Source organism: Carassius carassius, chromosome 6 (assembly GCF_963082965.1).
Source record: "Carassius carassius chromosome 6, fCarCar2.1, whole genome shotgun sequence".
In the NCBI taxonomy this organism is placed as follows: domain Eukaryota; kingdom Metazoa; phylum Chordata; class Actinopteri; order Cypriniformes; family Cyprinidae; genus Carassius; species Carassius carassius.
The window spans coordinates 39,021,757-39,076,756 of NC_081760.1; the positions used below are offsets into that span (position 1 = coordinate 39,021,757).

The window sequence follows — 55,000 nt, forward strand, 5'->3', positions numbered from 1 at the left end:
ATCCAATTATATACTCAACAGCAGATGAACCAGATGTTTCAACGATCTACTCAACAGTAGATTGACCAGATAATCAACCGTATGATGATTTTACTGACTGCGTCTCAGATTTTAAGAAGAAAATTTGGATAAAGAAATCCCAGATTTAAAAAAGACATTTTGGATAAAATGAAGCAAGATGTTAAGAAGACATTTTGAAAAATCAGCTTAATTGAGGAATCATGTCCTCATCTACTTGACTTTGTAGAGCACATGTAGACAGTCACTCATTGGACTTACTTCAAACGTTCTTCAGATTGTAAATGAAACCCATTGAATTGAATTATTTCATTGTCTATTGTGTTGTTTGTTACACAGTGAGCAGGAGTTGTATATTATATTATGCTCATCACTGATGTTATTTTGTGCATTATTTGTGTGAAATGCAGGTAGTGGCTCATCTTATCGGTTTATGGACAAATGACTATACAACATAAATACAGAGTTCTGGCATGAAACTCTAGATGGTGCAGTCCGATAGGTCTAACTCAATCTGACCTAATGACATCATTATCACATGGCACAGCTGATTGGTTTTCTCCTGTGTCGGTAGCCAATGAGCTCGCTGCTCAACATTCAAATATACAACTAGTGCTTGTCATTTGCCTCAGAATAGTGAATTCAACATTAAACTAAGTGTCATGTTAGCAGTTTGCATTGAATGCAGGAGCGAATAATAAGCATATTAGCAGCAGCATTTATCATCTGTGTTATACAGCTGGAGCAAACACAGTTTGGAGCACATGCAGTCGATCTTAGCACACGCCGATAGTGACGGACTTGAAACAGGTTAAATGAAATAAGCATTCTTGTGTATGTATTTCAACGGGGGTTCGCCATATGCATCAGCGATTATCCCACCACTACATTTGTTATTTTTAAGGTTGATGTTTTTATTATGATGAGTGTGTGGTTTATTTCAGCTGCACACAGCGTCAGAAGCGTGTGCTTATCACAGTCGTTTCAATGCTGAAGATCACTGTCTATGGCTGTAACCGTTAGTTCTGAGTGAAATGCATTATGGATTGCATTATGCTTGTTGGGGGGTGTTTTGTCTTGTCTTGTTGGTTATTTCATGTATGTAATATTTGCAGCAGTAATATTTCTTACATGCTCACAGCAGCATGTTATGGATGTATTGGCAGTACTTGCTCTGCTGCAGCAGCGTAGCAGATCTATTCCACCAAGACCAAATATATTAACATTGTCTTGTACATCACCATGCCAGTCCCGCAGAGAGTTGTCATAACACAACTTCACTTCTGTTTTAGCTGTTATTTCTTGTGTGTTTCTTCATTTGAATGTCTTTTCAGGTAAATGTGACCGCTTAATGAATAAATTACTTAAACATGAACTGAACGATGAAGTGTGTTTTCTGTGGTTTCGTCAGAACTGAAGTAATCCATGTATGAGAATGTGGAAATCAAGGGTTTTCTCTAAACACAGAAGATGGGAAGTAAAGTGAAATTGTGGGAAGTATATTGACTTCACACTTCATGAAACTATGAAGGTTTTTTTTTTTAATCCAAAGGCTGCGAGTGTAACAAAGAAGAAGCTATAATGCGTTACTGATTACAGCCTCACTGTGGCTCAAAGTGTGTAAAACATGCTGCACAAGTCTTTGTCAACGCATATGTACTTTGCTTTCTTCTGTTTGTTCTTATTTTGTTCATGCATTTTTTTTTTTTGTGACCTGTGTCTCTGTTTCTATCTGTTTCAATCTAACTTGTACCGGTGACACATACAGCGGCAGAAGACAAAGGAAGAGGAAGTCTGTATCTTATCACATTCATGATTCACACACTGCCAGGAACCACCTGAAACACACACACACACACACGCCAAGAGAGAGCTTCAGACCCGTGTAGAACTGAATCTGCTAACAACACAGAAGATCACTGAATGAGAAGAATGAAGATCTTCTGGACTTTCACTCTGCTGATGATTCATGGTAATAAACTCTTGAAAGCAATTTGGACATCATAAATAATATAATAAAGTTTTGTACTGAGATGCTGGTTTGTTGTAGGTGTGTTGAGCTCCATCAGTGTGAGAGGATATTCAGGAGGAGGAGTCAACGTCACATGCAGATATGATAGAAAATATACAGACAAGAACAAGTATTTTTGTAGAGTACAGTGGATCACATGCTCTAAACTCATCAGGACTGATAAGAAAAACAGATGGGTTAATTCTGGAAGATTCTCTCTGTTTGACGACACAACAGCAGCAGTTTTCACTGTGACCTTCAGAGATCTGCGTGAACAGGATTCTGGGACGTACTGGTGTGGAGTTGATATCTCTTGGGTTAAAGATTCCTACACTGAAGTGAATCTGAAGATTGAATCAGGTGAGTAACCCAGATGCATTTTAACATGAACATCACCAATTCTGTTATTTTTAGCAGCTGGTGAAAAAATAAAATTAACTTGATAAACAAATAAAAATAAAATAAAAAACATTATAACATCAGATATTTGTTTTAGAAAATAAGTAAAGATAAAGGAACTCACCTTATGCCGTGAAACACTAATATTTAGTGCGCTTATCATGGTGAAGGACAATGTCAGCTCTGAGCCTGTCACATTTTCTGTTCTGTGTCTTGTTTTGAACTTTTATATTGTAGTTGTAGTTCCTTCATTTCCTATTTCCTGTCCTAGTCTGTCCTAGTTTTAGTTTCTTTGCTAATTAGTTAATTGATTGTTTTCAGCCTGATGAAGATAGTCACATCTTATGTAATTAAGGTGAGAACAAAGATAAGAGGGGACTGGATCATGGAATCACTGGAATGTAATAATAAATGGACACCAGAAAACAATCAATGAACATGTTTTAAGGAGGTGGATGAGTGTGTTTGCATTGTGACTGTTCTAACAGTTGTATATGTACTAGAGAAATATGGAAATATTTATATAATATTAATATTAAAATAATAGAATATAATAAAATACTGTTTGTTAATTATAGTTGTAGGTAGTGTTGTCATGGTACCAAAAAAAACACACTTATTAAAAAATGCTGTGCACTCTATTTGTGTCGACATACAGTATATGCACTTTAATTCTCTGCCAGCAGGAGGCGCTTGTTGAGCAGGAGAGAGAGGTTTCCCCGGTAATGGCTCTAATCAAATAAGCAGACAGTGCTAATAAACATTACATTCCAGATAAAATAAAAATGACATCCATAACTTTCTGAAGACAGCCGGTTTCCTTCAGAAGCACAGTGATATAAAAACACCCGCACTGGGTTTCGACTTTGACAGATGCAGTGCTCATGTCTATTCAACAAAGTCAAAGTCTTTTGGAAAATCTAATTGTGGCTGTCAGTTTTGATATTGTGTTGTTCCGCCACAGATAAATTAATTTATGGGAAACACAATGAAACTTACCTGCTTGAACTCTTTCAGTTGATCGGGGTGTCTGTCTTTAAAGTGTTTTGTTAGTTTGGTGTGTTTCCTCCTTTTGAAGTTGCCATCTCTCAATGCTTTTATGAAGAGGGTGCATCTGCACACCTTTCTGATAGCACATCAAGAACCGGGCTGACCGTGTACTCGGTAGCACAGGTACCTAAAAAACCTGGTACTGTAACATTTGAATGTTTTTAGTACTGAATTGGTACCAAAGTACTGGGTCTTTTGACAACACTAGTCGCAGGTTTAGTATCATCTTAATGAGAGGTGACATGTTTGCTTTTTCATAAGAGTGTCTGAATTTACAATAAACTAATTTTATTATAAGATATAAGATTTGTGTATAGAATATATATATATATATATATATATATATATATATATATATATATATATATATAAACAATAATTTTAATTTTTAATTTTTTAAGGGAAAAGCACATATCCACCACCGCTGAGATCATCACCATCATCATCAATCACAGCTCCACCTGTTTCACTAAATTCCCAGCCATCAGCATCTGCTTTAACACTGAGATCTCCGTCTGTCAATGGTATTCTGGTGATGGATACATTAATATTCACTCATTTACTTGCAGGCATCAGAGAATCAGGCTCTCGTTGTGTTTTCTCTCAGGCTCGTCTCTGATCATCGGTGTGTCTGTGATTCTGCTTCTGCTCATCATCAGCCTCGTTTCCTTTATAGTGGCTTTCTGTAAGAAGCATCAGGCTCGAGATAAAGGTGGGCTTTGTCTTAAATCAAATCAACTATTTCCACGGCTTCCTTTGGATATCATTTGTTACCCATTTATACCTTTGTCGGAGTGATTTGTTAATGAGAATAATGTTAAGAGTTGTTGGCCATTGAATGACATTGTTATTCTGATGAATAAGTGGATGGAAAGATGTTGTTTCCCCCTGCTGGTCACTACTGATATATGTGAAATATAATTAAATGTGAGGTATTATTATTATTGCTATATTTAATCTAGTATATTTGTTTTTACAGACCCTGAGTCAGACTCTAAAAGGTCTGCACCTGGAACAGAAAACAGTGAAGAGGTTTGTGAAATCAAATAGTTTGATACATGTTTGAATGAAAGACCTTCATCAAAAGCTGTTAATAATTTCTCATTCTCTTCTTAGGTTCCTGAAATGCCTTACATTTATGAGGAGATTAAAGACACGAGGCCTCAAACTGACTACGAAACTGCCCCATTACCCACAAACCCCTCTGATTCTACTAAAACGGTCTATGCGACTCCACAATTACCTACAAACCCCTCTGATTCTACTAAAACGGTTTATGCGACTCCACAATTACCCACAAACCCCTCTGATTCTACTAAAACGGTCTATGTGACTCCACAATTACCCACAAACCCCTCTGATGCTACTAAAACGGTCTATGTGACGCCACAATTACCCACAAACCCCTCTGATTCTACTAAAACGGTCTATGCCACGCCACAATTACCCACAAACCCCTCTGATTCTACTAAAACGGTCTATGCCACTCCACAATTACCCACAAACCCCTCTGATTCTACTAAAACGGTCTATGTGACTCCACAATTACCCACAAACCCCTCTGATTCTACTAAAACCATAGACATCAAATAGGTAGACGCCCTATCAAACACTACTGCCTATTGGCACGGTCGAGCCGTGGAGCCGCCATCTTGGATCGGTCACCAGCTCCACTCAGTGAAACTTGTTTGCCAGATGCAATGAGCTGTCAGCGCATTTAATTAATCATAACTCACTGAATACCTAACTGATGTTGACGCTGATTTTTTGCTGCAAAGGTCATTCATGTAGCTATGATACAGGACACATGGTTCAGCGTATTTTAATATTCATAGTAGGCTTAACAGTTATATAATATTCAGATATAAGTTATAAAGTCACCAGACGTCCAAAATTTAAATATATGATGTCGGAAATAAGGTAATTTATAAGTCACACACTATTAATATGATAAAGAAGCAGAAACAGATAGTTGCAGTAAAATAATATATTTTAATAAGTTAAATAAGAAGCAATTTATAATGATTTGTGACATACACACTCTCTCTCACACACACACACACGTCATGTGTATAAATTGCTTCCTGATATCATGTGCGCAAACACAAATAACAATTATGTCCGGTCGAACAATGTATGTATTATCTTCAGACTGGATTGTGTTGGTAATAGGCACTTAGGTTACCTAACGCTATAAGTAAGATTTCTGCATTTAACAAGTGCTTTCGAACAATAGTAATGTTAAATCTTAATTGTGAAAAGTAATCCCCCGAGCCCTACTTGTGATGGTCCGCTGATTAGAACAGGAAAATGCTGCACAGTGCTCTGGCATCTTAACTGCTGCTACGCAACGAAGCTAGAAGTACGACCGGTTTAAAATGGTGGCTACAAATCTCATCGCCCAGTGGCCAATAGAGCATCTACCTATATTATGTCTATGACTAAAACAGTCTATGCCTCTCCACAATTACCCACAAACCCCTCTGATTCTACTAAAACAGTCTATGCCACTCCACAATTACCCACAACCCCCTGTGATTCTAATAAAACGGTCTATGCGACTCCACAATTACCCACAAACCCCTCTGATTCTACTAAACCGGTCTATGCCACTCCACAATTACCCAAAACCCCCTGTGATTCTACTAAAACGGTCTATGTGACTCCACAATTACCCACAAACCCCTCTGATTCTACTAAAACGGTCTATGCCACTCCACAATTACCCAAAACCCCCTGTGATTCTACTAAAACGGTCTATGTGACTCCACAATTACCCACAAACCCCTCTGATTCTACTAAAACGGTCTATGCCACTCCACAATTACCCAAAACCCCCTGTGATTCTACTAAAACGGTCTATGTGACTCCACAATTACCCACAAACCCCTCTGATTCTACTAAAACGGTCTATGCCACTCCACAATTACCCAAAACCCCCTGTGATTCTACTAAAACAGTCTATGCCACGCCACAATTACCCACAAGCCCCTCTGATTCTACTAAAACGGTCTATGCGACTCACCAATTACCCACAAACCCCTCTGATTCTACTAAAACGGTTTATGCCACTCCACAATTACCCACAAACCCCTCTGATTCTACTAAAACGGTCTATGCGACTCCACAATTACCCACAAACCCCTCTGATTCTACTAAAACGGTCTATGCCACTCCACAATTACCCAAAACCCCCTGTGATTCTACTAAAATGGTCTATGTGACTCCACAATTACCCACAAGCCCCTCTGATTCTACTAAAACGGTCTATGTGACTCCACAATTACCCACAAGCCCCTCTGATTCTACTAAAACAGTCTATGCGACTCCACAATTACCCAAAACCCCCTGTGATTCTACTAAAACGGTCTATGCGACTCCACAATTACCCACAAACCCCTTTGATTCTACTAAAATGGTCTATGCGACTTCACAATTACCCACAAACCCCACTGATTCTACTAAAACTGTCTATGCGACTCCACAATTACCCACAAACCCCTCTGATTCTACTAAAACGGTCTATGCCACTCCACAATTACCCAAAACCCCTCTGATTCTACTAAAACGGTCTATGCGACTCCACAATTACCCACAAACCCCTCTGATTCTACTAAATCGGTCTATGCCACTCCACAATTACCCACAATCCCCTCTGATTCTACTAAAACGGTCTATGCCACTCCACAATTACCCACAAACCCCTCTGATTCTACTAAAACGGTCTATGTGACTCCAAAATTACCCACAAACCCCTCTGATTCTACTAAAACGGTCTATGCCACTCCACAATTACCCACAAACCCCTCTGATTCTACTAAAACCATAGACATCAAATAGGTAGACGCCCTATCAAACACTACTGCCTATTGGCACGGTCGAGCCGTGGAGCCGCCATCTTGGATCGGTCACCAGCTCCACTCAGTGAAACTTGTTTGCCAGATGCAATGAGCTGTCAGCGCATTTAATTAATCATAACTCACTGAATACCTAACTGATGTTGACGCTGATTTTTTGCTGCAAAGGTCATTCATGTAGCTATGATACAGGACACATGGTTCAGCGTATTTTAATATTCATAGTAGGCTTAACAGTTATATAATATTCAGATATAAGTTATAAAGTCACCAGACGTCCAAAATTTAAATATATGATGTCGGAAATAAGGTAATTTATAAGTCACACACTATTAATATGATAAAGAAGCAGAAACAGATAGTTGCAGTAAAATAATATATTTTAATAAGTTAAATAAGAAGCAATTTATAATGATTTGTGACATACACACTCTCTCTCACACACACACACACGTCATGTGTATAAATTGCTTCCTGATATCATGTGCGCAAACACAAATAACAATTATGTCCGGTCGAACAATGTATGTATTATCTTCAGACTGGATTGTGTTGGTAATAGGCACTTAGGTTACCTAACGCTATAAGTAAGATTTCTGCATTTAACAAGTGCTTTCGAACAATAGTAATGTTAAATCTTAATTGTGAAAAGTAATCCCCCGAGCCCTACTTGTGATGGTCCGCTGATTAGAACAGGAAAATGCTGCACAGTGCTCTGGCATCTTAACTGCTGCTACGCAACGAAGCTAGAAGTACGACCGGTTTAAAATGGTGGCTACAAATCTCATCGCCCAGTGGCCAATAGAGCATCTACCTATATTATGTCTATGACTAAAACAGTCTATGCCTCTCCACAATTACCCACAAACCCCTCTGATTCTACTAAAACAGTCTATGCCACTCCACAATTACCCACAACCCCCTGTGATTCTAATAAAACGGTCTATGCGACTCCACAATTACCCACAAACCCCTCTGATTCTACTAAACCGGTCTATGCCACTCCACAATTACCCAAAACCCCCTGTGATTCTACTAAAACGGTCTATGTGACTCCACAATTACCCACAAACCCCTCTGATTCTACTAAAACGGTCTATGCCACTCCACAATTACCCAAAACCCCCTGTGATTCTACTAAAACGGTCTATGTGACTCCACAATTACCCACAAACCCCTCTGATTCTACTAAAACGGTCTATGCCACTCCACAATTACCCAAAACCCCCTGTGATTCTACTAAAACGGTCTATGTGACTCCACAATTACCCACAAACCCCTCTGATTCTACTAAAACGGTCTATGCCACTCCACAATTACCCAAAACCCCCTGTGATTCTACTAAAACAGTCTATGCCACGCCACAATTACCCACAAGCCCCTCTGATTCTACTAAAACGGTCTATGCGACTCACCAATTACCCACAAACCCCTCTGATTCTACTAAAACGGTTTATGCCACTCCACAATTACCCACAAACCCCTCTGATTCTACTAAAACGGTCTATGCGACTCCACAATTACCCACAAACCCCTCTGATTCTACTAAAACGGTCTATGCCACTCCACAATTACCCAAAACCCCCTGTGATTCTACTAAAATGGTCTATGTGACTCCACAATTACCCACAAGCCCCTCTGATTCTACTAAAACGGTCTATGTGACTCCACAATTACCCACAAGCCCCTCTGATTCTACTAAAACAGTCTATGCGACTCCACAATTACCCAAAACCCCCTGTGATTCTACTAAAACGGTCTATGCGACTCCACAATTACCCACAAACCCCTTTGATTCTACTAAAATGGTCTATGCGACTTCACAATTACCCACAAACCCCACTGATTCTACTAAAACTGTCTATGCGACTCCACAATTACCCACAAACCCCTCTGATTCTACTAAAACGGTCTATGCCACTCCACAATTACCCAAAACCCCTCTGATTCTACTAAAACGGTCTATGCGACTCCACAATTACCCACAAACCCCTCTGATTCTACTAAATCGGTCTATGCCACTCCACAATTACCCACAATCCCCTCTGATTCTACTAAAACGGTCTATGCCACTCCACAATTACCCACAAACCCCTCTGATTCTACTAAAACGGTCTATGTGACTCCAAAATTACCCACAAACCCCTCTGATTCTACTAAAACGGTCTATGCCACTCCACAATTACCCACAAATCCCTCTGATTCTACTAAAACGGTCTATGTGACTCCACAATTACCCAAAACCCCGTCTGATTCTACTAAAACGGTCTATGCCACTCCACAATTACCCACAAACCCCTCTGATTCTACTAAAACGGTCTATGTGACTCCACAATTACCCAAAACCCCGTCTGATTCTACTAAAACGGTCTATGTGACTCCACAATTACCCCAAACCCCCTCTGATTCTACTAAAACGGTCTATGCCACTCCACAATTACCCACAAACCCCTCTGATTCTACTAAAACGGTCTATGTGACTCCACAATTACCCAAAACCCCGTCTGATTCTACTAAAACGGTCTATGTGACTCCACAATTACCCACAAGCCCCTCTAATTCTACTAAAACGGTCTATGTGACTACACAATTACCCACAAACCCCTCTGATTCTACTAAAACGGTCTATGCCACTCCACAATTACCCACAAACCCCTCTGATTCTACTAAAAGGTCTATGCCACGCCACAATTACCCACAAGCCCCTCTGATTCTACTAAAACGGTCTATGCGACTCCACAATTACCCACAAACCCCTCTGATTCTACTAAAATGGTCTATGTGACTTCACAATTACCCAAAACCCCCTGTGATTCTAATAAAACGGTCTATGCGACTCCACAATTACCCACAAACCCCTCTGATTCTACTAAAACGGTCTATGCCAGTCCACAATTACCCAAAACCCCTTGTGATTCTACTAAAACGGTCTATGTGACTCCACAATTATCCACAAACCCCTCTGATTCTACTAAAACGGTCTATGTGACTCCACAATTACCCAAAACCCGTCTGATTCTACTAAAACGGTCTATGCCACTCCACAATTACCCACAAACCCCTCTGATTCTACTAAAATGGTCTATGTGACTCCACAATTACCCAAAACCCCGTCTGATTCTACTAAAACGGTCTATGCCACTCCACAATTACCCACAAACCCCTCTGATTCTACTAAAACGGTCTATGTGACTCCACAATTACCCAAAACCCCGTCTGATTCTACTAAAACGGTCTATGTGACTCCACAATTACCCACAAGCCCCTCTAATTCTACTAAAACGGCCTATGTGACTACACAATTACCCACAAGCCCCTCTGATTCTACTAAAACACTCTATGCCACTCCACAATTACCTAAAACCCCTCTGATTCTACTAAAACGGTCTATGTGACTACACAATTACCCACAAACCCCTCTGATTCTACTAAAACGGTCTACGCCACTCCACAATTACCCACAAACCCCTCTGATTCTACTAAAAGGTCTATGCCACGCCACAATTGCCCACAAGCCCCTCTGATTCTACTAAAACTGTCTATGCGACTCCACAATTACCCACAAACCCCTCTGATTCTACTAAAATGGTCTATGTGACTCCACAATTACCCAAAACCCCGTCTGATTCTACTAAAACGGTCTATGCCACTCCACAATTACCCACAAACCCCTCTGATTCTACTAAAATGGTCTATGTGACTCCACAATTACCCAAAACCCCGTCTGATTCTACTAAAACGGTCTATGCGACTCCACAATTACCCAAAACCCCGTCTGATTCTACTAAAACGGTCTATGTGACTCCACAATTACCCAAAACCCACTCTGATTCTACTAAAACGGTCTATGCCACTCCACAATTACCCACAAACCCCTCTGATTCTACTAAAACGGTCTATGTGACTCCACAATTACACAAAACCCCGTCTGATTCTACTAAAACGGTCTATGTGACTCCACAATTACCCACAAGCCCCTCTAATTCTACTAAAACGGTCTATGTGACTACACAATTACCCACAAGCCCCTCTGATTCTACTAAAACGGTCTATGCCACTCCACAATTACCCACAAACCCCTCTGATTCTCCTAAAAGGTCTATGCCACGCCACAATTACCCACAAGCCCCTCTGATTCTACTAAAACGGTCTATGCGACTCCACAATTACCCACAAACCCCTCTGATTCTACTAAAACGGTCTATGTGACTCCACAATTACCCACAAACCCCTCTGATTCTACTAAAACGGTCTATGCCACTCCACAATTACCCACAAACCCCTCTGATTCTACGAAAACAGTCTATGCCACGCCACAATTACGCACAAACCCCTCTGATTCTACTAAAACGGTCTATGTGACTCCACAATTACCCACAAACCCCTCTGATTCTACTAAAGCGGTCTATGTGACTCCACAATTACCCACAAACCGCTCTGATTCTACTAAAACAGTCTATGCGTCTCCACAATTACCCACAAACCCCTCTGATTCTACTAAAACGTTCTATGCCACTCCACAATTACCCACAAACCCCTCTGATTCTACTAAAACGGTCTATGCGTCTCCACAATTACCCACAAACCCCTCTGATTCTACTAAAACGTTCTATGCCACTCCACAATTACCCACAAGCCCCTCTGATTCTACTAAAACAGTCTATGCCATGCCACAATTACCCACAAACCCCTCTGATTCTACTAAAACGGTCTATGTGACTCCACAATTACCCACAAACCTCAGAACAACTTGATGATGTAACAGAAACTATGGACTCTCTCTTTTCTAGCACTTTAAATAAAGTTGCTCCTTTACGCTTAAGGAAGGTTAATGAAAACAGTTTGACACCATGGTATAATGAGCATACTCGCACCCTAAAGAGAGCAGCGCGAAAAATGGAGCGCAGCTGGAGGAAAACAAAACTAGAGGTATTTCGTATTGCTTGGCGGGAAAGTAACATATCCTACAGAAAAGCATTAAAAACTGCTAGATACGATTACTTTTCTTCTCTTTTAGAAGAAAACAAACATAACCCCAGGTATTTATTCAATACAGTGGCTAAATTAACGAAAAATAAAGCCTCAACAAGTGTTGACATTTCCCAACACCACAGCAGTAATGACTTTATGAACTACTTTACTTCTAAAATCGATACTATTAGAGATAAAATTGCAACCATTCAGACGTCAGCTACAGTATCACATCAGACAGTGCACTATAGACCCCCTGAGGAACAGTTCCACTCATTCTCTACCATAGGAGAGGAAGAATTGTATAAACTTGTTAAATCATCTAAACCAACAACATGTATGTTAGACCCTATACCATCTAAGCTCCTAAAAGAGGTGCTTCCAGAAGTCATAGATCCTCTTCTGACTATTGTTAATTCCTCATTGTCATTAGGATATGTCCCCAAAACCTTCAAACTGGCTGTTATTAAGCCTCTCATCAAAAAACCACAACTTGACCCCAAAGAACTAGTTAATTATAGACCAATCTCGAATCTCCCTTTTCTGTCCAAGATACTAGAAAAGGTGGTATCCACACAATTATATTCCTTCTTAGAGAAAAATGGTATATGTGAGGATTTCCAGTCAGGATTTAGACCGTATCATAGTACTGAGACTGCTCTCCTTAGAGTTACAAATGATCTGCTCTTATCATCTGATCGTGGGTGTATCTCTCTATTAGTTTTATTGGATCTTAGTGCTGCGTTTGACACAATTGACCACAACATTCTTTTGCATAGACTTGAACACTTTGTTGGCATCAGTGGAAGTGCATTAGCATGGTTTAAATCGTACTTATATGACCGCCATCAGTTCGTAGCAGTGAATGAAGATGTATCCTATCGATCACAAGTGCAGTATGGAGTACCTCAAGGCTCAGTACTAGGGCCGCTACTCTTCATGCTTTATATGTTACCCTTGGGAGATATCATCAGGAAACATGGTGTTAGCTTTCACTGTTATGCTGATGATACTCAGCTCTATATTTCTTCGCAGCCCGGTGAAACACACCAATTTGAAAAACTAATGGATTGCATAGTCGATATAAAAAACTGGATGACGAGTAATTTCTTACTGCTAAATTCTGAAAAAACAGAGGTGTTAATTATAGGACCTAAAAAGTCTGCTTGTAATAAACTAGAACACTGTCTAAGACTTGATGGTTGCTCTGTCAATTCTTCGTCATCAGTTAGGAACCTAGGTGTGCTATTTGATCGCAATCTTTCCTTAGAAAGCCACGTTTCTAGCATTTGTAAAACTGCATTTTTCCATCTCAAAAATATATCTAAATTACGGCCTATGCTCTCAATGTCAAATGCAGAAATGTTAATCCATGCATTTATGACCTCAAGGTTAGATTATTGTAATGCTTTATTGGGTGGTTGTTCTGCACGCTTAGTTAACAAACTACCAGGAACTAGAACCAGGAAGTATGACCATATTAGCCCGGTCCTGTCAACACTGCACTGGCTCCCTATCAAGCATCGCATAGATTTTAAAATATTGCTTATTACTTATAAAGCCCTGAATGGTTTAGCACCTCAGTATTTGAATGAGCTCCTTTTACATTATAATCCTCTACGTCCGCTACGTTCTCAAAACTCAGGCAATTTGATAATACCTAGAATATCAAAATCAACTGCGGGCGGCAGATCCTTTTCCTATTTGGCGCCCAAACTCTGGAATAACCTACCTAACATTGTTCGGGAGGCAGACACACTCTTGCAGTGTAAATCTAGATTAAAGACCCATCTCTTTAACCTGTTATACACATAACATACTAATATGCTTTTATTATCCAAATCCGTTAAAGGATTTTTAGGCTGCATTAATTAGGTAAACCGGAACCAGAAACACTTCCCATAACACCCTATGTACTTGCTACATCATTAGAAGAATGGCATCTACGCTAAAACAGTCTATGCGTCTCCACAATTACCCACAAACCCCTCTGATTCTACTAAAACGGTCTATGCCACTCCACAATTACCCACAAACCCCTCTGATTCTACTAAAACAGTCTATGCCACTCCACAATTACCCACAAACTCCTCTGATTCTACTAAAACGGTCTATGCGACTCCACAATTACCCACAAACCCCTCTGATTCTACTAAAACGGTCTATGTGACTCCACAATTACCCAAAACCCCCTCTGATTCTACTAAAACGGTCTATGCGACTCCACAATTACCCACAAACCCCTCTGATTCTACTAGCACTGTTTATGGCTCCTGAAAAATTGCTGGTGTGTTTCATCATTTGTTTGTATTTTCTCTGCTGGTAAATATGTCTGCTTAATGAATAAAACTTGTATTTTAATTGTATTGTAATCATTTACCTAAGTGAATGATCCAGCATGTTTTAAAGTCCGTGTGTTTTTAGTAGTTTCTACAGAACTGAATGTGGAAAATGAGGGTTTTATTTGAATACGGGAGAAGGGAAGTAAAGTAAAAGTATGAGAAGTATGTTGTGTTGTCTCTTAATAAGTCAACAGCTCTACATTCTGCTTCTGTAAAGTTTGTTCTTTCTTGTTAATGCATTGTTTTTGGGATCTCTCTCTCTTTCTCTCTCTCTCATGCTATCAGTTTTGGTAATCTGGTGCACAAATTATATAATATAAACCTGTTTTCAGATTTAAATTCAGTTTATATTCTCTGACCTCACTGATATATATATATTTGCTCTTGTTTCAAGCATAAACCTTCGCTTGGTTTTAAGATTTGTCATTGTGTCTCAATAATGAATGCATATTGATTTATGTATGTCATGAGACAAGTCGAGTCAGCCTTATTTCTGTATATTTCTATATTCGTGTAAAATGAGGCCAATTCAAAATCTGCTTTAAAGAAGCTCTTAATAGTCACTTGGTGCGCAAATCACGTCAAAGTGCAAATGCTGGCACTAAAATATACTTTATTATACAACATGAAGTTCAGAACAACTGAAGATGCAATAATATCTTAAATTAAGTTCAGTTGTCATAGTTATTACCAAACCTGGATCCTGTGCATATATTCATGCACAAATGGCTAAATGAACTTCACATTATGAAAACAGTGAAGCGGTTGGTAAAGTCAGTGTGTTTGATGATAATATGTCTGTAGAGTGTAAATATGACCATAATCTTGCTGCTACGTCAGAGAACCTCGAGATCTGTAGATAGTTTTTCATTCTCGTGTCAGGTTCCTCAATCATGCTTCATTTATGAGCAAATTGCTTAAATATCACAATTAGTGTAATTAAAGTAAAAGAGGTCAGAGGTCGCACACCTCTGGAGCAACTAGGGGTTAAGTGTCTTGCTCAGGGACACACTGGTGTCTCACAGTGGATTCGAACCTGGGTCTCTCACACCAAAGACATGTGTCTTATCCACTGCGCCAACACCACCATCTACAAGCAGACACAATTTTTTATATTATTCAAATAGTCTAAATAAATAAGAGACCATTACACGGGTCAAATAACTTTTTTTATTATTGAAAGTTTGTGTCCAAAGCACAAGGACATACCAAGTCTTGTATATTAACTTCTTTACTCAATGCATTTTACACTGAACTCAACACATGGTACATAATGCATGTTAAATAAATCCAGTGTTAATTATCAGAGGTGTCAAGTCCAGGGTTCAGAAAGTAAAAGTCCTGCCATATTTTTGTTCCACCCATGAACTCAGCAGCTGATTTCACCAGAGGAGGAACCAAGTCATTCCTTTCAAGTCACAAACGAGTCTCAAGTTAAATCCCAAGTCCCCAAAGAATTAAAGTTAGTGAGATAATTAAGTGACTAATTAAATGATGACTGTGCAGTAGTGATAAACACCTGCTGTTATTGAAAATTACAGAGGATCGGATGATTTATTGTTTAAAATGATGCGACCATCATGGAGATCAGTGTTTGATTTAGTTGGGCTCTTGACCCTTTTAATAATACAAAGTAATTTGCTTTTAAGCACTTGCGGTTGTGTTACATAGTAAACATTAACACATTGCTAAATTTTTTTTATCTAAAACATTTAATGAACACCATGAGGGTGTTTCTCTTTGGTTTGTTACATGATGTACAGCTATTTCTGAACTACAAAAAAGTCCTAATAAACAAAAATTGCAATGCTTAAATATTGGGGGAAAATTATACAGGCTCTGGATTTTAGACATGAGCACTTATCATATGATCCTCAACAGTGGTGACAAAATTATTCATGCTACAGTCCTTGATGGGAGTTTTACTATGGTGTTACCCAGCATGCACTTCAGCTTGAAGAGTTTTGTTGATTGTCACCATTGTTGAGATTCATATGCTGGGTCATGATGTCTGTGCGTCTTAGTAGGACAAGATAAAAAAAAATATATATATATATATTCATTACATACATTAGATTTTAAATTATTTCATTATAACTATTATACCAACGGTTTATTTGCATGTGGCAGTTCCACAAGGTAGGTTATTAAAAAAAAAACTGAACATATGTTAAATGAAATAAACTTTTTTTGGAAATAAACAGACTGATGCCTAACAATTACTTTGTCATGTAAAACCAGCTAGTAATGGTTTTCTGCACAGCACTGATCACACTGCTTTATAACAGCACATGTACTTCTACAGGGAAATACCTAACACAAGAAGCCAAAGGTCAAGAGCCCAACTGAAGCAAACACTGATCTCCATGATGGTGGCATCAGTTTAACCAATAAAACATCAGCATCTGATCCTCTGTAACACACAATAATGGCAGGTGTTCATCACTAATGCACAATCATCATTTAATTAGTCTCTTAATTATCTCATTGACTTTAAATCTTTGAGGACTTGGGATTTAACTTGAGACTCGTTTGTGACTTGAAAGGAATGACTTGGTTCCTCCTCTGGTGAAATCAGCTGCTGAGTTCATGGGTGGAACAAAAATATGGCAAGACTTTTACTTTCTGACCCCTGGACTTGACACCTCTGTTAATTATACCTTCATACGTTAGCAGTCTTGTGGCATGAAGTCACATGTATTTAACATTTTTATTTGTTTTTAAAGGAACTATTACATGAAAATTACTATATTGCGTATTTTAACATCAACCTAATCCACTGTGCAAAGTTACGTCCAGTGGACGTCTTTTTATGTCTTTGCAGACGTTGAAAAGACGTCCACTGAGGAGACAGAATGTTTTTATGATGTCTTTTTTTATCATGTTTTTTATGTCTTGTGTACGTCCGATATAGACGTTCACAGATCCTCCTTACAAGGTTTTGTGACTTTATTTCTGTCGGACATCTAGAGAAGCTCTTATTGAGAATTAACAGGTTTAAATGTTGATACTTTATACATTTGAAGTCACCATTGTGGTGGAAAGTGTTTGGTTTAGTTAGGATCTTGGTCCAGTTACATCTTGTGTTAACTTGTCTCTGGCTGTGTTCTCCAGATGTGTCTGATTGTTTCTTCTGAAATCTAAACATTTTGTTGTTGTTGTTGTCTTGCTTTCCAAAGTTTATCACTTCTGTGTTTAAAACTTTAGTCATGAAGGGTTTTATTTAATATAACATATAAGGGTTTTTATATTTAGTCTGAATTCTGCTTGTACAACAGGTGTTTGTCAACTGCTCGTATTGTCATTGTTGTGAATTTTATTGATAGCTTGAATTGTTTTTGTTAATTAAATTTTTCTGACTTAAGCCAGAAAGAGAGCAGTATAAAAGTGGGATGGCAAAAGTAAAAAAAAGACCACCTCAGTAACCTGCTCGACTGTTAGCATAACTGCTACCATGTGCTACATTAAATGTATAACATTACATCTAACAATACAAATAAAACATACTTTATTTTATTAATGTCTATAGTTGCCGATAATCTTAGTTATTGTATTAGTTAACACGTTACACTCACCTGAATTAAACAGCATCATTTAAACTCCGTTACATATATATTTTTCATTTGTGATCAAATTGTTGTGTGGGTCTACTCTAGAGTTTTTACTCTGCGGAAAACTGACGAGCAACCGAATCCACCAACAGACGAGGAAGATGAGGACGATAATCATAGCGGTCCAGCATACACACAGAGTCAGCTTCCACATTCCTATTTCTGTAAATGCAGTTGCAATAAGAAAACATTTCTTGTACGTAAGAGTGAAGATTTGTCTAAGTGGGTTGTTGTTTTCAAACCTCAATACCTACCTCAAACCTAAATAACAATGAGCAATACATTTGTTATCATTTGCATCGATCTTTGAGACTGTTAAAAAACAACAAACTGTTCTTTGTTAGTTCATGTTAACTCTGATCCATTAAATAATGTCAACAGGCACAACTTTTGTTCTTAATCATGTATCAGTAAATGTAGAAATGAGCTAGGTGTATATATATATATATTATCTGTATAACTTTTTTTCTTCTTTTTTGCTGTAATTACATATTTTTGTAAATAAATTGTTCTCATGCCAGCTTAATACATTAAAAAAGCAAAACGTTCTGACAACTCATTTTTGTTAGCTGGGATATCGTATTAAAAGTATTGGATCAGATTGTAAACAAAATATTGGTTTCGTCCATCTGTATGAAATGATTCATTTCTGTCTTTTCGAAGGAAGCTCTTGAACCAGAAGTGCTGCCCATATTTGAAACACAGTATCTCTTCAGGAATAAACTGGAGTTGTATCTGGATGATCGGAGAGTATAGTGTGAGTGTGAACACATAAACCCTGAGCTTTGTCTTGATCTCATGTGATTTCCTCCTGTAGTGAGAGTGGTGTTTAACTAAAACCTTGCTGAAATCACACAGTGTATACCGGCTTTATGCATCTGTATCAGCATAATCAAAATACTATTTCAAACAGGTTTCAAACACTGACAGACAGATGATCATAAACTCACTCTATTGACTGAGACACTGTTATCATGTGAAGCTCCATCAGACTCAACAAATAATACATTTATACTGTCAGCTTCCAGAGTTTAAAGACATATTTAGTTACTGATCAACAATAGATTGTGTTCTTTTCTCCAAGATTAATTTAGTCTCTTAATTATATTCTGTATACAGTGCCTGGAGAAAGCTGTTAGTGATCACACTGTTCTCTGAAAATAACGAAGAATGAGTGAGACTCAGTTTATTGAGAGCTGCTGCTGTTTGCACGTCTGTCCACCAGATGTCACTGTCTCTACAATCCAAGGTTCTTCAGTGGTTCTTCTGAGTAGATGTGGTGAGATATAGCCAGGACCACTTGGGTGCCCTAAGCAGGACTGTATTGTTGTGCCCCCCATACGATGATGGACAAAAAACACCTACTATAGGGGTGAAAAGAGAACTTTAATCAAATAAAAAACTAAATTAATAAATGCTATTATTTTGTAGCTCTCGACATTTACCTATGGCTATAACTTTATTATGACTCTAATTTGTTATAGTCTCAAGCATTCAGAAATCATGCAAAAGGAAATTAAGCAGTTTTACTATGGTAAAACCATGGTTTATTTTGTAAGGGTTGTGATATGAATGTTTTTTGTTGAAGAAATTATAAAGGCTGTGTCGTCTATAGCAAAAAGCTGTCCAAAAAATGTAAGATTGAGTGAATATTTGAATTAAATGTTTGGTCAGTAGCCTAAACAAGGATTTGATCGTCCTGTAAGTGTAACAGCAGCAATCACATGGCATTTGTTATAACAAGTACTTAAATTGTTTATTTTGTATTTGCCTACATTATGTATTTTAACAGTGTTATTATTAACCAATCATTATTGCCTCATTGTTTTTTTTAGACTCTCGAACGTCCAACCTCAAGCCAACTTTATGGCTGTTTTCTTTTTTTTCTTTTTTTTTTTTACTTTCTTTAGTTTTTTTTATCTCTGCGCCGGATTGCTGATGTCCTTTACCTGGGCATAGATGTTCATCCATCAGTTATGAACATTCAGCCGCAAACATGAGGTGCGAGCAGTCGCCAGCGAGGATGGAGAATATATAGCACCACTGCCTTAAAACCTGTAAGACCCTGCTTAGTTCTTTAAAGGGTCTTTAACTCCCTCTTAGTCTCTTGGTTTAGTTGGGGAAGGGGTTAAAACAACATTAAAATGCAGTCTATTTCTTGAAGATATGAACTGTATGAGTTATGATTGGTGCATCGTTGTTGAGAATCCTCTTATGGTTCTGTAAAAACAGGTGCTAAATAACCATAAGTGGTTCCTCCATGATTACAAGCCAAAGATCTGCTTTCAGTGCTATATAGCACCATTTATTTAGAGTGTAACATGGATGTGAAAAACTAAAGAGACACTTCGTTACATTACATTTTTAAACGGTTTAAAACATTAAACATCATGGTTCTGAGAAAATTAGCCTTTGAATGACAGAATAGTTCTGTTAAAAACTCCTTAGTAAAAAAGAAATGCCTTTTATTATGAGTTTTATCTGCATGTTCATGTGAAGCATGTGTGAAATAATAGTTTCACTTCCCTCTTTATTACCAGTAATCATCTCTCTCTCTCTCTCTCTCTCTCTCTCTCTCTCTCTCTCTCTCTCTCTCTCTCTCTCTCTCTCTCTCTCTCTGTCTCTCTCTCCCTCTCTCTCTCTCTCTCTCTCTCTCTGTCTCTCTCTCTCTCTCTCTCTTTCCCTCTGTCTCTCTGTCTCCCTCTCTCTCTCTCTCTCTCTCTGTCTCTCTGTCTCTCTCTCTCTCTCTCTCTCTCTCTCTGTCTCTCCCTCTCTCTCTCTCTCTCTCTCTGTCTTTGTCTCTCTTTCTCTGTCTCTCTCTCTCTCTCTCTCTCTGTCTCTCTCTCTCTCTCTGTCTCTTTCTCTCTCTCTCTCTCTCTCTCTCTCTCTCTCTCTCTCTCTCTCTCCTCTCTCTCTGTCTCTCTCTCTCTCTCTCTCTGTCTCTTTCTCTCTCTCTCTCTCTCTCTCTGTCTCTCTCTCTCTCTCTCTCTCTCTCTCTGTCTCTCTCTCTCTCTCTCTCTCTCTCTCTCTCAAATTCAAATTCAAATTCAAATGAGCTTTATTAGCATGACTGTGAAACACAATGTTGCCAAAGCATCAACATATTATATATAAGTAATAAAACAAACAAACAAAACATATATGTACAGATCATGTCATAAATAAACACAATTTATCCTAATAAATGAATAAATCCAGTCGGTATCTCTAGAGAATTAGCTGACTCTGGCGTTGTGAATAGCTAACACATATTTAGCCGCTAGTGCAGCTGTACTATCATCTTCTCCCAGTAAGAAGAACATTTTGTCAGTGTCGCTCAGTTCAGAGAATGATGGAATTAAGATTTGAAACCTGGGCAGAAAGGTTTCTCTTATACTGGTGTATTTAGAGCAGAAGAGCAGAAAGTGTTCCTCATCCTCGATGTGCTGTAGGTCACAGTGTCTACAGATCCTCTGCTCTCTCTCTGTCTTCCTCTCTCTATCTCTAGATCATGGTCACTTAATCTGTATTTGGAGAGGATTTGTCTTTCTTTAAAATCTTTAATAAATAGATAACTGGCCAATTTAGTGGTTCTATTGAGGGCCGAGTAACATTGCAGTTTATTCTGGAGGGCAAAATGTGCTTTTAGTGCTTGATCATGAGTGACTTTTAGATGTTTATGGATATGGTTAATAAAAGGTTTGGGGTTGATGGGGAGTATATTCTGATGGATGAGTTGAAGAGCGAGTGAGTTCAGAGGATGAGGTTCTGCTGAGCTTTCATTGGCGAGGAGGGCTTTATATTGCACTGACTCTGGGTCAGACTGATGGAGGTGATGCCAGAACTGAACACATCTCTTCTGGATCTCCATGTTCAGCGGGTACAGGCCCAGCTCAGCCCTGCAGGCCGCAGTGGACGTGTTTTTGTGAACCCCCAGAATATTTTTGCCAATTTCCAATTGTAATTTTTCTACTGATGTTTTATCCCAATTTTTAAAATTTAGTACTGGTCCCCAAATTTCACATCCATATAAAAGAATTGGTTTTATTATTGAATTATATAATTTTATCCAGGTTTTAATGGGTAATTTTAAGTGTCCACATCGTGACTTTATAGCATAGAAAGCCCTCCGAGCCTTTTCAGCGAGTGTTTTCACAGCCAGACCGAAGCGTCCCGAAGCGCTGATGTCGATGCCCAGATAGCTGTAGCTAGAGCTGTGCTGCAGGACCTGGCCTTTATACAGGAACTGGTGTTTGTGTCCCTGAGATCTGGCTTTCTTCTGGAACACATGACTCTGGTTTTGTCCAGATTGACGGTCAGGGCCCAGTCGTGACAGTATTGTTCCAGCAGGGACAGGCTCTGCTGAAGGCCCTCAGGTGTGCGGGACAGCAGGACCAGGTCATCTGACCTCTGACCCCTGTAGAGTGAGGCCGGGCGCAGTAGAGCTCTCCAGCGCTGACGCCAGGTCATTGATGAAGATGTCGAATAGAGTTGGGCTCAGACTGCAGCCCTGCCTCACTCCATGGCCCTGCTGGAAGAACGCGGTTCTGCGGTTACCCATCTTCACCGCACTTTTGCTGTTGGTGTACAGAGATTTAATAATGTCAAATGTTTTTCCGCCAATGCCAATTTGTAGGATTTTGTACAGTAGACCATCATGCCAAATTGAATCAAATGCTTTTTTAAAGTCTACAAAACATGTAAATATTTTCCTTTGTTTGTGGTTGATGTTCTTGTTGATTAGAGTGTGGAGAGAGTAGATGTCTCTCTCTCTCTCTCTCTCTCTCTCTCTCTCTCTCTCTCTCTCTCTCTCTCTCTCCCCTCTCTCTCTCTCTCTCTCTCTCCCTCTCTCTCTGTCTCTCTCTCTCTCTCTCTCCCCCTCTCTCTCTCTCTCTCTCTCCCTCTCTCTCTCTCTCTCTCTCTCTCTCTCTCCCTCTCTCTCCCTCTCTCTCTGTCTCTCTCTCTCTCTCCCCCTCTCTCTCTCTCTCTCTCCCTCTCTCTCTCTCTCTCTCTCTCTCTCAGAGGAAGTGGGCAGTTCATTCAGCTGTTCTTGTTTAAGATGTTCACAGGAAACACTCATCTGAACACACATCGAGAGCTTCAGAAGAACTGAATCTACTAACAGAAGAGAAGATGACTGAAGAAGAGAGAAGAATGAAGATCATCTGGACTTTCACTCTGCTGATGATTCCTGGTAAGAGTCTGAACTCACAGTAAATCACTAAAACAGCAGAGACTTTAACTTCAGTTCATGTTGTTAAACTGATAAAGTGATGTGAATAGTCATAGAGAGAATCTCTGTTCAGTCTCATGAATACACTGGTGTTGTACTGAGATGCTGGTTTGTTGTAGATGTCCTGAGCTCCATCAGTGTGAGAGGATATTCAGGAGGAGGAGTTAGCATCACATGCAGATATGATAGAACATATACAGACAAGAACAAGTATTTTTGTAGAGGACAGACGACATCTATACAGACTGAACGGTGTTCTGACCTCATCATGACTGATAAGAAAAACAATCGGGTTAATTCTGGAAGATTCTCTCTGTTTGACGACACAACAGCAGCAGTTTTCACTGTGACCTTCAGAGATCTGAGTGAACAGGATTCTGGGACGTACTGGTGTGCAGCTGATATCTCTTGGGTTAAAGATTCCTACACTGAAGTGAATCTGATCGTTGAATCAGGTGAGTAACTGAGACTCTCAAACTCATGATGATCATCAACATCACACACTCAACACTGACTGTAATGTTATCATCTAAAAACTCCAGAAAAATTAACGAGGATAAATATTATGTATTATTATCTTGCAACATCAGGATTACACTCATAAAATTAGTAACCGCATATGAATGAATGAAAAGACATCGACCATGTGTGTGTTTGTGTGTGTTTATGTGGACACAAATTTGTATAATGACATGGTTGAGACAATGTGAAGGTGATTTATGAGGACACTTTGTAATTTAAAAGGTTTAAAAAATACTGAATGGTGTATTTTGAAAATCTAAAAATGCATAAAGTTTTCTGTGAGGGGTAGGTTTAGGTGCAGGGTTGGTGTATCGGGTGATAGAAACTATAGTGTGTATAGTGTGTGTGTGTGTGTGTGTAGATCTCACTGTCACTGAATGAAGATGAAGCATAATTTACAAAAATGATGAAGATCATCATCATCACACTGATATCTGAGTTTGTGTTCAACAGGTGAAAAAATCCGGTCTGTGACGGGATATTCAGGAGGACACGTCATTATAAACTACAAATATGAGATGCTAGAAGAAAATTCTGTGATAGGCGTTTGTGAAGCTGGAACATATCAATGTTTTACTCGAATAAAGACAGATAGAGCAGCAGAATGGACACATGACGGCCGATTCTCCGTTCATGATGACAGATCTTCACGTCTCTTACGTGTGTTTATCAGAGATCTGAAGGAGAGCGATTCTGGACAATATAAGATTATAGTCAGAGTTTCTGAAGACTACAGTTTCTTCTCTGAGTTTAAGCTGGACGCTAAGAAGGGTGAGCTGCTTTCATTTGTTTCTGTGCTGAATCGATGACTCTCTTGTTTAACTCTAACATTGCTGCACTTGATTCGTCTCTCAAACAGCTGATTGTTGTCAGGAGAGCATCAGTCTCTCAGCTGCTGCAGGAGCATCTGTGAACATCAGCTGCAGATACCCACAATCCCACAGGGCTGATGTGAAGTTTGTCTGCAGGAGATCTGGATCTGATCTCTGTGCTGAAGAGACGTCTGTGAAGGAGAGCAGAAGATGGAGCGCTGAGGGACAGGTGCAGCTGTATGATGACAGAGAGCAGCAGCTCCTGACGGGAATCATCAGTCATGTGACTCAACAACATTCAGCTGAATACTGGTGTGGAGTTCAGTCTGATGGAGGACACAAGAGCTTCATCACACGTGTCCTCATCAGAGACACAGGTACAGATCATTTTCTCACTCAGATTAATCAGAATGTAATTAAAAATCACAGCTAGCTTCCTTTCAGCAGATCACTGTTTTGCTTGACTGTGCAAAGAAAGGGATCATGATGTTTTTAAGGGAACTGATTCTGTTCATACAGGTTTACCAGCATGTTAGTTTTAGAGGATCTGTTCATATGAGCCTTTTTCTTTTTTAATTTCATTATTTAAATGTTGAGTACTGCAGATCTGGACTTAATGAAGCAGCATTAGTTGATCATTTAGACACAGTGTTTTTAACTATTTGAAGTGTTTATCTGGATGCAGTATTAGAGCAGTTGTGTTTCTGTGAGTCACTGATCCAGTCTTGTTATATAATTAAATAAAGCTGCAGTTTAAGATGCTCATCCAGTAACCTGCTATTAACTCTATTATTAACTGAGAAACCACAGACTTCAGTTACAGGAACTTTTGTTTCTTAGTTTCAGCAAACATGAATTCTGGGTAGTAAGTGTGTGAATGACATAAAGAACACTTATATTTACCATGAGATACATGATATCAAGTTCTGTGTGGGTAAAAAAAAGAAAGAAATAAAACCCCTTCCTTTAGAAATAGATTGCTTTGTTGTTTTATATACAGATTTTTCAGAAATATATTCATCATCATCATCACCTTCATCCTCATCATCCTCATCATCATCAGTTGAATCTCCAGTGCAGAGGGTTTCTGTGTGTCAGAAAGTGATTGATTTTAACGGAGTTTGAGATGTTCATTATCTGAAACAAACACTGAGCATCAAATGAGCCTCGTTCTGTAAACAGATCATATTTAGCAACATGGACACTGACTGTAATGTCAGAGGAAACCATGTCCTCCAGATGAGTCTGATTGTTTCTTCTGATATCTAAACATTTTGTTGTTGTTGTCTTGCTTTCCAAAGTTTATCACTTCTGTGTTTAAAACTTTAGTCATGAAGGGTTTTATTTTTATTTTTCTGTAAATCTGCTTTGAAACAGCACTGAATGTGAAAAGTGAAATGCATATAAAAATGAGTTTTCTAACAACTCTTGACAAACATTGATCTCTGTCTCTTTGGACTTGAGCATCTAGATTCAATCTGAGGTAAATCTCTAATTTAAGAAAAAGTTATTTAACATTTTAAATAACTTATTTAAGTTAATTTAACAATTTAATAATTTAAATCTAATAAAAAATGTATTCCATAATTGAAAAGTTCAGTTTAGAAGTGTCATCCCAGCTAACAGGGAACGTTCCCAAAACTATTTGTAAATGTTATGTAAATGTTATAAAAAAAACGTTCCTGACATAATGTTTCTTGAACAGTCTTATAATGTTTTCATAGTTAAAATACATTCGTAACATTGAGCGAAAACGTTCTCATAACAATGTATTTGTAACGTCTTTATTGTGTTATTTTTACTTGACTGATGATCACATTACAACGTTCTTGTAACGTGTTTATGGTGTTATTTCATAATGTTGAACAAATACATTCTTTAAACACCACTAGAATGTTAACTTCATTTTAGAAGTGATGGAACTAGTTGAAGTGTTGATCTGGATGCAGTATTAGAGCAGTTGTTGTTCTGCAGTCTTGTTCTATGATTAAAGAAGCTGCAGTTAAAGATGCTCGTCCTGCTGTTAACTCTATTATTAACTGAGAAACCAGAGACTTCAGTTAAAGGAAGTCAAACAAACAGCTCACGAATTTGTTTCTTAGTATCAGCAAACATGAATTCTGGGTAGTGAGTGTGTGAATGACATCAGTAACACTTATATTCACCAAGAGACACGTGATGACAAGTTCTGTGTGTGAAAAAAAAAATTATAAAAAAAAATCTTTCAGAAACAACTTCACCACCATCATCATCATCATCACCATCTTCATCATCATCATCACCACCATCATCATCATCATCACCATCATCATCTTCATCGTCATCATCACCTTCTTCTTCCTTCTCATCAGTCAGAACTCCTCTGGTCACAGGTGTTTCTAAATCGTCTCCATCTAGTTTTACTCCAGCAGGTGCTAAAGCACAAACATGGTTCCTGCTGTAACTTGTGAGGAGCTCTGACGCCCCCCAGTGGAAGAAAGGTTTATAAACATAAGAAAGATTAGATTTTCAACTCTAGATTTTCTTAATCATGTGTCACACAAGCATAAAAGTCGAGGTGGAGTTAGATGAGGTCTGATATTTAGCCTTCCTCAAGGGGTGTCAGTCAAAACACATCAGCTTCATCCTAAGAGCTGAACTACTGTTAGAACTGGAGTAATTTACAACCAAGATGCACACAACACACCTGAACACAGGCATTACAGGTTATCATTATTCACCACTGGTGTGTGTTCACATATGCAGGAATGTGTTTCTGTGTGTGGTCTATATTAGAAAAAGAATAAGTAGATTGACATATATGTATCAATAATATTATCCCACAGACATTCTGAACTGCTAGCATATTTTCTAATTAAATTCTTAGGTTAAATATTATAAAAGAAACAAACTACTGTATATAGACAACAATGGAATATTATACCACCACCTAGTGGTTAGAAATGGCAGACACTTTCATAATCAAAACCGCTTAGGTTTTGATACCTAAGGTAATTTACATAAACTGCAAGTATAAACATCATGTACAGAAACTTCAAATAAAGTGCTATTCAGTTTCCAATATGGCAGTAAAATACAGGAGCATAGGAAATATGACATACACATTCATAATGAACTGTTTACCTGTCAGTTATCATGAACTTGGTAAACAGATAACTAACTTTTGCTCATTGACACATTCATCTACACGTGAGCATAACTGAGTACAAGACGAGAACATTGTTTACAGCGCTTGTGTGAATGTTCAACGTGAAGCCTATAAACCTGCAAGCCCAGTATCATGCTCTGGTCAATCCTGTCCCAAACATCAAGCTGCACTCATGATCTGATCTGATATCCAGCTCAGAGTGATCAGACTGATTGATCTGATTGTTTATCTCCTGTGTGTTCAGGCTCTTTTCTGATCTCTGTCTCTCTGGTTCTGGTTCTGGTTCTGATCATCGTTGGTCTCTTATTACTGTTTCATTGTAGGAAGCATCAGTCTCGAGGTAAAAGGCCTTCTTGATGTCTTTAGATGCAGAAACTCCAAGTTTAAAATGCAAATATTTGTTTTCTTATTTTGAGTCTGTCGCCACCTGCAGGCTGCAATGAGACATGAGCAAAATACAGATACTTGATGATGTGTGAAAACATTTCCATTAGACACCAGTATTGAAATGTGATATAATGTCATTAATTTAGACTCTTGTATTGGCAGGCGGTGATTCGTCATCTGAGACTGAAGTAGGAAAACATGAAGCAGTCAGTCCAGTTACTGTATACAATAAGATGTAGATTTTTATTCATATTGAAAATAAATTCTAGAGATATTCAGAGCTGTTAATAATTTATCTGTCTCTCTTCAGGTTTCTCACACCGGATGTGATTATGAGGAGATTAAAGACACTCAAGGACAATTACCCACAAACCCCTCTGATTCATCTAACACTTATTATGCTACTGCTCAATTACCCACAACCCCCTCTGATTCAACTGTTTACTCTACAGTTGAGGAAGCCACTGGTGACTCTCAGATCTTCATCACATCTGCTGAGGATCTGAATTATATCGTGGTGAATTTCCAGAAGAAAGCAGACTGTCCTGACAGAGTCAGATTGAGGAATAATCAGGATTACAGTGAATACACTGCTGTCAATCCTCTCACTGTCTGAAGATCCACAGCAGACAATCTCAATGAGATGAAGACTTTGATTTTGGGTTTAAGCCTCTATGTTTGGTATTTGTGTTATTTACGTGGTTCTCCTCTGCTCTGTATTTAAGACTTGTAAGTCAGATGAGAAGGATGACAGTGCATGTTTCAGAACAGAAGTGTGAAATTAAAGCAGAATACGCAGCAGTGCTCAGTTAGTTTGATTAATGTCAAACTACACACCTGGCTGCTAGTGATTCTTGTAAAACATTTTTATTACGTCTCAGAGTTAAAAAGCTCACAAACTTTAACACATGCATCAACTATTGTTTTTTACTAACTTATAATGTAATAAACCTAGATGAAGTACTGATATTGTATGCCAATATGATGTGAATGGACTATGGAAAGATGGAATGATTAAAAAGCACAACTTCTGTCCTGTGACTGAGGTGAAGTGCGAGAGGGAGGAAGATAGTTTGATTAAATATTAACAGAACACAGGACATAAGAAATAAAGATGTGCTGAGATTAAACTTATAAATAATAATAATAATAATAATAAACAATTTGAATAAATTTATAATAAATACTGTAATGTTAAAAAAAAGGTTACACTTTATTTTGATAAACCGCTTTAGACATTCTACTAACTGTAAGTAACTTTGGAACTACATATGAACAAACTCTCATGAGAGTATTAGTAGAGTGACCATCAGAATAAAGTTTTAGCAGATATTAAGCAGACGGTCTACTAATACTCTAATCACTGCTAGTTGCTAAGCTATTTATTGGTAGTTGAATGTTTAAAGTGGATTATCAAAATAAAGTGTAAACAAAAAAATAACTGTTTTTGATGTTCCTATTTTAACCAATCAACAGTGTTTATTTTGTTACCATGGTAACCGCTGCTGTTTGCACGTGTGTCCACTAGATCTCACTGTTCATTTCTAGTCTTTGAGATTTTAGTCTGAATAAAGATTATAGAAACATATTTTTGTAGAAATCTCGCAAATAATTCTTTGAACACAAAGTTGCATTTCCACATGTATGTGAGTCTTGTATGTTTGTGTGAACATGTATTATCATCAGTTCTCTTTTATTAATTTCTCTCTCTCTCTCTCTCTCTCTCTTTTAGAGGAAGTGGGCGTCTCTCTGTCACAGTCGAGAGCTTCAGAAGAACTGAATCTACTAACAGAAGAGAAGATGACTGAAGAAAAAAGAATGAAGATCATCTGGACTTTCACTCTGCTGATGATTCCTGGTAAGAGTCTGAACTCACAGTAAATCACTAAAACAGAAGAGACTTTAACTTCAGTTCATGTTGTTAAACTGATAAAGTGATGTGAATAGTCATAGAGAGAATCTATGTTCAGTCTCATGAATACACTGGTGTTGTACTGAGATGCTGGTTTGTTGTAGATGTGCTGAGCTCCATCAGTGTGAGAGGATATTCAGGAGGAGGAGTCAACATCACATGCAGATATGATAGAAAATATACAGACAAGAACAAGTATTTTTGTAAAGGACAGTGGAAAATAACATGCTCTGACCTCATCAGGACTGATAAGAAAAACAAATGGGTTGATTCTGGAAGATTCTCTCTGTTTGACGACACAAGAGCAGCAGTTTTCACTGTGACCTTCAGAGATCTGAGTGAACAGGATTCTGGGACGTACTGGTGTGCAGCTGATATCTCTTGGGGTAAAGATTCCTACACTGAAGTGAATCTGATCGTTGAATCAGGTGAGTAACTGAGACTCTCAAACTCATGATGATCATCAACATCACACACTCAACACTGCCTGTAATGTTATCATCTACAAACATTAGAAAATCAATAACCAGGACAAATAAAGTATCATAATGTATCAAGTTTAAACTCATCAAATTAGTAAACATATATGAATGAATGAAGAGGCAGAGACTCAATGTGTGTGTGTAATCATAATATAATTAAAAAGAAAAACTAGCTTCCATTCAGTAGATCACCGTGTGTTGTATCATGTTGCTTGACTGTGCAAAGAAAGTGATCGTGATGTTTTTAAGAGAACTGATTCTGTTCATACAGGTTTACCAGCAGGTTAGAAAATAAGTAAAAAAATAGGAAGTTTCCTTACAAAGGTTCATGATTATATAGTCAATGCAGGTTAAAGTGCAGTTTTAGATCAGTGTTGCTGTTAAGAAACTGAACACAGAGTAAAGTAGAGGAAAGTGTTTGTGTTTTATTCTTCATTTCTTTATTTGATCATTTGGACGCAGTATTACTGTAGTTTTTAACTAGTTGAAGTGTTCATCTGGATGCAGTATTAGAGCAGTTGTTGTACTGCAGTCTTGTTCTATAATTAAATAAAGCTGCAGTTAAAGATGCTCGTCCTGCTATTAACTCTATTATTAACTGAGAAACCACAGATAAACTTCAGTCACAGGAAGTCAAACAAACAGCTCACGGTTTTGTTTCTAATTATCAGCAAACATGAATTCTGGTTAGCGAGTGTGTGAATGACATCAGTAACACTTATATTCACCAAGAGACACGTGATGACAAGTTCTGTGTGTGAAAAAAAATATATTCATTGTTTTATTGTTTTATATACAGATGTTTCAGAGACAACTTCACCACCATCATCTTCATCATCATCATCATCGCCTTCTTCATCATCTACTTCTGTTTTCAAACCCTCTGCATCAGTGTCTTCTGACATGTTCAATGGTTCTTGTATGCTAAAATATAAACATATGATTTGATATTAAGCTCAAAGCAGAGTATGTGAGCGGAGTGGAGTGACAACAACATCCCCTTCGTGCCCTGAGCATTTAATAATCACTCCGCGTAACAGTACATTTTCATCAGTTATTTTATCTACAGATAAAGATAATCTACAGACAATGCATTTCTTACAGATTTCTGCTCATTCATAATCAGATACAGATGAAGAAGCACTGTAAGATTCGATTTGTTTGAATGCATTATTGTGAAAGTGATTGCGTGTGAATGTGCTGTATCACCTGATCTGAGTGATCCATCTGTATCAAGCTATAGATAAATATGTTTAATTATAAATTATTGCTAAATATGTAGTTATATTACGGCCGTTGGCATGGATTGTACCTGTGATGGAGCGGTGGTGAAGCGCTCTTGGAGCAAGTGAAAACCACGACTCTCCGAATTAAAAAAAATCCGCTCCTCGCTTCAGTCAAAATCACACCGCTCCACCCACACTCTTGCTCAATGTACTCAGATTCACTCATTATTTCATCTTCTGTTTACAGGCTCTTCTCTAATCATCTCTCTGGTTCTGTTTCTTCTGGTTCTGATCATCATTGGTCTCTTATTACTGTTTCTCTATAAGAAGCATCAGACTTGGGGTAAAACTCCTTTAGATACAGAAACCCTCATTCATATCGAGCTTAAAATGAAGATTTATTTCTCCACTTTGATTCTATCGCCACCTATTGGCTACAGCTACAAAATACATATGTGTGATGATGTGTGAAAACTGACATCAGTGTTGAAATATGATATAATGCCATTTATTTAAGTCTAATTTTTGGCAGGTGGTGTATCGTCATCTCAGACTGGAGCAGGGAAAAATGAAGCAGTCAGTCCAGTTACTGTATAAAATAAGATCATTATTTTATTAATAATGAAACTAAATTCGAATCATGAAGATCTGTAGAGCTGTAAATAATTTCTCTGTCTCTCTTCAGGTTTCTCACACCGGATGTGATTATGAGGAGATTAAAGACACTCACAGACAATTACCCACAAACCCCTCTGATTCATCTAACACTGATTATGCTACTGCTCAATTACCCACAAACCCCTCTGATTCATCTAACACTGATTATGCTACTGCTCAATTACCCACAAACCCCTCTGATTCATCAGTTTACTCTACAGTTGTGGAAGCCACTGGTGACTCTCAGATCTTCATCACATCTGCTGAGGATCTGAATTATACCGTGGTGAATTTCCAGAAGAAAGCAGACTGTCCTGACAGAGTCAGATTGAGGAATAATCAGGATTACAGTGAATACACTGCTGTCAATCCTCTCACTGTCTGAAGATCCACAGCAGACAATCTCAATGAGATGAAGACTTTGATTTTGGGTTTAAGCCTCTATGTTTGGTATTTGTGTTATTTACGTGGTTCTCCTCTGCTCTGTATTTAAGACTTGTAAGTCAGATGAGAAGGATGACAGTGCATGTTTCAGAACAGAAGTGTGAAATTAAAGCAGAATACGCAGCAGTGCTCAGTTAGTTTGATTAATGTCAAACTACACACCTGGCTGCTAGTGATTCTTGTAAAACATTTTTATTATGTCTCAGAGTTAAAAAGCTCACAAACTTTAACACATGCATCAACTATTGTTTTTTACTAACTTATAATGTAATAGACCTAGATGAAGTACTGATATTGTATGCCAATATGATATGAATGGACTATGGAAAGATGAAATGATTAAAAAGCACAACTCAATGAGATGAAGACTTTGATTTTGGGTTTAAGCCTCTATGTTTGGTATTAGTGTTATTTACGTGGTTCTCCTCTGCTCTGTATTTAAGACTTGTAAGTCAGATGTGAAGGATGACAGTGCAGTGTTTTTTTTTTCTGCAAATGACACTGAAATAAATGATCAGAAACCCTGGAGTTTTTAAGTCAGATTTTGATGTGAATAAGTATTGAATGTTTCAGAACAAAAGTGTGAAATTAAAGCAGAATATGCAGTGGTCTTCGGTTAAACCTGGTCACTACTTTTTATTGTAAACATTTTATTAAGGCTCAGTGTTTAAAAAAAAACAATTAACTTTTTTTTTTTCTCTTGGTGCTTATTTTAAAAGCTTGATAAAAGAAAATGTAATAAACTCAGATGAAGTTGTGATATTTTATGCAAATGTGATGTGAATGTGTCACGATACACTCGGGAAAGAGTGAGGAGACGCAGGAGAAATCTTCAAATATGAAATTTAATAATAATAATAATAAAAGATTTAATGTCTTTGATTTGCAGTTGATTTTACCACATGCTCAATCGTCAGTTATTTCACTATTTCATGAAGATTATTTTATTTTCTTGATTTTAGGACAAACACAGTGTCTGGAAATTACATTGAAATAACACAAGTCTAAATCTAATGCATCCTGAGACTGTTGATTTGGTCCAGAAACAGTATAAATTATGTCTAAATGAACCTTAAATGATGTTGAAATATTTCTACTGACCACTTTTGAACTAGTTTTTAACCTTGTAAGGAGGTTCTGTGAACATCTAAATCGGACGTACAGAAGACGTCAAAAAAAGACGTCATAAAAACTTTCATTCTGGCTCCTCAGTGGACGTCTTTTCAACGTCTGCAAAGACATAAAAAGACGTTCACTGGACATAACTTTGCACAGTGGGTGTGCTGCTGTTTGCACGTGTGTCCACTAGATCTCACTGTTCATTTCTAGTCTTTGAGATTTTAGTCTGAATAAAGATTATAGAAACATATTTTTGTAGAAATCTCGCAAATAATGCTTTGAACACAAAGTTGTATTTCCACTTGTATGTGAGTCTTGTATGTTCGTGTGAACATGTATAATCATCAGTTAATAATCATCTCTTTAACAGTTTATTTTAAATGAAGTTCATCTGTGCATTCTCATAAACATATATCAGTATTGTATTAAAGGCTTCCTTTTATGCTCTTTTACAAGGTCTTGATTATTTATGTGTTTTTTTTTATTTATTCATTTATTTTTTATTTATTTTTTTTATTTTTATTTTTTTTTGGGGGGGGGGGGGGTGCTGTGATTGGTTAACTGGGCCGGTCTGTGTTGTGATTGGTTAGCTGGGCCAGTGTTTGTTGTGTTTGGTTAGCTGGGCCAGTGTGTGTTGTGATTGGTTAGCTGGGTCGGTGTTTGTTGTGATTGGTTAGCTGGGCCGGTGTTTGTTGTGATTGGTTAGCTGGGCCAGTGTGTGTTGTGATTGGTTAGCTGGGCCAGTGTGTGTTGTGATTGGTTAGCTGGGCCGGTGTTTGTTGTGATTGGTTAGCTGGGCCGGTGTTTGTTGTGATTGGTAAGCTGGGCCAGTGTGTGTTGTGATTGGTTAGCTGGGCCGGTGTGTGTTGTGATTGGTTAGCTGGGCCGGTGTTTGTTGTGATTGGTTAGCTGGGCCGGTGTTTGTTGTGATTGGTAAGCTGGGCTGGTGTGTGTTGTGATTTGTTAGCTGAGACAGTTTGTGATTGGTTAGCTGGGCTGGTGTGTGTTGTGATTGGTTAGCTGGGCTTGTGTGTGCTGTGATTGCTTAACTGGGCCGGTGTGTGTTGTGATTGGTTAGCTGGGCCGGTGTGTGTTGTGATTGGTTGGCTGGGCCAGTGTTTGTTGTGATTGGTTAGCTGGGCTGGTGTGTTATTATTATTACCTTTATTTAACCAGAATAAAACTAATTGAGATTAAAAATCTATTTTCCAAGAGCGTCCTGGCCAAGACAGGCAGCAGCACAATTAACAAGGTTACAGACATAAAAACATATAACATATAACATCAACATATAACAATTTGTACAAGTAATAAAAATTATAAAGTCATAAGAAATCAGAATTTCAAATATTATCGCAAGCGACAAACAACAGCAAGGATCGTCCGTCATAACTGAGTCAGTCATAACATCTACAGCCAGTTTGTGTAGCTTCCATGTTGTTTAAAAGTAATTTAAAATCAACCAATGAAACTGGCTCCTTAAGATTCAGGACATTTTGCAGCTGATTCCAAGTGCAGGGAGCCACATACTTGAACGCCCCTTTTCCCAGTTCGGTCCGGACTTGAGGGACAGATAATAATAATAAGTCCTCAGAACGAAGACAATATCTTCCCATACTTTTCTTTTCGATGTAAGATTGGAGGTATGGGGGAATCAGACCAAAAACTGCCTTATAGATAAACATATACCAATGATTAAGTCTACGGGTGGACAATTCAGACCAACCAACCTGATCATACAAAGAACAGTGATGAGTAAGTGCTCTAAAGTTTGTGATAAACCTAAGAGCTCCATGATAAACAGTATCCAACAGTTTCAAGCTTGCGATGGAAGCATTCATGTATATAACATCGCCATAGTCCAGCACTGACAAGAAAGTGGCAGCAACAAGCCTCCTTTTGGCCTCAAAGGAAAAATATGACTTGTTTCTCAAATAAAAACCCAATTTCAGCTTTAGTTTTTTTTTACCAACTGTTGAATGTGAGGTTTAAAAGAGAGTGAATTATCAATTAGGATACCAAGATACTTGAATTGAGATACAGACTCAATCTCGGAGCCCTGAGAAGAAGTGATGGGTAGAAGGTTCCGTGAATTAGATTTTGCATTTGAGAACAACATAAGTTTTGTTTTGTCGTCATTCAAAACAAGTTTTAAATCGAACAAGGTACGTTGTACAGTATCAAAAGCAAGTTGAAGCTGACAAAGAGCTTGGTTTGGAGTTGATGCAGAGCAGTATATCACAGTATCATCGGCATAGAAATGAAAATTTGCGTTGGAGACATTTTGATCAAGATTGTTGATATATAAAATGAATAGAAGTGGTCCCAGCACTGACCCCTGGGGCACACCCTTGGATATACTAAGAGGGCTGGAGGTGAGACCATCTGCCTGTAAACACTGGGATCTACCTGATAGATAGTTTTCAAACCAGCAAACTGTTTGTTCTGACAACCCGACACTGAGAAGTCTTTGTTTTAATATTGCATGATCCACAGTATCAAAAGCCTTCGATAGGTCAGTGAAGAGAGCTGCAAAATGTTGTTTTTTATCTAAAGAGTCAATAAAATCATTTACTACTTTTAGGGCTGCTGTAGTTGTGCTGTGTTTTTTAAGAAAACCTGATTGAAAATTAGACAGAATATTGTTGATAGTTAGAAACTCTTTCAATTTGTCGTTCACCAGAGTTTCCATAACCTTGGCCAGGACAGACAGTTTCGAGATGGGTCTGTAATTATTTAAATCAGTCGGGTCGCCTCCTTTTAACAGAGGAAGAACAAATGCGGATTTCCATATAAGTGGAATTTCATTCGTGTCCAGAGAAAGATTAAAAAGATAAGTCAAAGGCGGTGCAATAAAATCAGATGCTAACTGTAGAAAATAAGGCTCCAAGTTATCAGGACCAGCCGATTTTCTAATGTCTAAAAGTGTGAGGGCTTTATGCACTTCTGAAACTGAAAATGGCTTAAAACTAAAAGAATTACTGACTCCAGAATGACCATGAGAATTACCTTTAGGATGATTCTGATGTGAAGTGTTGAGGGAATCAAATAATGAACCAGAGGCAATAAAATGCTCATTAAAACAGCCAAGCATCTCAGTCTTATCGGATAGTTTATGTGAGTCCTTAAGAATACATGGTGGCAGCTCAATGCCAGTTTTGTTTCCAGCCAAGGATTTAATCGTCTTCCAGAATTTTAAGGGGTTATTTTAATTATTTTTAGTTTCTATAAGTGGTCAGCTTTGGCCTTTCTGATAGCCACAGTGCACAAATTGCGCAGTCTCCTGAAGAGCAGCCAATCAGAATCCAGGCTTGTTTTCCTGGCTTTTGCCCAGGCCTTATCGCGCTCATGAAGAGAGTTGGCTAAATCTACAGTGAACCATGCATTGTTTCAGCCTTTTACTCTATATTTTCTGAGGGGAGCATGCTTGTCAACAATTTCTTTAAAACCATCATAAAAAATTTCCAAGCATTTTCAACAGCTGCAATAAGATACATTTTATCCCAATCAAAATAAAACAGGTCAAATAAAAACCCTTGTACCGAAAAATGTTTTGTGTCGCGCTTAATAATGATACGTGGCTTGGTTTTGGGAATTTTTTGTGTTTCTGACCGTGGCAACAACACAGTGGTCACTAATGTCGTTTGCAAAAACAGAAGCTGCTGAGTATTTGTAAGGAACGTTGGTTAGGATAAGATCAATTAAAGATGATTTATCTGGACATTTCAGGTTAGGTCTAGTGGGACTGTCAACTAGCTGAAAGAGATTTAGCGAGTCACAGTAAGCTTTAAATTCATCAGATACTGGATCTAACCAGTTCCAATTTAGATCTCCAATGACTACAATTTCGTTCTGATTTAGTCCTGATAAAAGCTGCATTAAAGAAGGCAGAGCATCCCTGACAGCTGATGGCGTGTGTTGTGATTGGTTAGCTGGGCCGGTGTGTGTTGTGATTGGTTAACTGGGCTGGTGTGTATTGTGATTTGTTAGCTGGGCTTGTGTATGTTGTGATTGGTTAGCTGGGCCAGTCTGTGTTGTGATTGGTTAGCTGGGCCAGTCTGTGTTGTGATTGGTTAGCTGGGCCGGTGTGTGTTGTGATTGGTTAGCTGGGCTGGTGTGTGTTGTGATTGGTTAACTGGGCTGGTGTGTATTGTGATTGGTTAGCTGGGCCGATGTGTGTTGTGATTGGTTAATTGGGCCAGTCTGTGTTGTGACTGGTTAGCTGGGCCAGTGTGTGTTGTGATTGGTTATCTGGGCTGGTGTGTGCTGTGATTGGCAGCACTCAGCGCCTGGTCGCGAAATGTCATGTGAGCTTCACTGTAAATATTGCTTCAAAATCAAATCAATTGTAGTTTTTTAAAAGTGATATCTGTTAAATAAAATATCTCCTTTTGAAGTGGACTTTAAGCTTTGTAATTTTGCAGATCTTTTTATGCCCAAAGAGCAACATTACAGACTAACTAAATTTATTCTATATTTTTGTAGAGGACAGTGGTCAGACTGCACAGACCGAATCAGGACCGCTATTAAAAACAATGGGGTTGATTCAGGAAGATTATGTCTATTTGACGACACAACAGCAGCAGTTTTCACTGTGACCTTCAGAGATCTGAGTGAACTGGATTCTGACACGTACTATTGTGCAGATGATATACAGTATATGCAAAAATATTTCTACACTGAAGTGAGTAAATGAGACTCAAACTCATGATGATCATCAACATCACACACACAACACTGACTGTAATTACTGCGGTTCACACATGTAACCCTTAACATATAATAAATAACTTCTAAATAAACTGAATAATATCTCATGTACTAATGACACTGAAAAGTGTTTAACAGATGAATAAAATCAGGAATGTGACACGATATTCAGGAGGAAACATCTTTATAAACTACAAATATAAGATAAGTCGGGCAATTTTGTATTTAAAATTCTTTGACTGTAAAGAGAGATATGTCACTTTGCTCACAGCTAGTTGGTCCAGCTTGTTATCTCTGACCCAGAATAAAACCTGCTCCTAAGGTAGCCTTGTAGCTTTACCATCGTGTCAAAACCCCGCTCAAAACCAACCCATCTTCTTGAGCCTTCACAGCAAAATCCCCAGTGTTAATTTAACACTCTGAGTGTGGACACATATAAACACTGAAGCAGTGTTAAAAGTAACACTGAAGCAGAGTTGAAGTTAATGAGATAATTATTAAGTTAATTGAGTTATGACTGACCATTATTGAAGACACCTGATGTTAACAAGCAGAATCACCAGCCGAGAAAATCACAATTTGTGTATCACCATTATAGTGGTCAGTGTTTGCTTTAGTTGGGATCTTGGATTGTAACTTTTTATTTTTCTAATTTGTGTGTCAAGCCAAGAGCAAAAATCATCGGGTTGTGATAATTATGTTTTATTGCAATCTTTGCTTGACCTTAATCACTGAACTCATTTACAGTCTCGTCTCTTCTTATTGGTCATTATTGATTGTAACAGTTTTGATCCCACAATGAAAGAGTCTGTATTTTCTACACATTTTGTAGGCATCTCTTGTGATTCTGATTTTTTTTAATTAATTGTTTTTAATTTTAGGCACACACAGATAACAAGAATCAGCGAATGAATCTCATCAACGGTGACAAACAGCATATTCAGCATATTGATGCTCACGATGATTCTTGATGTCTGTGTGTCTAAATTAAAAAAATATTTTTTTATGTATAACTAGCTTTTAAAAACATGTCATATTATGGCAAAATTTCTGGGTCACTTTTTTTATCCACCTAATTTATGTACACAGTAAAGAAGCCTGAACTCAAGCATTTAGGTCATTCCATGACAATTAGTCCAAACCACAATCAAGTCCATAAGATTGTCTTGGCTCTAGTCTGTTTGTATGCTACAACTTAATTACAACACCCACACAAAATCTAAAGTTAATAACTGAAGGGTCAAGATCCCAACTAAAGCAAACACTGACCACTATAATGGTGACACACAATTTGTGATTTTCTCGGTTGGTGATTCTGATTGTTAACATCAGGTGTCTTCAATAATGGTCAATCATAACTCAATTAACTTCTTAATTATCTCATTAACTTCAACTCTGCTTCAGGCCTAGTCAACATGGACACGGGTATTTTTATAACCTGAGGTTTTCCTCCTGCGTTTAAAAAAAAAATCCTGTCCACATGAAAACGCAAAAACATGCTATCAAGCACTGTCAAGAGCATGCCACACCAGCAAGCGGCGATATAACCGAAATCGTAAAGTCACGTTGGCCAATCAGAAGCAGTCACGACAACACTGCAACCAGCGTTTCTGAAAATGCTCACCCTGACCGTAGGTTTCAAAAATGTTCGGTTTCTGTGGCCTGAAACTGCGTTTTCGTGTGGACGAAAGGCCGAACCCCGTAAAAAGAGTCACGGTTATAAAAATACCCGTGTCCGTGTGGACAGGGCCTCAGTGTCAGAGGTGTCAAGTCCAGGGGTCAGAAAGTAAAAGTCCTGCCATATTTCTGTTCCACCCGTGAACTCAGCAGCTGATTTCACCAGAGGAGGAACCAAGTCATTCCTTTCAAGTCACAAACTAGTCTCAAGTCAAATCCCAAGTCCTCAAAGAGTTAAAGTCAATGAGATAATTAAGAGACTAATTAAATGATGATTGTGCATTAGTGATGAACACCTGCCATTATTGTGTGTTACAGAGGATCAGATGCTGATGTTTTATTGGTTAAACTGATGCCACCATCATGGAGATCAGTGTTTGCTTCAGTTGGGCTCTTGACCTTTGGCTTCTTGTGTTAGGTGTTTCCCTGTAGAAGTACATGTGCTGTTATAAAGCAATGTGATCAGTGCTGTGCAGAAAACCATTACTAGCTGGTTTTACATGACAAAGTAATTGTTAGGCATCAGTCTGTTTATTTCCAAAAAAAGTTCATTTCATTTAACATATGTTCAGTTTTTTTTTTTAATAACCTACCTTGTGGAACTGCCACATGCAAATAAACCGTTGGTATAATAGTTATAGTGAAATAATTTGAAATCTAATGTATGTAATGAATATATATTTTAATCTTGTCCTACTAAGACGCACAGACATCATGACCCAGCATATGAATCTCAACAATGGTGACAATCAACAAAACTCTTCAAGCTGAAGTGCATGCTGGGTAACACCATAGTAAAACTCCCATCAAGGACTGTAGCATGAATAATTTTGTCACCACTGTTGAGGAGCATATGATAAGTGCTCATGTCTAAAATCCAGAGCCTGTCTAATTTTCCCCCAATATTTAAGAATTGCAATAATATTTGTTTAATATGACTTTTTTGTAGTTCAGAAATAGCTGTACATCATGTAACAAACCAAAGAGAGACACCCTCATGGTGTTCATTAAATGTTTTAGATAAAAAAGAGCAATTTAATTTAGCAATTCAGCAATGTGTTAATGTTTACTATGTAACACAACCGCAAGTGCTTAAAAGCAAATTACTTTGTATTATTAAAAGGGTCAAGAGCCCAACTAAATCAAACACTGATCTCCATGATGGTCGCATCATTTTAAACAATAAATCATCCGATCCTCTGTAATTTTCAATAACAGCAGGTGTTTATCACTACTGCACAGTCATCATTTAATTAGTCACTTAATTATCTCACTAACTTTAACTCTTTGGGGACTTGGGATTTAACTTAAGACTCGTTTGTGACTTGAAAGGAATGACTTGGTTCCTCCTCTGGTGAAATCAGCTGCTGAGTTCATGGGTGGAACAAAAATATGGCAGGACTTTTACTTTCTGACCCCTGGACTTGACACCTCTGCTCAGTGTTACTGTTTACACTGCTTCAGTGTTTATATGTGTCCACACCAGAGGTGGGTAATCCAGGGGCCAAAGAGTAAAAGTCCTGCCATATTTTTGCTCCACCCATTAACTCAGAAGATGATTTAATCAGAGGAGCAACCAAGTCATTCCTTCCAAGTCACAAACTAGTCTCGAGTCAAATCCCAAGTCCTCAAAGAGGTAAAGTTAATGAGATAATTAAGTAACTAATTAAATTAAGATTGTGCATTAGTGATGAACACCTGCTGTTAACAATCAACATCAATGAAGAAAAGAGAAACACAAGAACTACAACTGACTTTAACCACAGCCTTGGATGAAATCAACTGGAAGAAAAAATTGTGGTGAGTATTTGCTTCAGTTGAGCTCTTGAGCCTTTAAGCATTTTTAGTAAATTTGCTTCTATGCAATTGCATTATTGCTTTACAGCAAACATTTGTGCAATGCTGATGCAAATCTTGATCTAGCAGGTAACTTATACTTTTGATACCTGTGATCTTGATTAAAATTTCTTGATTCTACTTTTAAATGAAAGGATTAGTTGTTAGAGAGGACTGCTGTCTTTTCACTGCTCTGTATGTGCCCTTTGGATGGGTTAAATGTAGAGTATGAATTCTGAGTTTGGATCACCATACGAAACTGTATGTCACTTTCACTAAAATTAGAGAAATCTCATTACATAAATGCCACCATAATGCTTCAATATTAAAAAAAAAAAAACACAGTTTGGTATTAGGCATTTAGCCATGACCATTTATCATATGATCCTCAACAGTGGTGAAAATAATTATTCATACTGCAGTGCATTATGGGAGTCTTTCATGTATTGCAACATGAATCATTTTGTTGATTGTCACCGTTGTAGAGATTCATATGCTGGTTGTTGATATCTGTGTGTGTGTCTAAAAAGCAAGCGCTGGAGTTTAGATTTCTATGTGTTACACAAATTAAAAAATTAACTCCCTGTAAATATTAGAACAACGATTTTCTGTGTAAGTTAATGATGTGTCGTTCGTGAACGAATTGTTCTTTTTGAACGAATCTTTTAGGTGAACTTCTCGTTCACGTAATCCGCTGACTCATATTTCTCGTTAACTGAAGTTCCTCTCTCCACAGCAGCGCGGCGCTATAAGCAGCGCATGCGCAGCTCAGTGAACCGGGTAACAACCATTTCATCCTGTCAAAGAATTACTCAACCTCGAGCCAATAGCCTTCGAGTATGAGATGTGACAGAGCATGTGATTCGTTGAATGTAGTGAGCGAATACGCCCTTAATGAACTAGTTTCATATGAGTCTGAACGAGATCTAGAGATCTTACCGTTCGTGAACGAAATGACTGAACTGGCACACATGTCATTCGTGAACGAGCTGAATGAACGGATACATGTCATTCGTGAACGAGCTGAATGAACGGATACATGTCGTTCGTGAATGAGATGAATGAACGGATACATGTCGTTCGTGAATTAAATTAACTGGTATAGCTTATCTCGTTCGTGAAAAAAATTAATGAGAGTAAACCGGGTTAGTCTGCCATTTAGCATGTCAATCTCGCAAAAATGCAAAGCGCAGTTACAGGTACTGTGCACATACGCTTGTTTTGATATTTAGCAACTCCACGTTTAAATTGTTAAATTTAAATTGTTAAAACAAATTGTCTGACCAAACAATTAAAATGCTAATTAGGCAAGAAAACCTTGTGCTTTGTTCATCTAAACAACTTAATTAGACTTTATATATTGAATGCGATTATACACACATTTTAATATATTTTGTGTAATACGAAGAAATGATCACTGAACGAATCAGTGAACGATTCTGAACAAATCATTTTGGTGAACGAACTGAAAATGAATGAATCTCTAGAAAGAATCATAATTTCTACCACTAGTGTAAGTTGTAGTTTCACTGGGATTTTTTAAAAACTAAACACGTGAAAAAAAAAAAAAAAAAACAACAACATTATTTAAGACATAATTAAACCAGCTCATTGTGATTATATGTTCTTCATATATCACAGATCTCTTTTCTCCTCAACACCACATGCGGACCTACAGACACGATCTGACACAATAAGTCAAGGGTCAAGAGCACAACTAAACCAAACACTGATCTCCATGATGGTGGCATCATTTTAACCAATAAAACATCAACATCTGATCCGCTGTAGTTTTCAATAATAACAGGTGTTAATCATTAATGTACAAACATCATTTAATTATTTACTTAATTATATCAATAACTAACAATCAGTTCCTTTAGCCATCAATGACTTTTACTCTTTGGCCCCTGGATTACCCACCTCTGGTCCACACTCAGTGTTAAATTAACACTGGGGATTTTGCTGTGTGAAAACCAAAAGTGAACTTACCTGGGTAAAAACTGAAACTGGCTTTGTGCTACAGGCCACAGATGTATGAATTATGTTAGTTGTATGTGCTTATATGTTGTACTAAATCTTGCATGTTTATCATTTTCATTATGTTTTGTTGTTTTAATTTATTGAATTTATGTTAATTTTGAAGCTGCGTTTAAGTTTACAGAGGTCCTCCAGACTGTTTACATGTAAATTATACTAGTGGAAGATTTCAATAATGCAATCAAATTGATTCTGTGTCCTGTAGCTGAAGTGGTAGAGCCATGAATTAGCAAGCGCAAGGTTAGAATCCCAGGGAACAGATGTTAGGAGAAAATTGTTATCCTGAATGCAATGTAAATCGCTTTGGATAAAAGTGCCTGCTAAACACATAAATGTAAATTTGTCCTTGTATACATGAGAACATGAAACCTGTGTGATCTCTCAGTATCAGACAGTGTATCTCCACTAGGTGGCGCTCTTTGAGTGTGATTAATGTGATATTCAGTCAGTGGTGATGGTGGGAGGAGCCAGTAAAGCTGCTCATTACTGATAAAGAGCTGAATAAAGAGGAAGTAACTAAAGCAGACAGATGTAGAGACAGAGAGATTCACACAGAGATCATTCAGCGGAAAGAAGACTGAACTCAACTCACAATGAAGATCCTCCTCATCTTCCTCACTTTCTACCTGATCTCAGGTCAGAGCTTTTCTCTTTCATCACTGCAGTAATGATGCTGTTTTGTGTTCATCAGCTTTCTGATCACAGTATCAATCTGATTGACAGATGCAGTGAGATGCTTTAGCGTCACGGGATATTCTGGAGGAAGTGTTCTGGTGGATTCTGGGAAACCTTGGTTCAGTGACTCTGATAAATATATGATTAAACATGACCCATGGAGAACCATAATACATTACAAGAAACACAGTGAATGGACGATTGAAGGAAGATTCATTCTTTTTTGCAGCAAACATGGAAAACTAATGATATTCATTAGAGAACTGAACACACGGGATGCTGGGAAATACAGAATTAGGGTTCTTGACAAGTGGTATATTGATATAACTTTGAATGTAAAAAAAGGTAAGCAATTCAAGTGTGTAATCAAACTACTCTTTTTAAAGGTACATCATTGTAAAGTATATTTCTTAATTATTTGAATGACAGATTCATGCTGTGTGAGGTCAAAGAAAGTGGTAGTAAAGAGTGGAGAAACTGCCACCTTCACATGTGAATATTCACAGAATCATATTAATGATGCAAAAGTCATATTCAAAGAACAACAAAACTCCATTGACCCATGGAATGAAGAAGAAAGACTCAGTATTTTTGATGACACACATAAAAACATCTTCAGTGTGAGAATGACTGCTGTGACACCAGATGATGGAGGAGTTTATTTATGTGGAGTTTGGATCAAAAGAGACTCGTGCTCCATTAGTACTGCTGTTCACCTGCACATTATGAGTGAGTTGAATAAACTCTGTGTCATCTAGCATAAGTTAATAGATCAGTGTTTGCTGCTTCAGTTATTGTTAGATTTTGTATTTGATGAAGAAAATGATTCTATCAGATATTTGTGATTGACAGCTAAAGTGGGCGTGTCTAGAGTGAACGGTTCCTCAGGAGGTCGTTTGATGATCAAGTGTGAACATCCTCAATACAAAACCAACCCAAAATACATCTGTAAAGAATCAGACGGATGTTCAGAGAGGAAGAATCCAGGAGTTCAGGGTGAATGGATGGAGAATGGAGATGTTTCTTTATATGACGACACCAGAGCAGGAGTCTTGATGGTGTTTTTTAGAGAGCTGAAAGCTGCAGATGAAGGAACATACAGGTGTGGAGTGAAAGTATCTGACTATACTGAGAGCTTCACTGAGATACAGCTGAGCGTCAGACACGGTGAGGAAACTTTACTTTATCTTGCATGTTTGGAGAATCTGTTCTTATTTGTATGCAATTTCTCTTGGTTAACAGATGTAAACTATCCAAAGAGTGTGACTAAATCTGTGTATCCTGGTGGAGAAGTCAACATCATCTGTCGGATCCCAAAGGAGCATAAAGTTCATTTCTGCAAAGAAGATGATAATCACATCTGCCAAAGCATCAGCTCATCTAAAGTGACAGAAATGAGTGGTTCATCAGAGAGAAATGAAGAGACAGTTGTTACAGTGAGCATCAGTAATGTGAGTGTGAGAGATGCTGGAGTTTACTGGTGTGGAGCAGAAACCAGAGACACACATCTGACTTTCATCTCCCTGAACACTCAAATTCAGCTCAACCTCATCAGTGAGTCCTTTCAGATGATTTCACTACAGTAAACACAGTACATTCACAATCATTTGTGTTAAATGTCTGTGTTTGATTGTTTTTAGTGGCTCCAGTAGTTAGAGACGAAGGAGAATCAGCTGAGATCATCTGTCCTTATGATTCAATCTATAAATCAAAGCCAAAGTCTCTCTGTAAGGGGAAGTGCTCCACTAGAGACAGAAATCCTCTCAGTGAGACTGTGAGAGAAGAGAAAGAGACCAAGACTGGCAGATTGACTCTGAATAATGACGTCACTGCAGGTGTCTTCACTGGGAGCATCACTGGACTGACAGCAGAGGATGCTGGGAAATACTGGTGTGCAGTGACATTAGAAACAGAGCTCAATTATCTTTACACTCATCTGATCGTCATCATGAACGAGGGTGAGGAAGGTTTCTGCATCTGAATATGTGAAACTACGGCTGTGAATTGATGTTCTTGTGTCTGTAAACATTTCCAGAGCTGAACTTGACTAAGTATGAAGGAGACGACGTGTCAATCCAGTGCAAACATCAGGATGAAGATCAGAAAAGCTTCTGCAAAGCACATGAAGCCTCCATGTGTGTGAAGGATGGAGTTTCATTGGAGACGATCAGAGATGATCGATTCTCTTTCAGTGATGAAGCATCTACTGGAGTCTTTACTGTGAACATCACTGATCTGAGAGAAGAGGATTCTGGGATATACTGGTGTGGAGCTCACGTCACCACTAAAGTCAGTCTCAAAGTTAAAATGGGTAAGCTCTCGATCTTTTTGAAGATTTATACACTTCACTTCACAAATAAAATAGGTTTCTATGACTTTGTTCACCAGAAAACAACAGGTTTTTATCAAAATAAAAAAGGATGTCTTGTTTACCTTCACATTTTCTATAGTCCAATTATTGGTCGAAAACATTAACTTGATTGAAATGTGTCATTTCATATGCTCCTTTTGTTATTAATAACATTCTCTAGTGTTGATATGTATCATTCGTTGATTATAAAGTAACAATAACGTATTTTGCATTGCATTGTGCTGCTTATGATTTGTCGTTCTACAGGTGCTGGTCATATAATTAGAATATCATCAAAAAGTTGATTTATTCCACTATTCCATTCAAAAAGTGAAACTTGCATATTGCATTCATTCATTACACACAGATTGATATATTTCAAATGTTTATTTATTTTATGATTATTCATTTTGATGATTATAACTGACAACTAAGGAAAATCCCAAATTCAGTATCTCAGAAAATTAGAATATTGTGAAAAGGTTCAATGTTGAAGACACCTGGTGACACACTCTAATCAGCTAATTAAAGCAAAACACCTGCAAAGCCTTTAAATGGTCTCTCAGTCTAGTTCTGTAGGCTATATTATCATGGGGAAGACTGCTGACTTGACAGCTGTCCAAAAGATGACCATTGACACCTTGCACAAAGAGGGCAAGACACAAAAGATCATTGCAAAAGAGGCTGGCTGTTCACAGAGCTCTGTGTCCAAGCACATTAATAGAGAGACGAAGGGAAGGAAAAGATGTGGTGGAAAAAAGTTCATGTGAATGTATTTCAGTTCATGTTCATACTTTTCAGTTGGCTAGGATTTCTAAAAATGCTTTCTTTGTTCTGGTCTTAAGTAATATTCTAATTTTATGAGATACTGATTTTGGGATTTTCCTTAGTTGTCAGTTATAATCATCAAACTTAAAAGAATTGAATATTTAAAATATATCAGTCTATGTGTAATGAATGAATATAATATACAAGTTTCACTTTTTGAATGGAATTAGTGGAATAAATCAACTTTTTGATTATATTCTAATTATATGACCAGCACCTGTATATATATATATGTCCAGTGTCTTGCGCATGAGCACCGTGTTTGTACGATGGTGTGTCAAGTCTAAAGAGCATCTCAGGATATGTATGTAACCATGCTTCCTTCGCACTGCGGGAACTTGCACTGCATCAGGGCACTATGGAGAAGAACGGTGTGCAACAGGGTTTGAGATACATTTTCTCTTGTTTGGTGGATTGTCAAACATGTCAGCCTAATCAGCCGTAATATGTATATAAACCATGCAGTATTAAAGAGACAGCTTGCACAATGTAATTAGCATTGAAATACATTCACAAGAGCAAAAATATAGTTTGCACATGTTTATTCACATTAAAGGCAACATAACTAAAATAATAAGAGCACAAGTATTCATCTGGAACTTCTTTAAGTCTGTCTAAATCATTTAGTAATTGCATGTTGGATCACAATAATTAGGAACCACAGTTTCACCAAATCCCTTCACTCGATTGGGATGTTCTCTTTTATTCTGGACTGCAGGGCAGTGACTGTAACATCGAGCAGATTTTGCAGTATTAAACACACATTTATCCCGATTTCATCAGGCTCCGAACATCCTTCAAAAAGAACACAAAGAATGGCTTTCTCAGCTGCTATTTTTGCAACTTTTCATTTAAAAAACATTCTGCACCATTTTTGTCAGGGATGAATGCAGCCCTGAACTGTGTTTGTTTGTGTTTTGGTAAACATACAAAATGTGCAGTACTGGGAGTCCTCCAGGACAGGTTTGAAAACCCCTGGGGTTAGAATGTACCCACTGTGCCATGCTGAGGGAATGATTGCCTAGTTGACTGTACAAGCACAAGACAGGGATTCAGTGGACCCAGATGCCAGAATCAGTTTCCCTCTCAAGTCAAGTCTGTCATGAAACTGTTACAGTTTCATATATACTCAACCCTGCAACCCCTGTATCTTGTTAAGGCATAGCTCCTAAACCAGGAATAGGCAGCATCAGGAGTGCTGATGTCCGGCAGAGTTTAGTTACAAACCTGCAGGTGCAGTTTACAATTTGTAAATAACACAGTTTGTAAATGTACCACAACTCAGATTTCACTTTATATTCATTCACAACTGTGTATATTTGCCATGAGTGTTGACGGTTTTGTGTATTTAAAATTTTTTAATACACTCTGTCTCTCCATATGTAACACGGGAGGCATGACAACAAAGTTGAGGATCTAAATGCAGATTCATTTCACATGAGTGGTCAAACAGGCAGAGTCCAGCAAACAATAATGGAAAGACAGGCAAAAGACAAAGACGTACATAAAATGTTGAAATACTTGTGAAGCAATTTCCTGCATCAAATACGCACCAGCAAGATTTATGGAAGAAGCTATACCCAACATTTTATTGAATAGCTCCCTGTTTAACAAACCCTAGTAACTTTCACCTTATTGTATCAAAGAACTCATCCTGGGGAGGCAGCACCATTGTGTATGCATTTTTAAAACCACATCTACGCCTTTCTGAACTTCTGAACCATCATCTCAAAAATGTGTGGTCTGGTGCAGCTCAGTTACTGCATCAGGCAAAAGAGCAAAAGAGCAGATCTGCGTGGTAGTCCTGTAACACCGGCATGATGTGCAATGCTAGTGCAATAGTGTGAGACTGACGAGGTGATGAGAGACATGATGAGTCCTTGCAAAGGATCATGGGAAATGGAGTCCAGGGTGAAGTGGCAAGAGTCTGGAATGGAGTGCCTTCTAATGATGCTCATGGGCACTCCAGCTAGAGATTGTGACACCATAATGTGTTTCTGTGTTTTCAGATTTCTTTTTGCTGAACATGATTTCTTTGTGTTCCACACTGCTGCTGGTCGGAGGATTCACTGTGACTGTGTGTAAAGGTGATGCTCGCCTTCATAAACACCCATATGTTTATCTATAAGGCATGAGTCTTTTTATCACACAAGGTCAATCAGACTGTCCTAAGAATGTATCTCACTATTGTGTACCTGTGATGTTGTGTTAAGATCTTAGGGATGAGCTACTCATCAGGAGATCACAGACGAACGTGAAGTGGTGAGTCTCTATCTTCATGCACTGAAGTTCTTGTGTGTTTCATCTGTAAGTGTCATTCTGCACATCATGTTTATCTCTTGTCCAATCTCAGATTCTCAGGAGCAGATATGATTTATTCTTCTACTAACCTTCTCACAATCCCCTGATGGCTTCTCATGATGATCTGTAAAAGTGTGATTTGAAGACAAGCACAGTTTTACGAGGCATTGACTTTAAACACTACTACACTGTAAAACATGATGGCCCAATTAAGTTACAGGAACTTTTTCTCCTTAACTCAATTTGTCTTTGTAATTTTTGGATTTTGAAATAAAGCTTACACAAGTTGGTTCAGTTGGTACATCTGATTCTCTGTAATTCTCAATAACAGCAGGTGTTCATCACTAATGCACAATAACTTGTAAAACACAGCTTTTCAAGTTGAAACAAAGAATATCTTTAAGTTGAGTTTGCTCACATTTTTAAGGCAGAAGGTGAACTTACATTTCTATGTTTAACCAACTTGAAATGTTTTACAGTGTATCAGTATTAGTATAACTTTTAATTTTTAAAATGTAAAAAAGGCTTTGAATATATATTCTGTCATAGTGTTTCATGAGTGGTGGTGGTGTGTGTGTGTGTGTGTGTGTGTGTGTGTGTGTGTGTGTGTGTGTGTGTGTGTGTGTGTGTTTCTGAACACCTCAAAGCCACAGAAAACAGGTGAAGGTTCAGGATCTGAAATTTATTTTTATTTTTTTTCTACGAACAAAGACATATTCAGGAAACCCACATTGAGGCACATAACACTGAACAATAAGCAGAACATTGTTTGTGAGCAAAAGACAAAGACAAAAAAACTGCTCATTTTACTGCAGGTATTCAATCATTCACATTCAACATTTGCTGATTAATGAAGAAAAGACTGAAAATAATATTTCTGATCGACAACTTATTCATGTGTGGTTTAAAAATAGATCAATTTAAAAAACTATAATAAGTTTACAAATCAGTGACAGAATATCTTCAAGCATCATGTAAATGTTGAAAAAATGGAGGCAAAGCTGAAAGTGAATCAATTTTAAATCATAAAACTCCTACAAAACTTGTTTATGCATTTAATATGTTCAGATTAACACATTAAAACATCAGAATTATTAATTGCAAACAATAAATCAAACTAGATTTTACATGACCTCAAGGTAGTGTGAGTTGTGTTTGTTAACGCTGAAGGGTGTTTGTCAGGTTTTTCAAGTTTGTCAAGATATGGTCAGTGTGCTTCAGAGAAACGTGCTGCTCTCAAGCTTTTGGTTTTGTGGGTTTTGCTTTTGCTTTGCTCTTAGTTTTAGTCAAACCATTATGTGCTTTAGACACCTGCAGGTGCGATGAAAACAGGAAATGACGGTGGACACAGTCTTTCCACTCCATGAAGAGATGCTGTGAAATTGCGCAATATTATAAAAAAATATGATTAATAATAAATTGCCGTTCTTCTTTCAGAAGGTATTATTCTGGTTGTCAGAAATAAACACAGATGCTTCTGTTGCATGTGTAATGACTGTATTTACAATATCAGAGGGAAGCACAAGACTTATTTCAGCTAGTAAGTCCATAAAACTGCAGTTATGATTCAGTGTCTTATGAGATGTTTGCATGGAGTTTGAATGTTAAATGTCCAATCAGCTGGCTGTTTTGACCTTTTTCTCTCCCTTGCAGGATTAATTCAGTGTAAAGAGGTATTTTAAATCAGCTTTTAGTTATTTGATTAATCTTTTATTAGTCCCATTATTCGAAAAGAGTTTGTGTTATCAACTTCCAGTTCACCAGTTCCATCTCCAGTGGTAAAAGTACTCCATCTAGTGGTAAAAGTGAGTATTGGATTTTTAAATAGCTTGGTTTAAAATAAAATGAGCCTAATGTGTACTGTTATGATAGCTGACAGGGTAGGTGGGTTTTAATTAGCATGATTTTAATTATTTCAATTAAATATAAATTACACCATTGTACATGCCTTGTGTGTCTTTCAAATGAAAGAATGAATCTGGAGCAATGAAAGTTTTTGTTCTTGAGGATCACATGTACTCTTCATTCATGCAGATGTATGTGAAAGTCTGATATGAAAGAGAAGCAGCTGATTTATACTCTTAGTTTGTGTTGTTGGAGTGTCTTCAGTGCTGCTACAGTTTGATTGACAGCTGCTGTCCGTGGTGCTGAAGCCACAGCTGCCAGTTAAACTGAAGATCTGAGGAGTGAGATCAGGTGTGTTTGACCAGAAACACTAGAGAAATAATGCAGATGTTCATATTTGAACACATTTGCCTTCTTATAACAGCCTGGTGTCAGTCTTTGTAACTCAAACGTCCTTATGTATCAGTTATTTGTGAGCTGTGGTATTTGCGGATATGCAAACGTATGCGAATATATTTTCTATTATTTTGTAATAAAAAATTAGGTCATTTACTTCTTGCAGAAATTGAATGAAAAGATGATGTGCTTTTTACCATGTTTTCATGTATATTGACATTAGCCACTTTCACACATAAAGTACCCTATCTAACCATGTTTCTGACCATGAATGATCACTGACCACGTTTAACCCTCCGTGTTTACAAACACAACACTGAGAGACACAGCCATTTAGAGGTAATTTCTGATTTCATAAAATGTACCAGTATTTAGAAATGTATGTGTATGAATTAACGGTGCTTTTTGGATGTTATCAAATTAACCTATTAAAAGTTTAGCAGCTTATGTCTTCACACTCCTTTACAGTTAAACCTGAAGGTCCCTGAATTACATTTAATTGCAAATAAATGTTAAAACCTCTTTTACAGTTATTGCTCTAAATAATAATAGATTATAAATATAAACATGATTTGAAACTCATTATTTTCTATCAGTGTTTTCAGGCTCTTCTCTGATCTCTGTCTCTCTGGTTCTGGTTCTGGTTCTGGTTCTTCTGGTTCTGATCATCATTGGTCTCTTATTACTGTTTCTCTATATGAAGCATCAGTCTTGGGATAAAACTCCTTTAGATACAGAATCTCTCATTCACATCGAGCTTACAGTTTTTTTACAGACGCTAGGACACATTTCTGAATACTTAGGTCACTTTTGCAAAACTCTTCACACAGTGAGGATCAATTATCATTGCTTTGGCACAAAATGCATTCAATGACTACATCTCTCAAATTTCATGAATTATTTTCTCACTCAGACACAACAACTGCCGAAACTCTTTGTACGTACAAGTCAATTTACACATGCTTACATACTGTTTTCACAACTGTTAAACTTATGTTCAAAACAATAACATAATACGAAACTGAATAAGACAGCAATTTGCTACATTTCTACAGTAATATTTTAATGAAATATATTTTAAATCTTAAAATTAAATGCTATAAAAACAATTATAAATATGATCATCTACATGACCAAATAGACGCAATGAATGCTGGATGCCTGGACATATCAGCAGAAGATTGCCAGGGATGGATCAGACATGCCAGAAGATTCTCTCCTGTGTTTATTGGCCTAAATGACATAATATGTGATGTGGATGAGAACCTGTGGCCAAATGGAGAAGACTAACATTACAATTGTATCTGTATCAGTGGATGGTGTGTATACAATTTCAATTTTGCAATTACTCATAAAAATAAATAAACAACATAAAATATTGACGGATTCTGCATCATGTCTGATTCATTTCAGTAACATATACTGCAGTGAATTATAAACATAGATGTGTCCTTGTTTTACACAAGAAATCATTGTACACAGCAAAATCCCCAGTGTTAATTTAACACTCGGAGTGTGGACTCATATAAACACTGAAGCAGAGTTGAAGTTAATGAGATAATTAAGAAGTTAATTGAGTTATGATTGACCATTATTGAAGACACCTGATGTCAACAAGCAGACTCACCAACCGAGAAAATCACAATTTGTGTGTCACCATTATAGTGGTCAGTGTTTGCTTTAGTTGGGATCTTGGCTTGTGGCTTTTTACTTTTAAAATGTGTTTGGCAAGCCAAGAGCAAAAGTCATCGGGTGGTGATGATTATGGTTTAATGTAATTGTTGTTTGACCTGACTTACTGAACTAATCTTGAAGTGTTCCTGTTGCTCAGTGACAGAACATTGCATTAGCAAGCGCAAGTTTGGGGGTTCGATTCCCCGGGAACACATGATAGGTGAAAATTGTTAACCTGAATGCACTGTAAGACGCTTTGGATAAAAGTGTCTGCTAAATGCATTAATTTAAATTTACTCAATAAAATTCAACAGGTCAAGTTACATGTACTTATTAGTTTTTTTTTTATTTTTACTTAACTTAGTTAAGTAGATTTACTTAATTTCCAAATGTGTTAAATTTACTTGAAAAATGCTTGTGCAAAAACTTGCCAAATAAAAATTAAGTAAATTTACTTATTTATTTTTTTTTCAGTGTAGATGCATGCT

General features: G+C 37.7%; 3 protein-coding genes and 1 long non-coding RNA gene across 4 annotated transcripts; all 4 read left to right on the forward strand.

Annotated features, from left to right (window-relative positions):
* The first annotated feature begins 23,090 nt into the window (after positions 1-23,090).
* On the forward strand, positions 23,091-31,682 carry LOC132141748 (polymeric immunoglobulin receptor-like). Its single transcript, XM_059551411.1, has 5 exons — positions 23,091-23,432; positions 23,591-23,926; positions 24,447-24,764; positions 24,853-25,182; positions 31,534-31,682. The coding sequence occupies exons 1-5, from the start codon at positions 23,372-23,374 to the stop codon at positions 31,680-31,682; spliced, it is 1,194 nt and encodes a 397-aa protein (XP_059407394.1). The 5' UTR covers positions 23,091-23,371.
* LOC132142867 (uncharacterized) lies at positions 28,195-29,084 on the forward strand. Its single transcript, XR_009434114.1, has 3 exons — positions 28,195-28,293; positions 28,503-28,546; positions 28,651-29,084. It is a non-coding gene; the product is annotated as an uncharacterized LOC132142867 (long non-coding RNA).
* LOC132142066 (CMRF35-like molecule 2) lies at positions 30,089-30,688 on the forward strand. The gene is made up of 2 exons (XM_059551699.1): positions 30,089-30,198; positions 30,357-30,688. The coding sequence occupies exons 1-2, from the start codon at positions 30,141-30,143 to the stop codon at positions 30,686-30,688; spliced, it is 390 nt and encodes a 129-aa protein (XP_059407682.1). The 5' UTR covers positions 30,089-30,140.
* A 14,062-nt stretch (positions 31,683-45,744) lies between the features above and the next one.
* Positions 45,745-51,008, forward strand: LOC132141749 (polymeric immunoglobulin receptor-like). The gene is made up of 8 exons (XM_059551412.1): positions 45,745-45,847; positions 45,971-46,285; positions 46,361-46,672; positions 46,759-47,076; positions 47,154-47,429; positions 50,306-50,383; positions 50,510-50,558; positions 50,650-51,008. Coding segments are annotated over exons 1-8 (1,452 nt in total). The 3' UTR covers positions 50,651-51,008.
* The last annotated feature ends 3,992 nt before the right edge of the window (positions 51,009-55,000 follow it).

Excerpts from the sequence above, each read along its gene's own strand:
- LOC132141748 (XM_059551411.1), top strand. The coding sequence starts at position 23,372 with ATGACTGAAGAAGAGAGAAGAATGAAGATCATCTGGACTTTCACTCTG. Across the intron at positions 23,433-23,590 it reads CACTCTGCTGATGATTCCTG|ATGTCCTGAGCTCCATCAGT; the intron begins GTAAGAGTCTGA and ends GGTTTGTTGTAG. Across the intron at positions 24,765-24,852 it reads TAAGCTGGACGCTAAGAAGG|CTGATTGTTGTCAGGAGAGC; the intron begins GTGAGCTGCTTT and ends TCTCTCAAACAG.
- LOC132142066 (XM_059551699.1), top strand. The coding sequence starts at position 30,141 with ATGACTGAAGAAAAAAGAATGAAGATCATCTGGACTTTCACTCTGCTG. Across the intron at positions 30,199-30,356 it reads CACTCTGCTGATGATTCCTG|ATGTGCTGAGCTCCATCAGT; the intron begins GTAAGAGTCTGA and ends GGTTTGTTGTAG.
- LOC132141749 (XM_059551412.1), top strand. The coding sequence starts at position 45,745 with ATGACTGCTGTGACACCAGATGATGGAGGAGTTTATTTATGTGGAGTT. Across the intron at positions 47,430-50,305 it reads CAGTCTCAAAGTTAAAATGG|ATTTCTTTTTGCTGAACATG; the intron begins GTAAGCTCTCGA and ends CTGTGTTTTCAG. Across the intron at positions 50,384-50,509 it reads CACTGTGACTGTGTGTAAAG|ATCTTAGGGATGAGCTACTC; the intron begins GTGATGCTCGCC and ends TGTTGTGTTAAG.